The sequence below is a fragment of the Cololabis saira genome, chromosome 6 (genome assembly GCF_033807715.1).
Source record: "Cololabis saira isolate AMF1-May2022 chromosome 6, fColSai1.1, whole genome shotgun sequence".
NCBI lineage: Eukaryota > Metazoa > Chordata > Actinopteri > Beloniformes > Belonidae > Cololabis > Cololabis saira.
The window spans coordinates 41,938,294-42,010,382 of record NC_084592.1 but is presented as its reverse complement, the minus strand read 5'-3'; the positions used below and the strand labels follow the sequence as shown (position 1 = coordinate 42,010,382).

Here is a 72,089-nt window from a genome sequence, read left to right as displayed (position 1 = left end):
TAATAAAATAAATTAAAATAAAAAATAGCTTAAATTAAAATAAACTTAAAGTAAATTCAAGTACTTTAATAAATAATAAAATAAATAAAATAACAATACAAAAATAAATTAAGCACAAGTAGCACAAAATTTCAAGCCTTTGTACTTTTCTTTTTTAACCAGAACTAGAACAAGCCCATGAACTCATAGAAACTCTGTGTGTGTTTGAGTCTGTGTAAATGTGACAAAACATGCAAAAACAAACATTTTTCCCAAAGAATCACTCAGTGATGTCATGAGATTGACGCGTACGTGGATAAAAGGGATAAAAGAAAAGTAACAGCTCAACGTAGCCTAATGTAGCGGAGTAAGAGTAACAGTTTCTTCTTCACAAATCTACTCAAGTAAAAGTAAAAAGTACAGTGATTCAAAACTACTCCTAAAAGTACAAAATTTTACAAAACTTACTCAAGTAAATGTAACGGAGTAAATGTAACTCGTTGCCACCCACCTCTGTATATCGGAGGCTGAGGTCATGTGACCAGAGATTGCTGATGGTCCCTCGTACCGCTTTAAGACACAAGGACATCGCTCCTTCCAGGCCGTCGCACCGAGACTCTGGAACAATCTCCCGCCGTCTCTATTGATGCTTTTAAGAGCAAACTTAAAACCCACCTGTTTCTCCAATATTTTAAACATCAGTATTGAGACGGTTTTTTATGACCTTCATGTTGATTTTATGTACTTTTATTCAAGGAGCTTTTTATCTGTATCATCTTGTTTTAATTGCATTGTTAATTTTATTGTAGTGTTTTATTCATGTTATTATTGCTATTGTTTTATTTTTTGTGAAGCACCATTCACAGAGAACATAATGTCACGAGAAAAATCCTAAACTAATTTTATGATTGAAACTAGTATATTTATGCACAATAACGTCTGCAGCTTCACATGGCATGCTTATTTGATATATTTGAGTCATATTAGCAAGCTACAACGTCTGTAAACATGAAGTACTCGTTTGAGGACATCAGGTCTATCTTCACTGCAAACATGTAAATTCTTTCCAAGAACATTTGTCTTTATTTCTTGCCCAAATGTCCAGTTTCTAGTCAAAATAAGTCTCATTACACTTAAAATACTTGTTTTTAGATTTCCATTTGTTTAAAGCACATTTTCACTAGAAATAAGTAGAATAATCTGCCAGTGGAGCAAGTTTTTATTTCCTTGTAATAGGAAAGAAAACAATTGAAAATGATATATAAATATAAATGATATAGAGATATAACCTAATACCCATGTTTTTACTCTGTAGCACTTTATTTCATTCAAAATGCTGAGTATTTTGCAAATAAAATGTATCATATTTTTATTATTAGAACCTGACCAGGATTTGCACGGACGCGGGGCAGGAGCAAGAAAGGGAAATAGAGAGAAAATAAAGCCATTGTCCTCATGTGAGGCCATTGGATTTGACATAGTTCAACAGCACATAGAAAGCAAAAATTTAATTTCAACAAAAATTAGGTCCTACTGATCCCAAATAGTAAGGAGACATAAAAAATGCACATCAAACAAAAGCCCGGGTCTCAGGAGGTTATTGTGTTGTTACTATGTTTATAGTACATTTATAGTACCATACATAGTACATTTATTCAGTTTACAGTACGCTTGTTCAGTTTCAGTTTCTTTTTTACTGTATTTTTATTTTGTATTTTTCATACTTATGATGAAAGGTTGGTTTTATATAGCGCCCTTCAAGGCACCCAGAGCGCTTTACAGAGACCATTATTCATTCATACACCTTACTTATAATTTATCTTTATCGTTTATTTAGTCTGAATTCATGTTGTCCGACTTTGAGCTGCTGTAGCACCCGAATTTCCCCTCTGGGGATCAATAAAGGACTATCTTATCTTATTATGGGTCAAAGCCATCATGGATGCAAGGCTTATTCATGTGATATAAGAGTTTCACAAGATAATACTTTTTATTAATGTTGTAAAATGTTATTGAAATGCCTTCATGTGGACTGTAGCACATTTTCTTGTTTCATTTTCTGTTTAATTCAAACTGTTCAAAGTGCTAGACATGACCTTGTGCTTAAAAGGATATATGATTTATTTTGTAGTTTTCACGAGAGAAAGAAATAAAGCTTCAAAGACATCAGTACGATGATTGGCCATTATTTTGTTGGACATTTGCAGCTACAAACCCTTTTCCCAGGATAAAACAAGAAGCTATCTAATGATTAACGCTACATCAAATCTGCTGTGGCAGATGAGTGATATATGAAAAACCTTTGCTACGAACGTGATTGCCGTCATGCATATATGACCAAAATCACAGCTTTCTTTCATGAAGCTTTAAATCAAACCTTCATCTCTGATAACATAATTTACAAAAGGTGCGAAGACGAATAACAAAGTAGAGCCACAACGATGGCCACGGTTACATGATGTTTTTTAATTCTGAATTAATTATTCCGAATTAAATCATTCAGAATTAAACTATTTTCCTTCGAGTTTACATGGAAATAGTAATTCCGAATTGAGGTTTACATGGAAAACACGTTTGATCGGCTTTATCCAATTCCTCTTAAGGTCTGGGGGTTGGGAAGGTTCTGATTGGATAGGGGGGGCGGACCGGAAGTTACGTCTACCGGAAGAAAAACAAACTTAGACGCTACAACTTTGAAAAGCTCACAATTTTTGTGTTTCCTGCCATCTGTTCTTTTAATTATTTCCAGGTCCTCCGAGCTATTTATTAAATAAATGGTCTCTGCTCTTGACCAGCGTTTACTGCGTGCTGCCATCTTGAAACTTTGTTTCGAAAACAAGCCCAGTGCGGAATGAGTGTATACATGATCACTGAATTATTCTATTCGGATTTATAATCGGAATAAACCAGCCACTTACTTCGGAATTAAAGGGGACCTATTATGGCATCTAATACCTATTTTAAACAGGCCTTGAATGTCTTAAAAACAAGCTTTTGATTGTTTTTGCTAAATACATTAGAAATTCAGCCTCTGAGCCATGTCTTTATCTTCCCATTCTCTAACCTCATTATCTATGCAGGATTCTGAGTGGGCGGGGCTATGATAATGAGGCTCTGTGCTGATTGGCTGTCTGAATGACACGTAGCAGGGGAGGGAACAAAGCATCGCTCTGGGTAGAGGAGAAATGGCGACCACGTCCGAAGACCATGTCTAGCTCGAACAGACGCCATCACAATACTCCGCTTCGAAAAAATGGCGGAAGCTCTGGCCGGCGGAGTTAGTTGTGGGCGTGGTTTCACTCATCGGAGGCCAACCTATGTAAATCGCTCCCGTCGTTACGTAATGAAAGGGAGCAGAATCCAGAGGTGTCAAGTAACAAAGTACAAATACTTCGTTACCTTACTTAGGTACAAATTTTGGTTATCTATACTTCACTGGAGTAATTATTTTTCAGACGACTTTTTACTTTTACTCCTTACATTTTCACGCAATTATCTGTACTTTTTACTCCTTACATTTTAAAAACAGCCTCGTTATCTATTTCATTCGGCTTTTAAAAAAAAAACTATCCAGTTAAATTGCTCCATCCAGATAGAGTGAATTTGGTTGTGGTTGTTTCAGATGTTCTTGTCCAGTTTTGTTCTTACATCCGTTCCCTCAGATTCCTGCAACTAAACTTGGATGTTCATTCCAATAAAGGTTAGGATAAATGATAACATGCCTCTGAAGTTTGACTTTTTGCACCATTACAATACTTATAGGCAACTAGTCATCATATCTCCTGCTCTCTGAAACACATGTTAATGCTCAATAGTACACATATATGGTTCTTTAATATATTTGCATTATACTAAGATAGATTCATTTTCAATCAAAAAACTTGAGTTGATACTTCAACTTCTACAGGAGTATTTTTAAACTCTAGTATCTATACTTCTACCTGAGTAATGAATACTTTTGACAACTCTGGCAGAATCTGAGCGGCTCGTAGAAGTCACATAACACTGGATGGCTCATCCGGGCGGCTGTACAGACTGTGCAGAATTTGGTTGCTTTCCTCCTTCTCTGAGTTGGAAGGCTGAGGGGAGACCACTTTAAAGGAGCTTGAGGCTCCTTTTAAGAAATGAGACTCTCTAGCGCCACCCTTCACCACGACGGCCGTTGGGGGTACTGCAGCCAACAGTGAAGCCGGCACGGGAGAACGGGGAGAACACACATGCAGCGTCATGTGACGTCACATCCGCAGGACAGCGCGGGAAATTTGGCCCCGAATTGCAGCACATTTTGCAGCACACAGCCTGTTCAAGGCAACGGAGAGATACACTAGAGGGATCATTCTTTTTGGTTTGGAACGCTTCATCTGACATTATTACTAGAAAACTTAAAACGTATACGAATTTTTTTCATAAATTCTGCCTCAATCCGGCCTCAAGCAAGAAAAAACGATTTTTTCATAATAGGTCTCCTTTAAGTTTAATAAAGAATGGCCATTTTCATTCGGAATTAGGTGTTTACATGGTAATTTTTATTCAGTTTAAATCAGATTTAATTTTAATTCTGAATTAAAGAGGAATTAAACTTTCCATGTAAACGCACTGAATGAAGCAAGAACTCGTATCAAAGTCCAGAAGTTTAGAAGCAGAAAGCCCAGAAAAGAGGAACGACAAGAAAAGACATCTAGGTTTATGGAAATGTTGAGATGTGTAGTGCAGATGAGGTTTTAAAGGGAATCAAGGAAACCAGCGTCTCACTATGATAGCACCAAATCCTTCTGCTGGACTGGAACACATGGAGGAAATCTGCTTTTCCAGCCAGCAGTTCACATGGGTGCCGTGCGCCGTGATATATAGTCAAACAAGAACACATTATGTTTCCCGGCTCTGTGAGAGCACAGATCCTGCTGCTCCGCCGTCGTTCAAGGCCTCCCCCCGTCTGCTCCGGCTGAACCAAGGTCACAGACGCCGCTCCGGGCTCCCAGCAGCCTTGAGCGGCTAACTGACCGGGAAATGTGTGTTCTCCTGTTCCCGCCGCCACGAGGCCCGGTGTCAGTCACGGGAGCAAGCAGCAGGGATGCCGTTAAACGATCCGGCAGGCCGTCAGGGGGGAACATCGCTCCCCCCGGAGGGTTTCATCTCAAATAAACCACAGAGATGTATATGGAAGAGTATTAGGGCCAGGCAGGAGAAAAATAAAAATAATATTTTAGAGGAGGAAGATCTTTTTTTCATTATGCACTTCAAGAAAAAAGTCGAAATGTCGAAAAAAGGTTGAAATGTCGAGATTAATGTTGGACTACAATTTCGAGAAAAAAGTCGAAATGTTTAGAAAAGTCGAAATGTTGAGAAAAAAGTCTAAATTTTAAGAAAATAGTCTATATGTCGAGAAAAAAGTCGAAATGTCGAGAATATTATTGAAGTATAATTTCGAGAAAAAAGTCGAAATGTTGAGAAAAAAGACGAAATTTCGTGAATAAAGTCGAAATGTTGAGAAAAAAGTCAAAATGTCGGAAAAAAAGTCAAAATGTTGAGAAAAAAGGCGAAATTTCGACTTTATTCACGATATTTCGACTTTTTTCTCGACATTTCGTCTTTTTTCTCGAAGTGCACAATAAAAAAAATCTTCCACTCTCAAATTCGTTTTCTCTTGCCTGGCCCTAATACTCTTCCGTAGATGTAGAAAGAAAGAAAAGAAAAGAAAATGTTCCCTTAGTCAAAGGATAGAGTTTAAAATCTTAAACTGGTCTACAAAGCACTGAATGGTCTTGGACCAAAATACATGATTTGAAGCTCCCAGACCCCTGAGGTTCATCTGGATCTGGGGCCGGATTCACCAATATGTTCTTAAGAACGATCTTAAGAAATGTCTTAAGATCTAAAATTAAGAAGTTCATAAGAAAGTTATTAAGTGCAATTCCTCAATATTTTCTTAAGAACCGTCTTAAGAACTGTCATTTCTTAGGAATTTCTTATTTTTCCTACTTAAGAACTTCTTAAAATATGTCATTGCATTGCACGCGCCAACAAACAACATTTATACAGGTAGTTTGCGTCTTAACCGTCAGTCACTCACTAAACATGGAGAAGGAGAAAAAGAGATGCAGGAACTTTTCAAGGTTATGGTGGATGAGATTAATGTGTTGAAAAAAATACTATTGGGGAAAATTAATAATAATTAACTACCACGCTAACTAACATGCTAACAAACAGTTATCAGGCTCTTTGTGTAATTAATTACAAAGTATATCCTCAAACTATGACCTACTAGTCTAAACTACTAGTCTAAAATGTGTTGAAAAAGGTGATTTTAGAGTCTTTCCTTTTCACAGAGGAAATTTTCAGACAGGTCAAGGTTGTCTTAAAGTTAAGAAAAAAGTCAAGAACAAATTTGAGAACTTTTATTTCAAGAATACCATTTATTCTTAAGTTTTTCTCTTAAGAAGAAACTTAAGAAGAAAGTTGAGAAAATACTTAAGAACTTTTTTGGAGAATATGACTTCTTCTCTTTTTTCTTCTTAAGACTGAACTTAAGAAAAAAATGGCACGTAAGAAGATTTTTCTTCTTAAGAATGTTTTGTGAATCCGGCCCCCGGTGTGTTGTGGTTCCCAAGAACCAGAACCAAGCAAGGTGAGGCAGCGTTCAGTTATTCTGCTCCTCACCGGTGGAACAAACTTCCTGTAGACCTGAGGTCTGCTCACACTGTCAGCTCCTTTAAATCAGGATAAAAACATTACTGTTTAATTAAATACTTAAATACTAATTAAGGACTCTACTGACCTTACTACTACTACTAGACCTGAGGTCTGATCAAACTGGCTGTTTCAGCAAAGACAAAGTGTGTATGAACTGACAGGAAGCTGTATGTTCACAAAAACAAAGAACAGAACGGATGTCAAACATAGATGTGTTTCAGTTTATGGGGTTAATCTGTGGAATGTTTTGGAAATTAAAGAGTGCAGTACATACCAAATATTTAAAGATCATATTCTATGAGTGTTTATGTAAGTGTCAGAACTTAAATACCGGTAGATAATATGTCTATGCAGTATATTGAACGTTTTCAATCTACAAAAAGTATATGAAATGTTTTTCTTTTAATTGATTTACTGCTCTGTATCGGTATATGTTGGAGCTGAAAGAAATTGATTATAAAAGGTTAATAAGCTAAGCTTCAGCCTACACCTTTTCCGTCTTGTTTTGTTTATATATTTTGGTCTAATGCAATATTAGCATTAACTACATGTCTATTTGTTGTCTTCTTTTCTTTTGTGTTTGAATTCTTATTTTGGAAATGACCGAAACAAACTGCCAGCTCCTTTAAATCAGGGCTAAAAACATTACCGTTTACTGAAGCGTACTCTTAAATTAAACACTTACCTGCTGTACTCTACTGCCCTTACTTTGTAACAACTTGTGCTTTTTATTATTTTACCTCTTTTCTTATCATTTTATTTTATTTGTTATTCACGGTTTAATTGTGTCTTGCCGCTTTTAATGTTGATGTAAAGCACTTTGAATTACCTTGTGTTGAATTGTGCTATACAAATAAACTTGCCTTGCCTTGTAATCCCAGAATGGGGAAATGTATTCTCTGCATTTAACTCATCAAACTGGGAGCAGTGGGCTGCCATTTGCACGGCGCCCGGGGAGCAGTGAGGGTTAAGTGCCTTGCTCAGGGGCCAGGGGCGGAGCAGGGGTCCCAGCCTAGGGGGGGCGAAGCATTCTAGATGGGCCCTTGTGGCCTAAACATCCCCGTTAAAACATAATCGCTAAAAAAATGCCACAGATCAGCCCCTCTGATACACAACCACAGCACGCAGGCGACACGATCAGAACCTTCATGAGGTTTCAGCACCAGGGATTTTACCAGTCATTATGTCACCTAATTATAAGCCTAATGCAGACGTTAAGATATAAGTGTCAAACTGGAGATAAAAATCAAATGACATCTAGTGATGTCTATAGAAGCCCATTTCCGCAAGTAAAGGAAAAAAATAAGATGAAATCTTAGCCTTAAAAATAAAAATATCCCCACAGTAAGTCATAATTATAACATAAAAAGTCATAATTTCAATTTTTAATCTCATAATTATGACTTTCTATCTCATAATTTCAACTTTCTGAGCCGCACGGTGGTACAGTGGGTTAAGCAAGCAGCTCATATACTGAGGCTACAGTCCTCCTCCTGCAGCGGTCGCAGGTTCGAATCCTGGCCTGCGCACCTTTGCTGCATGTCATCCCCATTTTCTCTGTCTACCCCCTTCCTGTCTGCAACTTGAATAAAGGGCCACTAGAGCCACAAAAAAAATCTTAGAAATTTTTTTTTTTTCAACTTTCTATCTCATACTTTCGACTTTTTATCTCATAATTTCAACTTTTTATCTCATAATTATGACTTTCTATCTAATAATTTAGAAGCTAACTGCATGGCAGAAATCAGTAGAAGACTGTGCATGGCCCGGAGCACAGTGGAGAAGCTTACACCAATATGGAAGAGCCAAGAAGTCAGCAAAAGCCTAAAACTGCGCATAGTCAGGGCCACAGCTTTCGCAGTTGCCACTTATGGCAGTGAATCTTGGTCTTTCTCAAAGAAAGCAACACAGAAAATCGAAGCCTTTGAAATGTGGACATACGGACGCCTGCTGCGTGTGTCATGGAGGGAGCACAAGACCAACGACTGGGTTCTAGAACAACTAAGAACAAACCCAATGCTGATGAAGCAGATAAGGAGGAGAAAGATGAAGCACTTCGGCCACACCATCAGACATGACAGCCTGGAGAAAACCATCATGCACGGCAGGGAAGAGACCCAGAGGGAGACCGGCAAGAACCTGGGAAGTTGACCTTACCAAATGGACGGGAGAGAGCCTAGGGGCAGTTACAAGAATGGCCGAAAATCGGGATCTGTGGAATGCTACCGTCGATGTCACAGCAGCTCAACCAAGAGCCACCTGACCCAGAGGGAGATCTAATAATTTCGAATTTTATCTCATAATTATGACTTATCGTGGGGATAAAAATATCCCCACGATATCTTTATCCCCACGATAAGCCGTACTCTACGGCATAGGCTCTGCGTTGTTGTAACGCGGAACCATAAATCAGGCTTAGAAGTAAACACAACATGCGCGCACGTACCCGTGCATGACAAGCAGACACACAAGGGGAGAATTGTTATATAGTCCAACTTTCCTTATTTTATTCGGAACACTTTTTTTTTCCTCTTCGGCGTGGGCCCCCACGGAGCAGTGAGCCCGGGGCGGCCGCCCCCCCTGCCCCCCCGCCTGCTCCGCTAGTGTCAGGGGCCCAAAGTGGTTGACCACGGTTGCGATCCAGGGGCTGCAAAACTCTGCTAGCGACTAGGCTACCACCCCCCATAAATGTACCGTGTATACGTGCAGAAGTGACAACAAATGTCACTGTAACTGGATTAAAAGCCTTGATATACAAACCGTGCGCATTTAAATGAGTGAAATTTGCCTTTTTTGTCAAGTTTTTCTCATTAAAACAAATGGGAATAGCAGGAATATCTGTCTGGTTCTGTTAAAATAAAAAAAGAATCTGGATCTGTATCTGGAGCGTCTCATCCATCCATCCTCCTTCTTTCCTAACAGTCAGAGATGAGTAAACCCACAGGACTTCTGCAATTAACAAGGCGACGCGGTAAAAGCTTTGTAAATAACAGCGAGCCTGCGGTGCAAACAGGCGTTGGAGCTGCAGCGGCAGTGAGAGTGTGTCTGGGACCTTGGTTTTGATATGAAACCTTGTGACCTTGTTTCAACTGCCCTTTATGTTTAAAGCTCTTTGTGACGAGGAAATTACTTTATGAACCTCTGAAAAACATTCCAGGCATTTAACCTCCCTTTTTAGTTTCACTGCTACGCCACGAACAGGGTTTTTTTCTCCTTCTGAAATCCCTCTAGTACGCTCTTTGTGTCGCCCGCCTTTGTCCGTGCTCTCGTGTCACGGTCTCTGCCTTGACCTGATTTGGATTTTTTCCATAAGGCAAAAAGTTAGTAATCGGAAATCATTGCAATCACCTTTTGCAACTCTGTTCACGTTGTGTTTGCTCAAGTTCAGACATAATGAGATATTCAGTAAATCAGTTAAGAAGAGAAGGGAAATAGTCAAATTTGTCACATTTTGCACGGTTTAGACTGGGTGAATAAATCCTGTAAAAGAGACTGCTTTATGTAGCTTTACCTTCAGCCCTTTTAAACAATTCTGCTAAACAACCTTGGCTGGAACAACAGTTCTGCTTTTCATTTGCCCAAGGTCTGTGGAAATCAGTTTTATTTGAATGTACTCGCACCGCAGGGCTTGACATTGGGCTGAATCATATTTATATGAGCATTTCTTTTCAAGTCTGTAAGGACTTGGTTCTTTTAACGTCTACCTGGAATGTTCAATCCAGATAGAAGCAGAAATACCAAACATGTGTCTCTGCAGCCTTGAGACTTCATACGACTCCGACTATTGCAGCTCTCAGCTCGGTAAACACAGTTTCCTCCTGTGGCTCTGTGTTTGGACAGGAAACTAGGAAGCTGATCAAACACCAGCTCGGGAGGCCAGGGCCGAGCGGAGCTGCGGCGCTGCTGCCGGTCTTTCCAAGCACTTTGAATAGTGGGGAAATAAATGTCAAATCTGAGGTGCCAATGTGACGGCGGGCAGCCAATGATGATTTGATTTGAAGATTTTATTTCGAACATGCATGTAAAAAAAAGTAAAAAAAAAACAGAATACACACACATATATATATATATATATATATATATATATATATATATATATATATATATATATATATAAAACACACATACCTACTTTAATAACTGTTAGATACAGTGATATAATACTAAATTATATGTATATATAAATATAGATATATAAATATATCAAAAGAAATCAAAGCAAACCAAAGAAAACAAAACAAATGCCCATCTCTAAGTTGTGCTACTATGTATGTATGTAATAATAGAAGTAATTATAATGCATAGTATTACATTATCATTACTTTACTATAATATAATAGAGAATAATAGACAGCAATGGTATAACAATATACTTGAATAACTACATATGAGTATATATGCTATATATACACTGGTTCATATATTTACCTCCAATTATATACATAAAGATTACTATATATCGACATATCTACATATAACTATAAATCAATATATATTAATAGAGGTATAGATACTCAAATACTGTACGTATAATACAACTCAATATATCCATATACATACCTACATATAACATATCTATATCATGTGTCAAGTAACAAAGTACAAATACTTTGTTACCTTACTTAAGTAGAAATTTTGGTTATCTATACTTCACTGGAGTAATTATTTTTCAGACGACTTTTTACTTTTACTCCTTATATTTTCACGCAATTATCTGTACTTTTTACTTCTTACATTTTAAAAACATCCTTGTTACTCTATTTCATTTTGGCCTTTAAATAAAAACTATCCAGTTAAATTGCTCCATCCGGATAGAGTGAATTTGGTTGTGGTTGTTTCAGATGTTCTTGTCCAGTTTTGTTCTTACATCCGTTCCCTCAGATTCCTGCAACTAAACTTGGATGTACATTCCAATAAAGGTTAGGATAAATGATAACATGCCTCTGAAGTTTGACTTTTTGCACCATTACAATACTTTTAGGCAACTAGTCATCATATCTCCTGCTCTCTGAAACACATGTTAATGCTCAATAGTACACATATATGCTTCTTTAATATATTTGCATTATACTAAGATGCATTCATTTTCAATGGCTTTTGTCCTTAATGGCTTTTTCCCCCTTACATTACTTTTACTTTTATACTTTAAGTAGTTTTGAAACCAGTACTTTTATACTTTTACTTGAGTAAAAAACTTGAGTTGATACTTCAACTTCTACAGGAGTATTTTTAAACTTTAGTATCTATACTTCTACCTGAGTAATGAATGTGAATACTTTTGACACCTCTGTCTATATCCATAATATACGTCTATATATCTACATATATTAATAAATGTACATATCTACATGTTTATTCGCATCTGTATTGTGAATAGAATGTTTCTTTCTTTGTATGATATGTTTCTTTTGCACCGTTTCTTGTGCAGTGTTTCCACCAGATACGTCACACGGCTGACACGTCCTTATCACCAGCGTAGACCGCTATCACCAGCAACGGCGTAGATTCAGTGTTGCAGCCAGACGGCCTGCTTCCTGCAGATTTACAGCCCCGTCCCGGTGACATCATAGTCTCGCAGCAGAAGGGTGCAGATGATAAGAGCCATTAACCGGATGGATATATGGTGGAGTAAAGAGGCACAAGGGCAGCGGGCTGTGTGTCAGAGTCACCGCCACACGAGGGAGGAGGGGATGCTCCCACCTGGTGACTGTTTATTAAAACTGCACACTTGTTTGCCTTTAAAAAGAAATCCTTCAGTGAGGAAGTCACGGTCATAGACATCTTTATTTATTTATCTGTTTGTTTTATTCATTTTCTTGCATTTGAATGCAAGATGACAAATGATCCCGTTGGGTTTTGTGCTTTTCCAGACGCGTAGACAGTAACTTTAAAGTTCTTCAGTTGAATTTAAACTATAGCTGCTTCCATTGCAACACCTTAATTTCATGCCAGCTCACACTTTACCGTAACGCAGGAGAGAACGCTCTCTCCTTCTGCTCAAATGCATTTAACTTTTGTTATTTCATGAACATTAATATTTTAAATAAGGAAACAAGTTATTAAGATACACGGTGGTTAATTAGCAGTTTCCAAACATTTTACATGTTACATCTTTGAGCTGTTGATGGTCTGAACTTCTCACAAAGTTTAATTTAAAAGGTTTTACAAATGAATCAACATATCGAATCCAAACTCACAGACATGAGCTGCTTTTACCATTTATCAATGTTGTGTAATAAAAACATCCATATGTGTCTTTGATACTTGAACTAGATTCTGCTGCTATGATGATACTTTGACTTAACTGAGGATTTTGATGCAGGTCTAATAAAAGTGAGTAACTATTAGGCCTGTGTCTAAAAAATCGATATCCCAATTCTAAATCGATTCTAATATTAATTCCTAAAAATCGATTTGTATGTCTAAAGATCGATTTTTTTTTTTTTTTGTTTGTTTTTTTTTTATTTTTATTTTTTATTTATTTATGTATTTGTTTTTTTCATCATTACATTACAACTTTTGGTTATTTTTTTGTTTATCCCCAAAAAAGGAATGTTTTGTTGGACACGAGAATAACTGGTGCCATGTTTTTGCCTTTAAATATGTTTAAAGGTATGAAAACATTAAAGTGTTAGGTTATAATTGCATAAATTGTCTATATTCATTACTTTATATACTGTCTTGGGGTTACATTTGCAAAAAATGCTAAAAACCAAATGCTCAAAAATTAAAAACCAAAATAGACCGAAAATGGAACAAATAAAAACGGAATGTGGGAAAAAACCGATTTCATCCGTCTCTGTTTCCTCCCTGGATCTGTTTGGTAATTCTGCCCCACATGATGTTTCTAAAAGCAGTTCTATCAGCATTCTGGGAGCTGATTGGTCCTTACAGCATCATTAGCTGCAATACTTGCTGTTGAATCTCAATATAATACTAGTAGTAATATGTTGCATAACTACAGTCATATAATTCATGCAACAGCTGAAAAAACAGTTTTAATAACACTAACCCAAATCAATATCGGAATCGAATCAAATCTTGATAATCGATTCTGAATCTTAAGAATCGGAATCGAATCGATTCTTGACATTTGAATCGATCCCCAGCCCTAGTAACTACTTTCTATGGTGCTTTTACTCTGATGGATGATGCCAACAGACAAGCTGAACATGAAAACATCTGTTTAAAAGATAAATGCGTCATCTAAAACACTCTGCTTTAGGAAGTGTGTCACGGCAGGTTTGTTTGCTCCCAAATGTCTTTCCTTTCGCAAAGAATCCAAATATATTGCCAATTTTTCTGTGGTCATTTTCAGACATTTGGATGTTTACACTCCTGCCTTCCGCTGAACACGGGTCGTCCCCAACGTGCAGCCTGATAAGAAACACGAACACGAGCCAGATTTCATCGCTGACAAACTCAGAACAAGCAGTTCTGCAGTGAATGATAAAATCCCAACAAAACGTTCCTCCTAACGTCAACAAGTTAGTCGTTGGCAGGTTCTCCCAGAGGCTTGAGGGGTGCCACGCATGGACCGCTGATGGCGTGTCCTGTCTTTAAAAAAAGCTCCTTTTAAAGAGGGAAGTGATAGTTTCAGGTTTCAGTTCCTGTTTATTCTCTTTCACAAGGGGAAGACCTCACAACAACAACACTCACAGTATACAGATATAAGTACAGGACTGTCTCAGAAAATTAGAATATTGTTCTTTTTTTTTCTGTAATGCAATTAAAAAAACAAAAATGTCATACATTCTGGATTCATTACAAATCAACTGAAATATTGCAAGCCTTTTATTATTTTAATATTAAGATTAAGATTCCCAGAATATTCTAATTTTTTGAGATAGGATATTTGAGTTTTCTTAAGCTGTAAGCCATGATTAGCAATATTGAAAAAATAAAAATGAATCCATAATGTATGAAATTTTTGTTTTTGTAGTTACAGAAAATCACAATATTCTAATTTTCTGAGACAGTCCTGTACATACAAAACTCTCATGGTGATTAATGATCACGTGCGTTTAACATCCTCTTCAGAGAAAAATAATATATGTAAGTGAATAAAATATAAGTGAGAGGGAGGACTGTTTGAGAGTTCCTTGCTACTAGGCCTGTGTTGAAAAAATCGATTTTCTGATTCTAAATCGATTCTTATATTAATTCCTAAAAATCGATTCGTAAGTCTAAAGATCGATTTTTTTATTTTTTTTTCTTCAATAGATTTTTGCCCTGGTGAACTTTAATCCCAGTAGTCATTTAATTCACACATGGGTGTAGTGTGAAACTATCAAACAATGAACCTGGCGTCGAAGAGCAGCTGCAGCGACTGCAGCGACAAGCGTCCTAGTGTTCATATGTTGCATAACTACAGTCATATAATTCAGGCAACAGCTCAAAAAACATTTTTAATAACACTAACCCAAATCTACGAGTATTAGGGCCAAACTAAGACAAAAAAAATGGAAATTACGAGAATAAAGTCATAATAATATGAGAATAAAGTCGTAAAATAACGAGAATAAAGTCATAATGTTGCGAGAATAAAGTTGAATTATTATCAGTATAAGGACTTTAAAACGATTGTGTAAACGCCTGCGTCTATTTCGAAGAAGGAACCACACAGACTTGGAAGAAATTGTGTCTTTTGTGGAAGAGGAAAATCTTTATGATCATCCTCATTGTTTCCTGAGAAACAACAAAACCTCTTTGAATGGAAGCAGATGGAACCACCGATACTTGCAGTCACCACTACTATACTATAGTATACTATACTATAATATACTATACTATAGTAGTATACTATACTATACCAGACAGCTCCTCTTCCACAAAAGACGGATGTGCTCTTCCTGGTAGAGTTCTCATGAATTACGAATTTATTCTCGTAATATTACGACTTTATTCTCAAAATATTACGACTTTATTCTCGCAATATTACGACTTTATTCTCGCAATATTACGACTTTATTCTCAAAATATTACGACTTTATTCTCGCAATATTACGACTTTATTCTCGCAATATTACGACTTTATTCTCATAATATTATGACTTTATTCTCATAATATTACAAATTTATTCTCATAATATTACGACTTTATTCTCATAATTTTACGACTTAATTCTCGCAACATTATGACTTTATTCTCGTAATTTCCAATTTTTTTGTCTTAGTTAGGCCCTAATACTCCATCATACAAATCAATATCGGATTGAATCCAATCCTGATAATCGATTCTGAATCCTAAGAATCGGTATCGAAACGATTCTTGACATTTGAATCAAATATTTATTCAAAATGGTTATTGGTGCAAACTATGATAACTATACATTGTTTGAATTTGTTGATGTTATAAAATGTATGAATATGTATTGTTTTTATTTATATCTTAATGTTAAATGGAATTTATTTAGATTTTTTACTTTATTTCTGTCTTTCCTTTCTTTTTTATATGCTACCTCCTTAAGTTTGCTTTTAATTGCTTGCTTTGTAGTTTTTGGGGTTAGTTAGCGGTAGCTTAGCTCAGACTGTGATCAGATCTCGAGATTTGGGTCGATTGCTGCTCGTGTTTTGGTCGGCTCCGTGTCGGTTTTGTGTTTCGTTTGTGGTTTTTGTTGCAGGTTTCCAGTGCTTGACGTGAGGCCTCCGTGTGTTCTTGCTTCCTGGTTTAGCAGTGGATGTTCGACAAGGACTCAAAACTAAGTCCGATGACACCACCCATGACGCTTTATGCCAAACCATTCAAAAGTTATGGCAGAAAATAGGAACTATCAAATATCGACCAATCAGAAGAGGGGGCGGGGCTAATTCATGCCAATGAAGGTCAAGTATTCAAAACCGAGTCCGATGACACCACCGACATGTCTTTATGTCAAACCATTCAAAAGTTATGGCAGAAAGTAGGAACTATCAAATATGGACCAATCAGATGAAGGGGGGCGCGCTTTTTGGCGTCTATCGTCGCCGCGGTAACGCTTTTAACTGAGAAAAGTAATGCCCATCGTCGCAGGATCGAGACGCATATTTTGATGTACAAAAAGTGTCAGAAGAAATGCAAACCATTAAATATCACATTTTTCGCCAGGCCTGGCTTGTGTGCAAAATTTGGTGACTTTTGGGGCACGTTTAGGGGGGCAAAAAGGCCCTCATTTCGTCGGAAGAAAAACGAGAAAAAAATTTAAATAAAAATTCCTTCAGATACAATAAGGCCTTCGCACTGTCAGTTTATTTATTTATCTGTTTGTTTATTCATTTGTTGCATTTGAATGAAGGATTACAAATGATCCCGTTGGGTTTTGTGCTTTTCCAGACGCGTAGACAGTAACTTTAAAGTTCTTCAGTTGAATTTAAACTATAGCTGCTTCCATTGCAACACCTTCATTTCATGCCAGCTCACACTTTACCGTAACGCAGGAGAGAAAGCTCTCTCCTTCTGCTCAAATGCATTTAACTTTTGTTATTTCATGAACATTAATATTTTAAATAAGGAAACAAGCTATTAAGATACACAGAGGTTAATTAGCAGTTTCCAAACATTTTACATGTTACATCTTTGAGCTGTTGATGGTCAGAACTTCTCACAAAGTTTGATTTAAAAGGTTTTACAAATGAATCAACATATCGAATCCAAACTCACAGACATTGGTCCTTGACTGTCAGTGCTCGGGCCTTAACTATAAACTATAAACTATAAACCCAGCCCTACTTGCTACTCCTCTTCACTCGCTGTGAGCTGCTCTGTCGATGCTTCATTAGAAATCTGCAGAACCGGAGTGCTGATCTCACTGGAGTGCATGTCTCCGGCGACCCGCAGCAGGCAGCTCAGCACCATGTCCTTGGCCAGACCGGCCTCCAGGTTTCCCTCTCGGCTGAGCTGCAGGGTGATCTGGTCCAGGCTGGTCAGAACCAGCTCCGACCCCAGCAGGGGGCAGATGTTTCCGGACTCCGAGCCGGCGGCCCCTTCCCTCCCCATGTTCTCCATCATGTACTGCTGGTACAGGTCCAGCAGCTTCTGCTCCAGGTAGTGGTTGAGGAGGGAGTTGGAGAACGGGCCTTCGCGTCCCTGCAGCAGGAAGCTGCGGTCGCGGCCGCTGGCCTGCCTCCAGTGGGCCGAGGCCCCGCCCAGGGGGCCCCCCAGGGGGCCCGGCCCGCCCTGGAAGGCCCGTCCCGGCAGAGATTCCCCCACGTCTGCCGGGACGTCGCAGGACTGGAGGAAGGGGCCGCCGGCCGGCGCCTCGGCACCGACCCGGAGCTCCCCGTCGTTGGCAGAGAGGGGCAGCACCTGTTAAAGTTTAGAGTTTAGAGTTTATTTTACAAATCATTAAAAAACACAAATACAGATAATAATAAATCGAAGTTTGTAAAATGGGACTCCCCAGATAGTGCTTTAGCTTATGAATAGGGGCCCAGTAACACAGCAGAACAAGTATAAATTAAAGCTGCAAGCAGCGATGAATGGGCCCTCGCACTCATGGCCACTGTCCCCCATAAGCATATCAGAAATGACACCAGCCGACTTCCTATGTCAAATCAGTCAAAAGTTATAGCAGAAAAAAGGGCCAACCAATCAGAAAAAGGGGCGGGGCTAATTCCGGCCAACGAAAATCAAGGAGTCAATACAGAGTCTGATGATACCACCCACAAATCTCTATGTCAAACCATTCAAAAGTGATAGCAGAAAATAGGGACAACCAATCAGAAGAAGGGGCGGGGCTAATTTTCACCAATTTTGGTCAAGGACTCAATACCGAATCCCATGACACCACCCACGACTCTTTATGTCAAACCATTCAAAAGTTATGGCAGAGAAAAGTTTTCTAGGGGGCGCTGTTGAGCCGTTAGGCCACGCCCATTAATGCAAACCATGAAATATCAAATTTATCGCCAGGCCTGGCTTGCATGCAAAATTTGGTGACTTTTGGGGAACTATCAAATATGGACCAATCAGATGAAGCGCGTTTTGGCGTCTAGCGTCGCCACGGTAACGCTTTTGACTGAGAAAAGTAATATGCGTAGTCACAGGATGGAGACGCATATTTTGATGTATAACACATCTGGGTGCACGTTACGGTTCGGGCCGTATTAACTGTCGAAGGAATGGCATAAATTGCCCCAAAATTACGCGATTAATTCAGAATGTTCAAAATGGCTGACTTCCTCTTCGGTTTCGGCCATGGCGCCAAGAGACTTTTCTTTAAGTTGGGCCATGATACAGGTGTGTACCGATTTTCGTTCATGTATGTCAAACCGTATTGTGGGGCTTGAGGCATGAAGTTTTCTAGGGGGCGCTGTTGAGCCATTAGGCCACGTCCATTAATGTAAACCCTTAAATATAAAATTTTTCGCCAGGCCTGGCTTGCGTGCAAAATGTGGTGACTTTTTGGGCACGTTTAGGGGGAAAAAAGGCCCTCCTTTCGTCAGAAGAAAGAAAAAAAAAAATTCCTACAGATACAATAGGGCCTTCGCACTGTAAGTGCTCGGGCCCTAATTACACATATAATACATATACATACAGTATAATAACCTTATAACCTAAATAAGAAAAAACACACAAAAAAAAAAAAAAAACCCTGAGACCTCCTCAGATTTCCTAGATACAAATATGTTCTTATAAAAATAATACATCAGGTATTGGTACATAAAAAATTTAATAAGAGACATAATTTAATAACAATTTTTGTTTTAGTCTTTTTTTTTTAAATTGAGGGAGATGCAGACTCTTTTATAGCACTATCAAGCTCATTCCAAATTTTTGGACCTTTACAGGTTACACTGAAACTTGTACATTTCAGTTTCCTTTTCTTTCTCTTTAAAAGATGTTTTCCACTTGTGGCGTGTTCATGAGTGGGAGCATAAATGGGGATGAGATGACAGAGTCTATCATTGAGTCTAAAAACTACATTATACATTACACAGGCATTGTGGAAAATGTTACACTCAGTAAGTTTCAGAAGCTTTTATCCATAAAAAAGAGGATCAGAGGGAGCATTACATTTGCTCCATGATAAAAACTCGAATCACTTTCTTTTGTAAAATCTGTAGTTTGTCAACATAACTTGGATATGTATTACACCATAAAACATTACAATAATTTAAATGAGGCTCAAATAGAGACCGGTACAGAGTCAGGAGAGCTTAAAGAGGAAGAAAATGTCTCAGTCTAGACCAGGGGTCGGCAACCCAAAATGTTTTAGAGCCATATTGGACCAAAAACACAAAAAACAAATATGTCTGGAGCCGCAAAAAATGAAAAGTCTTGTATCAGCCTTAGAATGAAGACAATACATACTGTATGTATCTATATTAGTTATAACTGGGGGAAGATTTTTTTTCATTATGCACTTCATTATGCAAAAAGTCGAAATGTTGAGAAAAAAGTCGAAATGTCGAGAAAAAAGTCGAAATGCAGAGACAAAAGTCGAAATGCAGAGACAAAAGTCGAAATGTCGAGATAAAGGTCGAAATGTCGAGATTAATGTTGAAGTACAATCTCGAGAAAGAAGTCGAAATGTTGAGAAAAAAGTCAAAATTTCGAGAAAAAAGTTGAAATGTCAAAATTAAAAAGGAAAGGAAAAAGGAAGGAAAAAAAGAAGAAAAAAAAAGAAAAAAAAGAAGAGAAAAAAGGAAAGAAAAGAGAAAAAAAGACAGAAAAAAGGAAAAAAAAGAAGAAAAAAAGGCAAACATTTTTGAAAAAGTTCCAGGAGCCACTAGGGCGGCGCTAAAGAGCCGCATGCGGCTCCAGAGCCGCGGGTTGCCGACCCCTGGTCTATAAAATAAGCCGACATATTTAGATAATTTCTTTGATAATTCATCAATATGTTTCCTAAAGTTTAAAAATTAATTCATGCATTCACCTGCTCGCCTCCGATGTGAAGGTCGCTGTAGTTTTTGCAGATGCTCTCGCAGAAGGAGGGGACCAGGAACGGGGAGTCGCCCCCGCCCGAGCCGGCCTGGGCCGGGATCTGGATCTTAGGGGAGGTCAGTCTGGCGGTCTGGAGACTGGAGGACTGTAACGGAGGAATGTACGACGACTCTGAAGAGCTGGAGCTGCCTGTGCTGCCGGCCTGCTCCAGGAAACTGTGGTGGACGAGTGGAGCTGGTCTGGTGGGGCCCAGTCTGAGGGGTTTGGGGGGGTGAGGACCAGCATGGAAGGTGTTTTGGTCAGGGAGGGGGTTGGAGTCCTCCACGGCACCATAGGTCATGCTCAGCAATATGCCTTCACAAAGCATCGCTGCAACAATGAACACAGGGTCAGGAACTTTTCAGGCCCCAGATTATCATTTTTACATTTACTGCATGAAAACAAATATAGATGTTTACAAAAAAAAAGACAAGACAATCTCATCAATAGGCCACTTTGCCTATAATCCCAGTCCCCAAGAAAGCCCATCCCCTAGAGCAGGGGTCGGCAACCCACGGCTCTAGAGCCGCATGCGGCTCTTTAGCGCTGACCTAGTGGCTCCTGGAGCTTTTTCAAAAATGTTTAACCTTTTTTTTACATTTTTTACATTTTTTTTTCTTTTTCTTTTCCTTTTTTTCTCTTCTTTTTTCTTTGTTTATTCTTTTTTTATTCTTTTTTCCCTTTTTTCTTCTTTTTTCTTTTCCTTTTTGATCTCGACATTTCAACTTTTTTCTCGACGTTTCAACATTTATCTCGAAATTTGGACTTTTTTCTTGACATTTCGACTTTTTTCTCGAAATTTGGACTTTTTTCTCGAAATTTTGACTTTTTCCTCAACATTTGGAATTTTTTCTCGACATTTCAACTTTTTTCTCGAAATTTTGACTTTTTTCTTGAAATTTCGATTTTTTTCTCAACTTTTTTCTCGAGATTGTACTTCAACATTCATCTCGACATTTTGACTTTTTTCTCGAATTTTTGACTTTTTCCTCGACATTTTGACTTTTTTCTCAAAAAAGTCTGCAGGTTTTAGAGCCCCAGGTTCCTGTTTTATGTTTGTACGTTAAGACACTGGAAAATAAATGTATATGGTCAAACTTTAGCAAAACAGCAAATCTAGACTTTTGTAGAGTTCTGTCGCTCTACATCCCTCAAACGTGCCTCAGCAGAACAACAAATCACGCTTTTCAAGCAGACTTCTTCCTACCTTGCAGCAGAGTTGACTTGTGTGTCTGGATGGCAGATATCTGAACAGTCTTTGTCTAATAGTCTTCCAGGAATGGGCTTAACCATAACACTTTGCAGGCTGTCTGAATAGGAATGAACAATTGTGTTTTTATAGCCTACCACCTCTAGAGGAACTGGGACTTTTATTTTTTTACCAGGTTCTTCCCATTTTTGCAGATGTGCTCTTACCGCTGTGATCAGGACCTTAACCAAACTTATCCCCTTTTTATACTACAGTATTTGCTATATTGATGAATTGCGCTCTTGATTGCATCCTGTATTAGAATCTGTGCATGATGCCCTTAGATCTGATTTTACTCTTGTAAAATAAAAAAAAATGCTGCCACTGAATGACGTGAATAAATGCTGGGTGAAAATTTAAACCCGCAGATGTTTTCGTTTTCTATGTAAATGTGGCAGGTGTTAAAGCAGAAGAAGGTCATGATATAATTAAACAGAGGAAAGGTAACGGACTTTATTTCCTCTTTTCGTTTTCTCTTAATAAAGATCAAGTGATGACAGATGAAGCTGCAGCTTTGAAGCCCGTTGAGGTTAAGAGCTTTACTTCATCTGTTATGTGTTGGCGCTAAAGCGGAAGCGTGGTTTCACACCCAGCTCTGGGACTACGACTCATTTCCTCCTTGAAACTGTCTGCAGGCGAGATGGGCATGAGAGCTTGAGATATGGTCATTTTATCCACTTTAAAGTGTGTTTATGCTTGATTTTGATCTCCTTTCTGGGTCAAACATCGGTTTTCTTTTCTTTCAGAGGTCTTTTTATTAATGAAAAGTCATGAATAAAACAATAACTTTAGAAGAGGAAGATTATTTTTTTTCCCTTATCAGGCCCCACCCAGACCACAACACACCTCGTTGCCCGGATAGTATATCTAATCTTCTCCAGATTCATGCATAACATTATTTCTCTAAGCCAGGGGTCGGCAACCCGCGGCTCTAGAGCCGCATGCAGCTCTTTAGCGCCGCCCTAGTGGCTCCTGGAGCTTTTTCAAAAATGTTTAACCTTTTTTTTCTTTGTTTATCTTTTTTTTATTCTTTTTTCCTTTTTTTATTCCTTTTTCTTTTCCTTTTTAATCTCGACATTTCAACTTTTTTCTCGACATTTCAACATTTATCTCGAAATTTTGACTTTTTCCTCGACATTTCAACTTTTTTCTCGAAATTTTGACTTTTTTCTCGAAATTTTGATTTTTTTTCTCGACTTTTTTCTCGAGATTGCACTTCAACATTCATCTCGACATTTTGACTTTTTCTTCGACATTTTGACTTTTTTCTCGACATTTCAACTTTTTTCTCGAAATTTTGACTTTTTTCTCGACATTTCGACTTTTTTCTCGAGATTGCACTTCAACATTCATCTAAATATTTTTTCTTTTTCCTCGTCATTTCGACTTTTTCCTCGACATTTCGACTTTTTTCTCGACATTTTGCCTTTCGCCATTTGCCTGCATTATAAGACTTATACGAGACTTTTCATTTTTTTCAGCTCCAGACATATTTGTTTTTTGTGTTTTTGGTCCAATATGGCTCTTTCAACATTTTGGGTTGCCGACCCCTGCTCTAAGCCAATGTGAGACAGGAGGAGGTGCAGACTCCTTCCATTTAAGTGCGACACCTCGTCGAGCCAATAAGGAAGCAAAAGCCAGAACCCTGAGTTCAGCTTTGGGCAAATCCAAGTCTGGAGCAATTCCAAAAATTGCAGTCAGAGGATTTGGCTCAATTTGGTGACAAATGGTCTCTGACATTATTTGGAAAACTGATGTCCAAAAGTTACCTAAAGAGAGACACGACCAATACATGTGATAGAGTGAAGCAGGTGCATTTTTACATCAGAATATATTCGAGCCAGTTTAGTTTTGGATATATGGGTGCGATGCACTACTTTAAATTGCAAAAGTGCGTGTCGGGAACACAAAGACGAAGAGTGAATCCGATCAAGTAAAACATCAGTTTTAAGTCTGTTATTTGCAAGTAAACAAAAACTAAATCAGCTATGCAGTGAATGTGACAGAATCTTCCAGGCTGTATCAGCCGGGATTTAATTTCCGACATGAAACCCCCCATGTTTGCGTTTATAACTCCCTTAAGTTTCAGGATTGATTTTGAGGTTCTTTTACTGGTTTTTAAGTGTCTTAACGGTCTTGGGCCATCTTATTTATCTGATCTGCTTTTACCGTATCAACCCTCACGGACCCTGAGGTCCTCTGGCACCGGCCTTTTAACCATTCCCCGAACCGCGACCAAAACCCACGGTGAGGCTGCATTCAGCCATTATGGCCCTTATTTATGGAACAGCCTGCCAGAGAACCTCAGGGCCGCAGAGAACGTTGATATTTTTAAAAGGAGGCTCAAGACACACCTTTTTAGTTTGGCTTTTATCTGATCTCATTTACCTAGTCTTTTTAGCTATGTATTGTGTCTACTTCTTTAGCCCTTTTATTATCTTTAAAACTTTAATCCATTTTAGTGACTTTTTACTTTATGTTATTTACTATTCATCTTAAGTTTTATATAGATTTCTCTAAAATGTTACACTTTTAGGCATTTCTTACTTTCTTTTAATCTTTTAGTTTTTAGCTCCAGTGTTTCCTCAGGGGGGTTGTCCACACTGGGAGGTGTGCCTGCTCCGCCCATGGGGGTGTCGTCATGGGGATCCCTCAGGCCTGGGTAGCTGGGGGTGGGACTCCACCTTCTGTGTGGGGTCTGCCCCGGTCTGTCCGGGTTGGGGGGGTCTCTGTGGCGATGCTCCCTGTGGTCGTGGTCGGTGGAGCCTCTCGGTGTGGACGGCCACCCATAGGTAGTGTTTTCCTCACCTGGATCGTTAGTGCTAAGCCATGTCACCAGTCCACTTACTGTGTGTGTGTGTGTGTGTGTGTGTGTGTGTGTGTGTGTGTGTGTGTGTGTGTGTGTGTGTGCACATGTATACGAGTGTGAGTGAGTGTGTGTGTACGCGTGGGGGGTGGGGGGCGGGGTCGTATGGAATGTTTTAAATTGTGGTTTTTTTTATTGTTATTTTATTCTGCATGTAAAGCACCATGTGTTGCATTTTATATTGTATGATTTGGTGCTATACAAATAAATAAAGTTTAAAATTTAAAGTTTAAGTTGAGACTTTTATTTAAGCTCCCACTGCTTCCGACAGAGGACACTGACAATAGCATGAAACCAGAGAGAGAGTGTTTTTATTATTAATTAGGAGTTGAAACCTTAGACACAAATCAACATCTTTAATTTCAGAGTTTGTGGCACCAACCGGGACATTTACAAACCCAATTAAACCTTTCGCAGTTACCTCCAAAAGATGATTACGAAGTGGCATTCTCCGTACATTTAAAGATAACAAGTATCCTAATACATGTCATACAGGTTAAAGAGTAGAAGAAAAGTTAATAACAAAGTTAATGAGACATACATATAACAACAATAGGGTAAAAAACACTCCAAGAATATAACTCTATAAAGAAAATAATGAATGGACCCAGGTTCATTTAGCAGACCATATGGAAAATATTTAGTGTCCAAGAGAAGTGATTTCAGAGCCTTCTTATTTCTAATTTATGAGGAGACAAGTCACCTAGGTATAATGACAGAATTGTAAATCTTTGACCCTCTGAAGCCTGTATTAATTTGAGTTTGGACTGTGAGTTGGATAATTATGGACCTGAGAATTATGCATAAATAGGTTTTGGACTGAATACAGAGAGTAAGATCCTGTATTGTAGACAATATTGAATTCAACTTAATTAATATGTTTACTGATGCATATAAGGCTAAAGACAGTAAACATCTAATATAGCCTGGAGATATCTGAGGATGACTAGAGAGATATTTGGGAAAGTCAGACTAGGACCACCAATTCCAGGGCCTGGCGGGAATTCTGCTGGAAGAACATAATAAGATTCTTTATCACTCCAAAACTGAAGTTTAAACGGCAGGGTTTGCAGGGTCAGGATATATGCTGGAGGCAGTGTGGACAGGCAATGCCAGACCACTTGCATGTATCCTGGGCCTGCCCCCCTATTCAACCATATTGGAAAGAATTTACTGAAGAATTAGGGACAATTTTCAGACTATAACTTGAGATTTCCTTTATTGCATTGTACCTGGGTAAAATCCTAGATGGTCTTATGGCCCAGGACAACTACGTCTATAAAGTTCTCTTGGCTAGAAGGCCGTTACACAGAAATGCTGCAGACAAATCTGCCATCAAAGGACCACTGGACCACAGAAAAACTGACCTTCTCCTTAAGATTACAGGCTGAGCAGCATATAAAATACTGGGAAAGGTGGACTTTATATTCTGTGGAACGTAACTCATTGACTGTGTGAATGTAAAATCCTGTTTTTTGTGGGGGTTTTCTTTATTTTTATTAATGTATGCCATAAGTCAACCTGTTTGTGCTCTTATTTTATTTTTATTTATTTATTTTTTTACTTCCTTTATTGTTGGAAAAAACTTGAAATAACCAATAAAGAGAAAGTTGCAAAAAGAGTCTAAACTTAACTTTAGGTGCTCCGACTGGGAGTTAATGGTTTCCATGGTGATGAGTCTAAACTTAACAGACAAATCCGCCATCAAAGGACGACTGGACCACAATAGTTGAGGATATAGGTCGCATGGAAAAACTGACCTTCTCCTTAAGATTACAGGCTGAGCAGCATATAAAATACTGGGAAAGGTGGACTTTATATTCTGTGGAATGTAACTCATTGACTGTGTGAATGTAAAATCCAAGTTTTTTGGGGGGATTTTCTTTATTTTTATTAATGTATGCCCTAAGTCAACCTGTTTGTTCTCTTATTTTATTTTTATTTTCATTGTTTTATTTTTATGTTTTTATTTCATTTGTATTTTTATTATTTTAATTTTATGTATTTATTTATTATTATTATTATTATTATTATTATTATTATTATTATTATTATTATTATTATTATTATTATTATTATTATGGGAAAGGTGGACTTTATATTCTGTGGAATGTAACTCATTGACTGTGAATGTAAAATCCTGCTTTTTGGGGAGTTTCTTTATTTTTATTAATGTATGCCCTAAGTCAACCTGTTTGTTCTCTTATTTTATTTTTATTTTTATTATTTTATTTTTTTATTTATTTTTATTTATTATTTTATTTGTATTTATTATTATTTTGATTTCATTTTTTACTTCCGTTATTGTTGGAAAAAAGTTGAAATAACCAATAAAGAGAAAGTGGCAAAAAAAAAAAAAAGAGAGAGAGTAAGATCCTGGATGGCATTTGTCCTTCTTCTTCATTTCCTCACTCACCTGTGTGAGATATCTCCAGTTCTGCTGCTGCTGCTGCTGCTGCTGGTGTATTGATTCCAAAAGTGTTGAGTTACCACCTCGTTGCCGCAGCAACGTTGCCATAGCAACATGCAGTAACAGTAAAGGTGTATTTGGAGCAGGTTCGGCACCTGTTCCAGCCGTCGGGCGGTTTCAGCACCCTGGACAGCGCCTGGCCCCGCCTGCAGCCCACCTGGCAGGTGTGTTTGTTTTTAAGTGAAAAGTGAGGATGTACTGACCCGCGGATGGATGTTTCTCGTGTTATTGAGGAACCTGCGTGATCATTTGAGACCGAGGGACCCAGTTTAATGTTCAGGAGGATCAACAAGGCGTTCCGGCCCAACCAGCCCGGGCGGAGAGGCCGGGATGGCGGTGGGGGGACCCGGGCCGAGGCCGACTACCACAGCGCCTGCACGGTGCGGCTGGTCCGCAGCACGTCGGTGCTGGTGGTGGGGGAGAGGCCGCCGGAGGCCTGCACCCTGAAGCGCAGCCAGAGCACCGTGAGCGTGGAGACCCTGTACCTGTACCGCCGGCAGGAGGACCGGGTCTGGCTGCAGGCGCACAGCCAGCACTGCCTGGAGTACCTGGAGGCCCTGGTGGCCCTCAGGAGGCAGTACACGCAGTACACGCAGCAGTACACGCAGTACACAAGGAGCGGGGGGGACCTGAAGGCCCCCGAGGCCAAGAAGGCCCCCATCTCTACCAAGAAGAAACCAGCCCCCCCACCGCCCAGGAGGGAGGAACAGGTGAGATACATATCCATACATACATACATACATATGTATATGTATGTATATATGTATGTGAATATATATGTACTGTATGTGTGTATATATATGTATGTACAGGGGTGCACACAAGCCGGGACTCGAGGGCTAGTCTACTGCACGTTTTAGATCTTTCCCTGCCTCAACACAACCCTCATAGACGAGGCTGTGTCACCAACAGAGTTGTGTAAACCTTGATGACATGTTGATGACAACCACTGATTAGAATCAGGTGTGTTGAGGCAGGGAAACATCTAAAACATGCAGTAGACTTACCCTCGAGTCCCGGCTTGTGTGCACCCCTGTGTATGTGTATGTATGCACACACATACAGTGTTGTGCAAGTTCATACAGCATAATTGACATCACTAAGACTAAATTATATAATACAGTAGGTTCATGGCTGTGCATTTAAAAACCCTGAACTTACACTTCACTCAAAAAACTAAGGATCTTACAAGGAAATGTTCTTATTTCTAACCTAAAAATGCCACTTAAAAGGTTAGGTGTTTTTCCCACGTGTTTCAATTGAACTTTCATTTGTGCCAAGCCATGGGCGTCAGTTTGATTTCAGAAGTGCTGGGGACATTTACCATAAACCTGAGTAAGGTTTGAAAAGTGCTGGGTACGAGCTAGGCCCATAACTTCCGAATTGAGGTTTCATGATAAATAATAGGCATTGCATTAGATGATGCGTATTGACGCGATATTGTCCCCATATTAAAAGCCATCTGCGCGGTCTTATTTAGGTCGTCGGAAACATCATGGGTTGGGACAATTCGTCATGGGTAGGCCCTATTCGTATTTCAAAATCCGCATTTCAGTACAAGACACGATTTGGGTAATTGCACAGCCCTTGACACACCAACAAATCTCAGACAAACCTCGACCAAGCAAGAGCGCATCAGGAGACGTAGCCTGGCAAACAGCCCTTGCCCTTACAAAGTTTTCAAACATTGCCAGGCTATGAAACGGTGTGTCCATACTCTCACTGCGTGTGTCGTGTTTTCCAAACTCGGTGTGGAGGGGGGAGGGGTAGCCTGATTATCATCCACTTCCAAATCACTTCTGTTCGAGACTTGCTGAAGGTGTTGCGTCACTAGGAGGGCGAGGTAGGGTTGCCACCTTTCAGAAAAAGAAATAAGGGACGCCCTGATTTCAGCAGCGCAGGAGCCAAAAAAAAGCCCCAAAACTTCTAAACTGCATAAAAATGTGTTTATTTTATATATATATATATATATATATATATATATATATATATATATATATATATATATATATATATATATATATATATATATGTATATATATATATATATATATATATATATATATATATATATATATATATATATATATATGTATATATATGTATATGTATACATACACACACACAGGACTGTCTCAGAAAATTAGAATATTGTGATCAAGTCCTTTATTTTCTGTAATGCGAAAATGTCACACATTCTGGATTCATTAAAAATCAACTGAAATTTTGCAAGCGTTTTATTATTTTAATATTGCTGATCATGGCTTACAGTAATATCCTATCTCAAAAAAATTGAATATTCTGGGAATCTTAATCTTAAACTGTAAGCCATAATCAGCTATATTAAAATAATAAAAGGCTTGCAATATTTCAGTTGATTTGTAATGAATCCAGAATGTATGACATTTTTAGACTCCAGAAAAATAAAGGACTTTATCACAATATTCAAATTTTCTGAGACAGTCCTGTAAACTTGTTTGTGTCGTTGAACCACTTGCGAATATCCACGGTTACTTTGTGTTAACGGAGCAGCAGAGAGCAGCGTCTTGCTGGTGCAGGAAACTGCTGGACGCAGATCAGTGACGGACACTGGCCGATTTATGGTTCCGCGTTGCACCAACGCAAAGCGTACGGCGTAGGATACGCAGGGATTCGAACGTACGGTGCGCGACGCTGCGTAACCTACGCCGTAGGCTACGCCATGAAGACACATAAAATGAGGGTGCAATGCATGCTTATCCACCCTCGTAGAACCGGGCCTGCGGAACGCAACTTTTAATTCCCAATTCCCAAGCCTTACCTGGAGGTGAAGCCCGAGTCCTCCCCGCTGTCTGGCACACACATATACAGATTGGGCACAGATGCAGCAGGTCCTGTTGTCCCGCCACTAAGATTTTGCTGGCCTTAATGTTTCCTGTGTTTTATTTTGTTCATTATTGATAAATTTAGTGTTGATGTGTGTGTGACAGACGTGTGTATGGGGCGTTAATGAAAATACGGGACAAATCGCGTCTTACTTAATTTTTTAAGTGGTGGGGACAAATCTGCTTGTCAGACAAAGTGGTAGGGCCTGTGCCAAGCAAATTTTAAGTTCTAGTTAAGTTTTAAGTTAAAGTCTTGATAAGATTTTGAGTTTTGGAGGTGTTCAAAATAAAATTATGAGTCCTACTGTATTGGAGAACATTAGGCACCAGCGCTACTTGAGGTTTTATCCATCAATGACTACAGAGCTAAAATTGACAACTACCGAGTTAGCTTTATTCCTTTTTTATTTTTCACCCTCATCTCTCTACAGCTCTGTGTTTTTACTGATTAAATGCGTTAGCCGCATCGACAGTCGTCATAATTAATAGAAACCTAGCCCTCCACAGGGCTAACGTTATGTTACCAAGGTACCGTAACGGTAATCTCATTAATTAGCGCTACGTTAACTTTATTTTAGCTTATCTCGGGTGACGGTTCCTCCGCTCTCGGAGTAAACAGGGTGTTGGTGGAGAAGCTGCAACATTGAGGACGTACTGTTGTGGTATCAGCTCTGTCTTACAGTGAAGATGCAACAGTGTTGCCTTGGTGTCCAGCTGGAAATTCTCCCACACTTTTGACATTTTCTGCCTTTTTTTTTAGTTAAAACCAAACATATCTTTCTTCTTCCTTTACGTCTGTGACGTCAGCGCGTTGTGCCGCATTAAACGTAGCCCGGGCAAAATACCTGCTTTGAGCTGCAAAATTAAAGATTCCTCGAGGCAGAGAAAATTCCTCGATAATTTTTTGTAATCGAATTACTCGAATTATTGGAGGAATCGTTTCAGCCCTAGCGCAGGTGGACATAATTTGCACAGAAAGGTTAGATTTTTACCGTCGGACTCTTTGGGAGACGATGTGTAAAATTCCTGCAGATAATCATAAGAGGAGGCATCATCAAGTTCGTTATCTGCAGATCTGCACAAGTTCATGTTCTTTATTTGCAAATATGTTGCGTTCAGTTCAGTGTTCTCACAGAAATGAACGCGTTCATTTGAACTCGTTCATGCACAACACTGGTGAGATGAACTCATCTACCTCCAGAACATGAGACGGGAATGAATGACATGTAAAAGCGACACCTGTTTTCACTTTTACCCACAGATACCAGGAGTCAAACCCTCGACGCCCCCCGTCCTCAGCGAGGAGGACACCCTGCAGTTCCTGGACGCTGTAATCGCCACCTGCGCCGCTGAACCTCCGCACAAACCTTACAGGGATGACGGGCACGCCGACGTGGATTTCATTGGTTAGTCTGGAAACCCTCCCCTAATCTTCGACGGAGTATTAGGGCTAAACTAAGACAAGAAAAAAAAGGGAAACTACGAGAATAAAGTCATAATATTATGGGAATAAAGTCGTAAAATTACGAGAATAAAGTCGTAAAATTACGAGAATAAAGTCATAATGTTGCGGGAAAAGTCGCAATATTACGAGAATAAAGTCATAATGTTGCGAGAATAAAGTCGTTATATTACGAGAATAAAGTCTTAATATTACAAGAATAAAGTCGTAATATTACAAGAATAAAGTCGTAATATTACGAGAATAAAGTCGTAATATTATGAGAATAAAGTGGTAATTTATGAGAACTCTAAAAGGAAGAGCTTCTTCTCCCTGTGTTAAAATGAGGAATATTGAGCATCTTGTGAAGTTATATTTTAGTATCAGTTTCACAAATAAGGAAATACTTCATCTTTTGGAACATCAGCATCGAATTATTATCAGTCTAAGGACTTTAAAACGATTGTGCAAACGTGTCTATTTCGAAGAAGGAACCACAGACTTTGAAGAAACTGCGTCTTTTGTGGAAGAGGAACATCTTTATGATCATCCTCATTGTTTCCTGAGAAACAACAAAACCTCTTTGAATGGCAGCAGATGGAACCACTGATACTTGCAGTCGACCACTACTATACTATACTATAGTATACTATACTATACTATACTATACTATACTATACTATACTATACTATACCAGACAGCTCCTCTTCCACAAAAGATATGTGCTCTTCCTGTTAGAGTTCTCATAAATTAGGACTTTATTCTCGTAATATTACGACTTTATTTTCGTAATATTACGATTTTATTCTCGTTATATTACCACTTTATTCTCTTAATATTACGACTTTATTCTCGCAACATTATGACTTTATTCTCGTAATTGTACGACTTTATTCTCATATTATTATGACTTTATTCTGGTATTTTGCAATTTTTTTTGTCTTAGTTTGGCCCTAATACTCTGTCGTACTAATCTGTGATGATTCTGGCCTTTAATTCAGCATCTCAGGAGAAGAATTAGAAATTAAATCAGGTTATTTTCTGGATCAGTTGTGTTCAAGTTTGCAGCCTAAAAAAAGAAAAAACGGCTATAACGATGAAAGTGGGCAGTAAAAGTCTCTTGTCACATATAAAACATAGAACTATAAATGTAAAACTGTAATGCCAAACTGCTTTTTATGTTCAATCTTTGAGAAGATGCAAAAATGACAGGATTATACACCAGAAATGTCACACCTCATGTCAACAAAAGCTTTGCAGATTCTAAATATACAAACAAATAAAATACAGTGTATTAATATACAGTAGATGTTTAGAGAAATGGTCAAGTTTGCATCAACCAAACAAAATATAATTCCTCTGATTGCAGGAAAAGATGTTATTTTTCCAAAGACAGAGTTTATATCATCCCACGTTTATCTACCTGAAAGGTACTGGCTAACTAACTTGAATGACCTCCAATCAGCTTTGCAGCCGTCAGTCAGAACAAACCGATTTATCTGAGGTAGATTTGTAGTTCTGGAGACCGTTTTTTTGTGGTCTTGGTCTTGTCTCGGGTCTCTGGGTCTCTCCAGGTCTCTCCAGGTCTCAGATTCGGATAATTGAGTTGCCGTTGCACCAAGGTGATAGAATCTGGTGATCAGCAGTTCTTCCTCTTGTTAATGTACAGTTTTGTAAACTATTTGTATTTTACATCTGATTTAATGTTTTGGTGCATCTGCATGTGTGTCTGTATTTAATTACAGTTTTGTGTTTATAACAGCCTTGTTTGAATAAATATATGAATAATATTTGCATATCGTTGTGATTGATTAAGCATCAGGGCCATTTCAGTGATGCTGATATACGGTGTAATCTGATTACTTTAATGGTAAATAATGTCATTTCAATCTTTAATATTTAAAATTCAGGTTTCATCTCCAAATTCAGTCCAATTTAAATCAGCAACATTTCCTATTCATTACTTTTCTGAGGTGGAGGGGGATGTTGGAGCTGGTTATTCTGCTAGAGGACTTTGGGACTAGTTAGTAGTCGTGTCAATCCTTAAAAGCACTGGAGTCAATCCTCCAATAGTGTAGAAATAGCGGTAGTGCAGTCGCCACACATATCTGATCTCAGCTGATGGATGAAAACATTTATAGTGAGTTCAACATCATCATCCACTTCTCTGTGTTATTGAGCTGCAGTTGAAAACAAGCTCATATGGAAACTAGCTGAACCAGGATGATGGAATACAATCACGCAGGATCAGGACATTACTAGGATTGTTTTTGGTCTCGGTCTTGAGCTGAACTAGTCCAGGGGCCTGTACTACGAAGCGGGATTTGGGTTTAGCGAGGTAACTTCAGGTTTAACCCTGGGTTTTCAGGACTACGACGGTGGTTCACTTCTTACCGGGATACATCGCCATGGTAACTTATGCTGAACAGCTAACCTGCTCCGGAGCAGGTTATGTTCGAGATACAGATCGCCGGGTATAAAAGCACCGCCCACTGACCAATCAGCTCTCTTGGAAAATGGCATGCCCTTTCGAAGAGAATCCAGTGGAACTTGGTGCGCGGATCGTGAGAGGATCCCTCCGAAGAGAACGCGTATTCAGGGACCACCAAAACCCCTTTGCTTTCCCTGATGAGTACCTGTATGAACGATCCAAAAAAAAAGGAAAAAAAGAAAAAGAGGTGGAGGAGAAAATAAAAAATAAATCAATCAATGAATAAATAAAACAAATCATCACCCAAAATCCGATGTACAGTCAATCCAAAACTAATACCAATTAAATAAATAAATCAAGAAGAAATCAAAAAGAAGATGCATTTGTAAGGGGATAGGAAAAAAGGGATTTTCAATTTCGTCCCTCGAACATTCTGAGAAGTCACTTTAAAATACTAAATACCCCCCTCCTGAAAAAATAAAAAATTAAATAAAATAAATAAATAAACCCAATTCTTTGGTACAGCATCAGCACAAGTTATCGGCCAACAACAATAGTTATAGAACCAATATATACAGACTGTCTCAGAAAATTAGAATATTGTGATTTTCTGTAATGCAAACACAAAAACAAAAAATGTCATACATTCTGGATTCATTACAAATCAACTAAAATATTGCAAGCCTTTTATTATTTTAATATTGCTGATCATGGTTTACAGTTTAAGATTAAGATTCCCAGAATATTCAAATATATGTTTATATCCCTATGAATTTACGCATTTATACAGTCAGCGATCTTTCACCAGCTGTCTTTCCTGCATTTTGCAGCTGCAACTGTGTTGCTTTTTGCCTGTATTCTATGCCTATACTCATCGTATTTCTGTAGAATTATAGTTTGCTCTTCACTGCTGAAGTAAGCGGCTCTGACAGCGGACTTCTCCATGCTTGCGATTGGTCATGCGCTGAAAACACTGCCCCTTTTATGTGCACGCGCTCATATCCAGATTGGAAAAACCTGGGTTGATATACCGAGTTGATAACCGCCGTCGTGTGACCGCTTAGCGTGATTGCAATTGTCCCGCTTAGTGAATCTGGATAAGGAAAAGATATCCTGGATATGTTGAACTTGCTTCGTAGTACAGGCCCCTGGTCTTAGTAGTGTCTTGGTCTCCGTTTAGGCGGTCTTGACTACAAGTCTAATCTGAGGTGACTAGTTATTATCTATGTGATGGTTAGATATCTGCACATGGGGGACTTTATTGTATTTTCTTGAGGACCTTACACCTGTGACTTAAATCACAGCCATAGAAACTTCCACCATGTCATTTTGTGGGTGCTAGTCTCAAATCTGCCTGTTCCTGATCAAAGCAAAAGGTTTATTGTGGAAAGGCGCTAAACATATTTAACTTGAGAAAAAGGTTTCTTTCACAGTTAAGTGAAACGTAGTTGTCCTCATCAAATGTCTCCAGGTGCCAGTGTTAGGTGTGTTTGGACTTTTTAAATGCTCCTAATACTTTACTGCCCTTATTTTTTAACAACTTGTGCTTTTTATTATTTTACCTCTTTTCTTATCATTTTATTTCATTTTATTTGTTATCTTCTGTTTAATTGTGTCTTGACACTTTTAATGTTGATGTAAAGCACTTTGAATTACCTTGTGTGTAATTGTGTCGGGTCGGCAACCCAAAATGTTGAAAGAGCCATATTGGACCAAAAACACAAAAAACAAATATGTCTGGAGCCGCAAAAAATGAAAAGTCTTGTATCAGCCTTAGAATGAAGGCAACACATGCTGCATGTATCTATATTAGTTATAACTGGGGGAAGATTTTTTTTCATTATGCACTTCGAGAAAAAAGTCGAAATGTCAAGAAAAAAGGCAAAATTTCGAGAAAAAAGGCAAAATTTCGAGAAAAAAGTTGAAATGTCAAGATTAATGTTGAAGTACAGTCTTGAGGAAAAAAGTCGAAATGTCGAGAAAAAAGTCGAAATGTCGAGAAAAAAGTCAAAATTTTGAGGAAAAAATGAAGAAAAAAAGAAGAAAAATAGAAGAAAAAAAAGGAAAAAAAAAGTCAAACATTTTTGAAAAAGTTCCAGGAGCCACTAGGGCAGCCCTAAAGAGCTGCGGGTTGCCGACCCCTGTGCTATAAAAATAAACTTGCCTTGCCTAATATTTGGTTTAAACGGCCGACGTGCAGAAAGATCAAATCCCTCCATGCACATTGGCCGTTTAGACCACTATGGCGCCACCAATGATAAAATAATCTAAGTTTTGATGTGAACAGAACTTGGGATCCGTTTGTTCTGCGTTGGCCAGGACATCCTCCCTGATAAAGACGGCAGTCCGCCTCGTTCCAGTGACTGCGTTTCCATGCATCAATAACCCTTTTAAAACCCGAATATTGGCAATAATCCGAATTTGCACGTCCATGTAAACACCAATAACCCCTTTGAATAACCCGAATTTGCTCATATTCCGGTTTTTAATAACCCAAATATGAGCCCTGGGTTACTACATTTAAAACCTGAATATTTGGTCATATAAACGCCAAACGGAATATCCCCATCAAACGGAACATGAATTTGTTTTCTGCGCATGTTCTGTTCACAAGGAATCCTGGTCTTTTGAGTCCAGGAAGTTCTTATAAACACGGAGAAACACAAGACCAGGAGGAGACTAATCACTTCATAAATGTAATGAAGGATATGAACATTTCTGCATTTGTAGACGGTAGAAAGTACGGGGATAGCCAGATTTACAAGAAGGTGAGCGAAAAGTTGTGCGAAGCAGGATTTGTTTTGAATTTGGATACAGGAAGAAGAAGCGGAAATGACGGGAATTGCGTCATCACGTTTTCCGTGCGTCGTTGGTTTGATCCAGATATCCCAAGTGACTAATTACCATGTATACAGGGATAACCCTGTTTGCTCACGCATGGAAACAGAATATTCTGAATGTTTCAGTAACCGGAATATTAGCAATAACCCAAATTTTGACTGCATGTAAACGTAGTCAGTGTTTCCGTGCAGGAACCATTAACCACCTCCGGTCTCGTCCACAGTGGCGTCCAGCTCGGCGGAGCACGACCTCCACTCCAACTGGGTCCTGAAGGTCCCGCGGGTCGCCGCCGGCGACGCCGACCACCGAGCAGCTCGTGACTGTGCCAAGCAGAGCGTCCCGAAGCAGACGGGCCGGACCGGGTCCACCAGCAGCCGGCTGCGGCTGCAGAGGAACCCCATCCACCTGCCCAAAGTGGTGGCCAGCGCCCTCCAGACGCTGCGCTTCAAGCCCAAGTTAAAAAAGCAGTGAAGCTGACGGACACTTGAAGCCAGCAGCGCTGCCGGTGATGACGTTTAAGGTTTAAATTAAGGTTTTAGTTAGGGATGGGAATCGAGAACCGGTTCTTGTTCAGAACCGGTCCCCAGTGTTTCAATTCCTTGGAATAGTTTGTAAATTTTGCAAACGATTACCTTTTCGATTCCAGTGGGCATGAATGACGTCGGCACACGTTGCTAAGCAACGTGCGCAAGCCAGCCCAAGCAATAGAGGGTCTGCATCGACGTCACTTCCCCACTCGCCCCCTTAAGGATGGATTATGGTTCTGCGTTAAACCAGAGACGTTCAATAAACTCTACAGCCCACTACGGTTGGGTTTCCTGTATCTGTGTCACGTGACTGCCACGCCCCTTTAGGAGACAGGAAGTAGGTCCTGAGTCTATTGAGTCCTATGGGAAAAGTGAACGTGAGCACAGATTATTACCAATTCCTTCGCCCCATAGTAACCTAAGTAAATATGGGACCCATTTTTTAAAAGCCACAAACCTTCTGAACATTCTGACACCAAAATGGCAATTTTCAGACCGACAAATTAGGAGAAAATTAACTTTGTTTGAGACCTGTCTCTGTCTGAGCAACACACTCTCGCGAGATTTGGCTCTCATAGTTTTACCATCGGATAAAATGAAGTTTAAAACTAAAATAAAACTTGCTTCTTTGCTTAATAATACTGTTATTTTTATTATTTAAGTCTTTTTGGAAGAAAGTTGTACTTTATCTAGTGTTGTATGTTCCAAAACGATGTGGGGAGAGGGGCGACCACGCCCACTTAGGAGACAGGAAGTGTATACCATTTCATACCATTGGCAGAAACGGTAATGCGTTATCTTCTGTATAGAGGATCTTTGGTTAAACCAACGCAGAGCACACGCCGCTGCCGTGACGCCGTTGTGAACCCGTCACTCCATTTCGCCGCGGTGCAATACCCCCCTGCGACCGCTAGGGGGGTGCGATCTTTTCCTGAATGGTTTATCCGACTTTTCCGGTCACAGTGAATCAAAGAGATAAGGACAACTATTGTGCAAAAAAACAAAACAAAAAACAAAAAAATAAATCACACACACGAAGAAAAGAGAAACTGCTTCACGAACCGGAACCCGAAATGTGTTGCTACCAAGCGAACCAATCACAGCCCTCTCGATCTGCGTTGGTCTGCGACCTCTTGACGCGTAGTTACAATTTGTGGGAGGTGCGCGTCAGGCACGGTGTGGCGTGCGCGACACAACCTGCAGCGTAGGCTCGGCGTCGATTTGTTGCAGAACCATAATCCAGCCTTTACTCGCACTGAGTGGCAAAAACGGCTGCAACTAGTGGAAAAGACGGGATAACAGCCGATTATGGGTTTAAATTAAAGGCAGTTGGACTTGACAGTGACCCGTACAGTTACCAAGAACCAGTGGTCCATGGACATTAATATTTGGCCACGAATCCAGTTTCCTGATATTTATATGTACTTAATTTCTACGCCGGGGAAATACACGAAGCAAAGCTTGAAGGAATACAAAAGTCTTGACGCTTGGTCCAACTTCAAAGCAAGGTTTGTTGTAGAAATTAAAGTGATGAGGACACTGAACTTTATGATTTGACCGTTTAACGTTAGCTACCCAAAAATAAAACATTACCTGATACAAAATGGGAACCACAAATCCACGTTTCGGTGCCTGGAATCCAGTTGTTTCTGTGAATTGCAGCGATCCATTTGTCTCTCTTAAGCTTATTTTTAGGCAGTCTGTAAAACGATAACTCAGATTTCTTGCTAAATCTATGAGTACAGTCGATCACACAACAGCTCTTTCCCATTTTAGATGTTTTCCAGTTGCTCAAACTGAACGTTTATTCTGCCACTCAGTGGGCTTAACCCGCTGTGAAGTCGCATCTGTGACGTCATGCGCATTCCCTCTACACAAACGCTCAAAAGTCTGGTTACATTTCAGTAAAAGAAGTGACAACAGGGAAACTTGCAATACCTGCCAAGTGGTTATATCGTCGAAGGGAAAAAAATACTATCATCATGCTAAAACATTTGTGCAAACAGCAACCAATAACAATCAATAAATGTCACGTTTTCAATCCGCTCCGGACCAACGCCAGTAATTCTCAACCCAGCAGCAATGTTAGCATGTCCGTGGCTAATAATACTGCAGGTAACTAGTTAACAAACGAACACGGCCTATCATATTAGCGCCATTTGCCTCATTGTTGTCCTTTTTTCCCCAAATGAAAAATCGATAAGGGAATCGATAAAGAACTGAATCATGAAGCAGAACCGAAAATGGAATTGGAATCCTAAAAATCTTATCAATTCCCATCCCTAGTTTTAGTCCAACTCAGTCATCATTGTGTAAAACAAGCCCAGGTATGTTGACTAATAAACACATTATTACTAAAAGCAGAATTATTCGTTTTTTGGAGCTAAACTAATAGTCTAGGAACAATGGCCCTCAGATTTCGAGATACTCCTACCTGAGGTAGAATCAACCATAACAATGATTTTTATTATCTTTAGGGTCTCCTATTAGTGAAATTGGATGTTGTGGTTTTTGATTTTGGGGAAAAATTCAAAATGTCAAAATGTGTTGCAAAATGTGCCCGAGGAACCAGACACTTGACACTGCAGGGGTAGGCAACCTATGGCACGTGTGTTTGTAAAAATGCGTGGGAACTCACAATTTTTCTCAAAAACTGTATGACTTTTTTGGCAAAATTTTATGATTTTTTTCCACAAGGGTTTACAATTTTTCCCATGAAATTCTATGACTTTTTCCTGGTTCCAGAAATGTTATGACTTTTTTTTCCCAATATATTGTATGACTTGTCATTGGGTATTCTGTTTGTATGTTTGAAGTACTACTATATATGTAGATTGGATTGATGCTCCTGTTTCGGTAAATTTATTGTGACACGTATCTCTGTTTTAGAGGCTTGTAATATAGGTAAATTAATTTTATTGGGTTAGTCACATTCTGACTGATGTACTGAAATGATGTAGTTCAGCCACCTGACATTCCCCTCTCCAAATATGATCATACCATCAGAGTGAGCAAACTTAACTTATAGGCTATTATGCCACTAATCCTCCATTCGCAATGACTTAATTTGACTGTTTCAGAGAGGAGCTGTGTCTAAAGAAATCTAATTTTCAAGAGAACTGTACTATATAGATATCTCCATAAAACCACTGGTTAGCATTCAATAGCATTCAAGACAACTAAGTAATAGTATATTTTATAGGGATTTATGTTTTTCTGATAAAAGAGAGAAAAGTGAAGCAGTCCTATATGTTCATATTACCGTATTTTCGCGACCATTCGGCGCGCCATGTGGAAAGGCACACCCTCAGTTGTGTGTGTCATTTCTGTATTTAAAACACAGATACGGCGCACCGACCGAAAAGGCGCGTCTACACACACGGAGCGCCGCCAAGACACACACGCGCGCGCGCCCACAACACACACAAATAGAGCGAAAAAAATAAATTAATTAAAAATAAAGTGGGTGCAAAACTTTGATTTTGCACCCACTTTGTGGGTGCAAAAGTTTGATTGTACTTTATTTAAGTACGAAATCTTCATCCTCTGTTTCTGCATTCATCCGAGCCTGATCAGCTGCGACGGGCAGAGCCCGCAGCTCTCTGGCCGCGCTGATAGCCGAGTCATTTTCCTGCCGTGCGACCCCTCGGAAATGATGCCGGCTTTTGAAAAAGCCCGAACAACAGTCCAACCCAGCAGACACTTCAGCCCACGCATCTACAATCCTTCAACAGTAAACGACGGAGCCCGCCGACCGAGCGAGCGGCAGCCGACACGTCGGCTGCCGCTCGGGCGGTTGTTCCACCGGCCTTCTGACCCGCCTCTGCGGCGCAGCTCCCCCCGGGAGCAGCATCTCCTTCTCGGTAGTAAGGCCGAGTCGCCCCAGGAGCCCCAGGAGCCCCGCTACGGAGCCGCCGCTGGGCAATTCACGCGCCCCCCTTCCCCCTTTAACGCTGTCATGGTGGTCACTACTACATCCGCAAATCACGCCCCCCCTCCCCTTCCCCCTTAACTTCTCATGGTGGCCTCAATTACGTCCGCCTTATGGATCCGCGTTAAGTCGACGCAGCCCTACGCCGTAGGCTCTGCGTTGGTGTAACGCGGAACCATAAATCAGCCTTTACCATAATACAATGGGCGCATTGCGTCATTGGCCGCGCGGCACATTTAATTAAAAAAAAAAAGACATTTATATGCGCCTAATGGTCGCAAAAAATATGGTACCAATAAAAGTACAATTTCCGCCTAAACTAAAGGTATGATCACAGTGCTAGATTTCACTATTTTCTCAGGTAAATCATTTTCTGACTGTTTGATGATGGTTGTAGCAAGGCTAGTGCTACGGGGGTGGACCGACAGGACAGAGGACACAGGGTTTCGTGCAGGAACTCTTTATTCTCTTCTTTCACCCAAGACACACGTGCCGTCACCTCCAGCAGCACTCTTGCTGGTGTGCAGCTGCTCTTTATGAAGGCAGGCAGGGTGGAGAGACTGATTGGGCACAGGTGTGCCCAATCAACTGAGTGGCTACTCCTCCACCCTGCCACAATGGTGCACAGCCACCTGGTTCAAACCTCAGCAGGTGTGATGCAGAAAAGAGTGAGCATTCTCAAGTTATGGGCTTTTTTTCCTCACTTTTCCCCTATTAGAACTGGACCAATTTGGCCCCTTTTCAGGGTTTGGAGTAGTTCTAAAGAAGAGCCAAAAAAAAACAAATTTCCCCCCAAAATCAAAAACCACAACATCCAATTTCACTAATAGGAGACCCTAAAGATAATAAAAATCATTGTTGTGGTTGGTTCTACCTCAGGTAGGAGTATCTGGAAAACTAAAGCCTTTTTTGAGGACTTGTTCCTAGACTACAAAGCCACTAAAATGATTCAACCTTTCCTTTTTTACACTTTTTCTTTTCCTGAAAAACAAAACACCCTCAGGACCAAAAGGTCCCCGAGAGTCATTTACTGTAGCTCTCCGAGCAGATTCACATTTCTGACATCAGATGAACTATACAGCGCCTCAGGAGGATGTTTATCGGGTCGTGGTGGTTCGGATATTTCTGAGAAAAATCAAACTTTCAGTTCCTCCTGACATTTTAAGGTTACCTTATCCGACCTGTTGATGGAATTCCTTTCAGATGCCTTGGGAGCGGAATAATGGGGGCGTTGAATACGGCGACAGATATGGAGATTTGGTTGATTACAGTTTAAAAGTTCAGGCCCGAGCGTCTGCAGTCGCTCAAGGACAGCTGCGAACGCAACAAAGGCGTCTTTCAACATCTGAGTCAAAGATTCCTGATGAAAGTGTGCTTTGTTCGAGATGCGGCTTTCAGCCCGGAGGAGTCCAAGGCTCCGGCTGTCTGAATGGCTCCACACGAGCTCAACTTTACCGCCGTACGGCATTGTTGGAGTAGAGATGGCCTCAAACTTGAAGGGTCAATACGCTAAGTTACACAGAGCTTTGTGGAGCCCGGCAGCGCCGGTCCAGCTGATATACCGATCCCGATATTGCCGATCACCGATTACAGCTTGAAATCCATAAATTCGCCAATATTGTTGTCTCATGTACATGAAACTGACATTGTATTATTAGGAATCAAAATTAGGAGATGAGAAAGTATCATGAATTGTCTGTTTTATTGCAGGCTGAGGCAATATGCAATATTTCCCTCTAGAGCAGGGGTGTCAAACTCATTTTGCTTGGCGTGCCGGATTTGACCAATTTTTTTCTCGCGGGCCGCACGCTCAAAATAACAAAAACGGTACAAAAGATTTTTTTTCTAATTCTTTTTTTGTTACTATTGTTATCTAATCCAAAATCAGTTTAGTTAATTTTAAAGGAAATATGCACTTTGTTTACACTCTAATTATGTAAAATATATTTCTTCAGGATCTTTTCTTGAAATTTCTCTTTTTTTTTTTCAAATTATATAAGATACTTTTAATATAATTTTACAAAGATAAACAGAAACAAGTATGTTTTTTTTATATTTTGCTTTTTCATAGGAAATTTAATTAAAAGCAAAATCTTTCTTATTACATCCGAGAGTGTTTCTTTGTGATTAAGAGATTTTTCCAGTACAATTAAGAAAAATTTATTTTTTATATATTTACGCCAGTGTGCCGAAAAAGTCAGTCTTCTTTTTTAACTGTTTTACTTTGTCACTATCCTCGTATTCAAAACTGAAATTCTCAGAATAAATATCTTTTATCATCTCTTTTAGCAGTGATATTTTTCCTGCGAAAATATATAATAGTAGTCAGTTAATAAAAATAAACGACCGTCTACAAAGAAATAAAATCGGCAAATGCATTCTAGAAAACTAAAAAAATTTCGAAAACTTCTCTCTTTGTGGAATAACGATGGATTTGTAGAAGAAATATATTATCGCATATGCTGCGATTCATGGCAATTATTTATGCCTTCCTTTTTAGTAAATTAACATTTCGGTTTTTTGCGTTGGAAACTTCTCGTGGGCCGCATGAAAATATCTCTCGGGCCGCATGTGGCCCGCGGGACGCACATTTGACACCCCTGCTATAGAGACTCTTATGGCGCTTTTCCACTAGCACCTACTCAGCGCGACTCGACTCACCACGCCCCTGTTTTGCGCTTTTACTCTACGGGTGGAGGCGTGCCGAGTACTTTTTCTGTATCTATTCTGCCGAGGTTCTAAGCGGCTGAGTCGGCCCTGTATCTGATGTCATCACACTACAGGACACCGATTGGTTGGGGGGCCGGAGTCAGACGTCTGAGTCAGGAAGCGGGAATCAGTGAAAGAGCGACCTGCGGCGATTTTATTCAACAGGCAATGGAAACGCAAACGTCTGTTTCTGATCCAACTCTGAGGTGAAGATGTTCATAAACCTGGTGCTGAGGAGAGAATTAAAAAGGGATCTAGACGGACGATAAGGAACGACCAGATCTACCAGGAGCTCTGTCACTTCATAGTTGCTCAGATACCAACGGACTTTTCAGCAGCGCCGAGACAAACTTCGTCGCCGCTTGAAGCTTCTTTCACTCTCATTTTTTAACTTGATATGGAACACGAGCCACAGACCCAGCAGCACATTTATCATCTCCTCCAGGTTCTACATCTTTAGTGTTGTTGTCTTCTCTGTTTAGATCACACAATCAAATACGTCACAGCAGCTTCGCTCTAATCCCTCCTACTTCTCATCTGGGTGTCTAAAAACAAACGAGGACAAGGCGAGTGGAGGTGAGTCGAGGCGCGCTGAGTAGGTACTAGTGTAAAAGCGCCATTAGAGACGACTTAGACTCGGCTTACAAAGAGTGAGGCTGTGTCCGAGACAGATTTTTTAGTGCGTCCAACATTAGTACGTACTCAATAGTATGCTCTATCCATACTCATTCTGGAGAAATTTATTAGTGTGGATTGATGGACACTAGCCGAGCAGAAACTTCCCACAATGCAATGCAGCAGCGTTTGGTTGCTAAGCGATACGTATATGTCATAAGTATAATATTTGTTTCGGCCAGAATAAACGGGAAATAGCGAAGGTGCTGCTACTGCTGCTGTGACACGTCACTTCGTCACGTCTTATCAGCTTCGTTTTGTTGAAATTATTTTATAACATTCCTCCTCGCGGTATCTCCTTTGCACGCACTTTGCAAACTGCAAATTTGTTGTCCTTTTCCATTGTAAAACTCCCATAACAGCAACGCCATTTTCAGTGTTGATGTTTTGTAGGAGACCTCGGTCTGAGATGTGGGAACGCAGCGCGGGCGGCGTTTGTTGTTGTAAACGTCATCAGATCGGCTGCTTTGAACTATTTTTTCAAAACCGATAGGGCCATTATCGGGCCGATACCGATCGGTTGCCGATCAAATCGGTGCATCTCCAATAGTTATTGGAGGTCCAGCCCTTTCTTAAGAAATGGTGTAAATATTTGTTAAAATCTTTTCTTTTCTTGTAAGTATCACAGTGTTTTCAATTATTTACAACCTAATAAAAAGAAGTGCTTCTCTTCATCCTTTTCCCTTCGAGCTATTCAAAATGGAAATTAGACCTCACGTATTTCTTTTCACATTTTATTTGCAAAAAATGTTTGTGTACAAATGAAAAAAAAAACGATGCAGTATTCATTTCTTTTCTGCTTTGACCTTAGGGCTGAAGAACGACGACATTGGCTTCATGCCAGACTTGTCCACCTTCGCCAGGGTTTTCTGCGCCGCCGTCATCTTCTTCGGTGGCTGAAGTAGCAGAGAAAAGACAAAAACACACACACACACACACACACACACACACAGAGATCAATAAGACTGGACAACCTTGCCCAGAAAAATCAGGGAATTCATTACTTATGACTTTCAATTCAATATAAGAAAAACTTTCCACAAGGTAAGCCGCGATGTTCGGCGTCGACGCACACCAAGCTTAAAGAAAGCAGTCAGACAAACGCTCAAACACACCGAAGGTCTTTAAAAAGCTGCATTTGAAAAAGAAAATAAACAAACAAAGGACAACTAACTATTCTCAGTAAAACAATGGATGCTCAAGGCCCCTGCAACGCCGACTCCTCCGGTAACAGACATGTGGATCTGGACTCACTTTGCGCTCAAAGTCGGCGCTGTTGAAGCGGGTGTAGTCTTCTCCGGCCTCCACCGGCTGCTCCGACAGCTTCCGTTTCTGCCCAGGGAGGAAGTGAGAGAAGCGTTTCAGGAAAAGCACCACCACCACCAGGTGTAGGGCTGGGGATCGATTCAAATTTCAAGAATCGATTCGATTCAGATTCTTAAGATTCAGAATCGATTATCAAGATTTGATTCGATTCCAATATTCATTTGGGTTAGTGTTATTAAAACTGTTTTTTGAGCTGTTGCATGAATTATATGACTGTAGTTATGCAACATATTGATACTAGTATTATATTGAGATTCAACAGCAAGTATTGCAGCTAATGATGCTGTAAGGACCAATCAGCTCCCAGAATGCTGATAGAACTGCTTTCAGAAACATCGTGGGGCAGAATTATCAAACAGATCCAGGGAGGAAACAGAGACGGATGAAATCGGGTTCATTTTTTCCCATTTGAAAATTTGGTTTTTAGCATTTTATGCAAATATAACCCCAAGACATAAAGTAATGAAATATAGACCATTTATGCAATTATAACTGAAAACTTGAATGTTTTCATACCTTTAAACATATTTAAAGGCAAAAACATGGCACTAGTTATTCTCGTGTCCAACAAAACATTCCTTTTTTGGGCATAAACAAAAAAATACCAAAAGTTGTAATGTAATGATGAAGAAAAATCGATCTTTAGACATATTAATCAATAGAGGGAATGCGCATGACGTCACAGATGCGACTTCACAGCGGGTTTCGACCACTGAGTGTCAGAAAGACTGAGTGGCAGTGTAAACTTTCAGTTTGAGAAAATGGAAAACATCTAAAATGGGAAAGAGCTGTTGTGCGATCGACTGTACTCATAGATTTAGCAAGAAATCGGAGTTATCGTTTTACAGACTGACGAAAAATAAGCTTAAGAGAGACAAATGGATCGCTGCAATTCACAGAAACAACTGGATTCCAGACACCGAAACGTGGATTTGTGGTTCCCATTTTGTATCAGGTAATGTTGGATTTTTGGGTAGCTAACGTTAAACGGTCAAATCATAAAGTTCGGTGTCCTCATCACTTTAATTTCGCCAACAAATCCTGCCTTGAAGTCGGACCAAGCATCAAGACTTTTGTACGCCTTCAAGTTTTGCTTTGTGTATTTCCCCGCCGTAGAAATTAAGTACATATAAATATCAGGAAACTGGATTCGTGGCCAAATATTAATGTCCATGAACCACTGGTTCTTGGGGTAACTGTACGGGTCACTGTCAAGTCCAACTGACGCTAATTTAAGCCAATAATCAGCTGTTATCCCGTCTTCTCCACTAGTTGCAGCCATTTTTGCTGATGTTTCGCCACTCAGTGCGAGTAAGGGGGCTGGTCCAGTCCAGTGACGTCAATGCAGACCCTCTCCTTTTAGGAATTAATATGAGAATCGATTTAGAATCGGAAAATTGATCTTTTCTTGAACACAGGCCTAAGTGCCGGCCCTGCGGACCTCGGACCAGGACCGTTCAGACCAACAACCACACAAGCAGCGCGGGGAGAATCCCTGCAGGGCAGCAGCAGTGAGGTTGCGTAGCGGCTATGGCGGCGTGCAGCAGTGAGAGGAAGGAGCATGGACTCGGACCCCGGCCTACCTTGGACGGAGGCTCCGTGTCCTTGGGGCTGGTGAGCTCCGGTAATCTGTGCAGAGAAAGTAACAGACATGTGGATCCAGACTCTGCAGAAGCCGTGGGTGACGTTGGTGAGCGCTGACTCACCCCAGGTGCTCGAGGAGGGCCTTGCTCAGCTCCTCGCTGACGTACTCCGATACCAGGCCGTGGGCGTAGCGCAGATAGTCGTCTGTGCAGCGAAAGCAAAGGGAAGTGAACAATTGTGCTTAATTATTTACAAACTTTGTGGTTGAGTCAAAGTGAGATGTGATCCAGCCCCACAGAGCCGGAGCCGTACTGCCCCCTGCAGGTCAATATCCAGACCTGCCGCTGGAAACTAATGAAGAAATCAGGTTTCAAAAGCTACGGGGGAATCAAATATACCCGTCCAGGTGGATTTAAATGAGCAAATGTGTAAAAGACTCTGATTGGATCATCACTGATGCTTCAGCTGAAGTTATTTAACTAAATGGCTCAAGGAGGAGCTTCTCACTTCCTAAACAACCCTGTCGCCCTGGAGTCGTGGAAAAGATGTTCATCTGTTTCAGAAGGATTAGATTATTGGCATCAAGTAGGTATGGGCGGTATTGGACTATTTATAATAATATATATATTATAATTTCTGGCACTTATCCCGATAACGATAAAAATGACAATAGAAAAAATACCAATTGAACTCCACCTTTTTAACTTTGGAGCCCCCAAAACACTGCTCTAAAAGAATACTAAATACTACTAAACTACACCAATTAAATTGAATTAATAAAAACCAATTAAATTAGTACACCTGTACTGCAAAAGTGTAATGACTCAAATGAATAAGTTTGAAATGTAAGAACAGATTCAAGATTTATTCAAACTGTATGGCTTAAACAGTGGGATAACAGTGAAACAGCAAAAGTACCATTGTCCTTCAAGTTTTCTTAGCTTATAAAATCACAAAGTAGAAAAAAGATACAACCTGATAAATAAAGAAACAGGACAAATAAATATAAGCCATCCTTTGCACTCACTGTTTTTTTGCTATAATAGATGATGTTTGCTCCTCGTCTCTCTTTTTAAATCCAAAACAGTTCCAGATAACGGAGCTGGAGCCTCGTTTAACAACGAGCTCCTCGCTCTCAGAGCCGTCTTCCACCATGTTTGTTAAGGCTGATTTATACGTCACAGCAGCTTCACTCCCACCTCCTACTTCTGATCTGGGTATTGAAAATAAACGAGGGCAAGGCGAGTTGAGTCTGGCTGAGTAGGTACTAGTGTAAAAGCGCCATAAGAGAGGGTTCAGGGAACATGACGCATCATTTCCCAGACCTGAATCCCTCAGAGACTCTGGGATGTGCTGGAGAAGAGCGAGTCCGACTCTCCATCACCAACACTAGATCTCAGAGAGAAATGAAGCAACTCTGGATGTTGTGACACGGCAGCGGCTCATGGGACGGCGGTGTGAGGGTTTTAGGACAGACGGTGTCGTGTATTTACCCTCGTGGGCTTCAGACTCTGCCTTGACCCGGACGTATGTGCTGGACTTCACTCCCGCTCCCACGGAGATGCCTCTCTTCTTCAGGGCGACGACCGTCCTCTCCACCTACGACACAAACACAGGGACCAGTTTCACACAGACTGCGTTTCCATGCATCAATAACCCTTTTAAAACCCGAATATTAGCAATAACCCGAATTTGCACGGCCATGTAAACACCAATAACCCCTTTGAATAACCGGAATTTGCTTATATTCGGGTTTTTTAAAACCTGAATATGACCCCTGGGTTACTCCTTTTAAAACCTGAATATTCAGTCATGTAAACGCCAAACAGAATATCCCCATCAAACGGAACATGAATTTGTTTTCTGCGCATGCTCTGTTCACAAGGAATCCTGGTCTTTTGAGTCCAGGAAGTTCTTATAAACACGGAGAAACCAAGACCAGGAGGAGACTAATCACTTCATAAATGTAATGAAGGATATGAACATTTCTGCATTTGTAGACGGTAGAAAGTACCGGGATAGAAGATTTACAAGAAGGTGAGCGAAAAGTTGCGTGAAGCAGCATTTGTTTTGAATTTGGATACAGGAAGAAGAAGCGGAAATGACGGGAATTGCGTCATCACGTTCTCCGTGCGTCGCTGGTTTGATCCAGATTTCCCGAAAGATTAATTACCATGTATACAGGGATAACCCTGTTTGCTCACGCATGTAAACGGAATATTCCGAACGTTTCAGTAACCGGAATATTAGCAATAACCCGAATTTTGACTGCATGTAAACGTAGTCACTGACATCGACGTCTTGGACCTGGAGGTTTGAACGTGTTTGCTCGGCGTTTACCTTCTTCTTCAGCCAGCTCAGCGTTCGCTCCTCACTGTACCGGTGAAACTTCAGGCCTCCCACCTCTGAACACAGGAAACTCAGCTTAAATAGGGCCAGCAGCGTTACGGTTCAGGCGGGTCACACGGGTTGATACTCCACCTTTTTCCTCGGCGACGTGGTGCAGCGACGCCAGGGAGTGCGTGCAGCTCAGCAGCCTGGAGCATGCTGGGAAATCCTCGTCCATGACGACCTGGTTCACCGGCTGGAACTTCCCCTGAGCAGTTAATAAAGAGCAGTAACGTCACTCTGGATCCACGTGCAGCGTGAAGACACGTCTACTCGTTACCTTCCGAGAGACCAGGTTCGCTGCCTTTCCTACGGAAGAGTATTAGGGCCAAGCAGGAGAACAAATATTTGAGAGGGGAGGATTTTTTTTTATTGTGCACTTCGAGAAAAAAAAGTCAAAATGTCGAGATTAATGTTGAAATACAATTTCAAGAATAAAGTCGAAATTTCGTGAATAAAGTCGAAATTTCGAAGATAAAGTTGAAATACAATTTCGAGAATAAAGTCGAAATGTCTCCTCTCGCCCATCAAATCCAGTTAGCAGAGCGACTGATAGCTACATGCAGCAGCCATAACTAACTAACTAACTTACATCCTTGGAGTGTAACGTTATGCAACTGCATATGTGTGATATGTAATTTTGACTTTTTTCTCGAAATTGCGACTTTTTTCTTGACATTTCGACTTTTTTCTCAACATTTTCACTTGTTTCTCGACATTTTGACTTTTTTCTCGAAATTGTACTTCAACGTTAATCTCGACATTTCGACTTTTTTCTCGACATTTTGACTTTTTTCTCGAAATTGTACTTCAACATTAATCTCGACATTTCGACTTTTCTCACGACATTTTGACATTTTTCTCGAAGTGCATAATGAAAAAAATTGTAATATTATTTTTATTTTTCCCCTGCCCGGCCCTAATACTCTTCCGTACTTTCCTGAGGAGGCGACGCCTAAAGCCGCCTTCACAAAGCTTCCAACCGCTTTCAAGAAAACTAAAATCTAAAGCTTTTACCTCATAACATCCGGTAATGACTGGATGCGAAGGAGCATCCAGCATCTCCGCGTGGAAGCTCAAAGCTACTTCCATTAATAAATACGGCCCCTACGATCAACTCTTCTGTCTCGGTTTCAAACTTTTTCAGAATCTGCACCTGAGTGAACAACTTCAGTACTTCCCGTACTGTTTTTCTCTGCATGTCAGCTGCTATGAGGCCTAGTAATAGCCCGACCCGGCGTACCGCAGGGCGTGTGCCGAGGGTTGCCGTTATAGTCGGTACCAGATTCAACATCCCCTCTGATGCACGTCACCTTCTGCAGTTTGATCCAACCAGAGGTGGGTAGTAACGAGTTAGTTACTCTGTTACATTTACTTGAGTAAATTTGGGGAAATTTTGCACTTTTAGGAACAGTTTTGAATCACTATACTTTTACTTGAGTAGATTTGTGAAGGAGAAACTGTTCCTCTTACTCCGCTACATTAGGCCACGTTGAGCTGTTACTTTTCTTTTATCCCTTTTATCCGCGTACGCGTCAATCTCATGACATCACTGGGTGATTCTTTGGGAAAAATGTTTGTTTTCACATTTACACAGACTCAAACACACACAGAGTTTCTATGAGTTCATGGGCTTGTTCTAGTTCTGCCTGGTTAAAAAAGAAAAGTACAAAGGCTGTGCCACTTGTGCTTAATTAATTTTTTTATTCTGTTATTTTATTATTTATTAAAGTACTTGAATTTACTTTAAGCTTATTTTAATTTAAGCTATTTTTTATTCATTTTAATTTATTTTATTGATTTAATTTGCCTGAAGATGATTATTTTATACTTTTGTCTGTTTGAATGGTTGTGTTAAAAAAATAAATCAGACGTTACTCAACAGTTACTCAGTACTTGAGTAGTTTTTTCACCAAGTACTTTTTTACTTTTACTCAAGTAATTATTTGGATGACTACTTTTTACTTCTACTTGAGTCATATTATTCTGAAGTAGCAGTACTTTTACTTGAGTACAATTTTTGGCTACTCTACCAGCTCTGGATCCAAGTAGCTGCTCAATATTTGGAAAACGCTTCATCGTACGGCGTCAACGTCTTTCAACTCTGCAGGTTTAGACGTTGAGGACATTTATTATTTCTATTCCAGCAACACGGCTTAATTAAAAGTAATAAGTAAAAAAAGATTAGAACACCAGTCTTCAACATCTTGGGCTGTGAATGCATAGAGCTGTGTATCATTTATGTTTTTTAAATATTAATATTTTGAATGTCGATGCTGCGATCGTGATAAATAAGAGATAATCTGCAGGCTGAAGATCAAAGTTTTTCCAACTTTCTGTAAAAGAAAAAGAGGCAAAGACGTGATTGGCCTCTTTGCTCCGACTCGTCTCCCGTCCTTGGACGGATGGTTTCTGTTGAAGCGCTGATTTGATTCAAATCAATGTGGAGCAACAGGAAACACGAGAAAAAAGCAGCTCCTGCTCCCGTTCATAGGTAAATTATTTACACCTTTTCCAGCAAACCGGTTCCAGGGCGGGTTCTGGTTCACAACTCGTTCAACTTGGGAACCAGCTGAGAACCGGTTTGTTTTTCCACAGCTCGGGTGCTAAGGGGAGCCACGTCATTATGTCGCTGCAAACGTCAGTTATTTGTCAGTGGAAACAGAAAGCCCAGTTCCAAACTCAGCACTGGCCCAGAACCAGAACCAGCCCTGGAACCAGTTTGGTGGAAAAGGAGTTGTAGCACCCTATAATGTAATAATTTCACCCTATAATGTAATAATTTCACCCTATAATGTAATAATTTCACCCTATAATGTAATAATTTCACCCTATAATGTAATAATTTCCTGAAAATGTAATAACGCCTGAAAATGAAATAACATTTGCACTTAACTCAATCGAAAATGTAATAAAATCCAATAATGTAATAACTTCACCAATAATGTAATAAAATATCCTGACTGATATTGTAATAACATTTTTACCCAGGAATTTATTACATTTTCAGGTGGGTCTTTTTTTTCTTTTCCAAAACTGATAATGTAATACTTGACAAATAATGTAATATATATATGTTCATTTTCAGTCCAGAGTTCTACATTTTTTGTTTTAAGTATCTAGGAATGTTATATACACTGGATTTGAAACTCCAGAATGACTATTGGGTTAAATTGCAGACTTTGAGTAGCATGTAATAAATTCCCAATAACGTAATAAGGTATTACATTATTGGTAAAAAATGTTATTACAATATCCATCAGGATATTTTATTACATTATTGGTGAAGTTGTTACATTATTGGGTTTTATTACATTTTTGATTGAGTTAAGTGTAAATTTTATTACATTTTCAGGCGTTATTACATTTTCAGGAAATGATTACATTATAGGGTGCTACAGGGGTTGGTGTGAGCGACACCTCGGTCCTCACACCTGACCTGAGGACTCGGGTACTCGGGTGTTTTACACCCGTTTGTGTGTTTTGTTCAGTTTGAGCTTTTCTGGTTGATAAAACCCCTAAAGTGCTTCCACACCCACTCAAAACCCTCCCTGTCTGCTTTTTGTTTCTTTTCTGGAGCTCTGCGGTCCTCCGCCTCTCCACTCATCACTGACGACGGCAGCATGTTGGAGCTGTTAATATAAGTATTATTGTTTAATTACGGCATCAAGGACACCGCTGAATGACTGATTCCCACCTGAAAGCACCTTCACGCACACTTTCATCAGAAATAACAACGTCAATATACTTAATACTAACTCCTGACCTCCCGGCAACTGATTTAATTTAATCAGTCATAATAGCTGAGTTACAAAATGTTCTTAACTGTGTTTTTACAAATGACATTATTGAGTATTAGTTACAGATCTGGCCGGATTCACAAAACATTCTTAAGAAAAAAAAATCTTCTTAAAAGGAGCATGAGGCAGGATTGAGGCAGGATTTATGAAAAAAATGTGTATACGTTTTAAGTTTTCTAGTAATAATGTCAGATGAAGCGTTCCAAACCAAAAAGAATGAGCCCTCTAGTGTATCTCTCCGTTGCCTTGAACAGGCTGTGTGCTGCAAAATGTGCTGCAATTGTGACCAGAATTTCCCGCGCTGTCCAGCGGATGTGACGTCACATGACGCTGCATGCACGTTCTCCCCGTTCTCCCGTGCCGGCTTCACTGTTGGCTGCAGTACCCCCAACGGCCGTCGTGGTGAAGGGTGGCGCTAGAGAGTCTCATTTCTTAAAAGGAGCCTCATGCTCCTTTAAGTGTAATTTTTTTCTTAAGTTCAGTCTTAAGAAGAAAAAAGAAAATAAGTCACATTCTCCAAAAAAAGTTCTGAGTATTTTCTCAACTTTCTTAAGTTTCTTCTTAAGAAAAAACTTAAGAATAAATGGTATTCTTGAAATAAAAGTTCTCAAATTTGTTCTTGACTTTTTTCTTAACTTTAAGACAACCTTGACCTGTCTTAAAATTTCTTCTGTGAAAAGGTAAGACTCTAATATCACCTTTTTCAACACATTTTAGACAAGTTTAGACTAGTAGGTCATAGTTTGAGGATATACTTTGTAATTAATTACACAAAGAGCCTGTTAACTGTTAGTTAGCATGTTAGTTAGTGTGGTAGTTAATTATTATTAATTTTCCCCAATAGTATTTTTTTTCACACATTAATCTCATCCACCATAACCTTGAAAAGTTCCTGCATCTCTTTTTCTCCTCCATGTTTAGTGAGTGAGTGACGGTTAAGACCAAACTACCTGTAGGTTATATATAATATATAAATGTTGTTTGTTGGCGCGTGCAATGCAATGACATATTTTAAGAAGTTCTTAAGTAGGAAAAATAAGAAATTCATAAGAAATGACAGTTCTTAAGAAAATATTGAGGAATTGCACTTAAGAACTTTCTTATGAACTTCTTAATTTTAGATCTTAAGACATTTCTTAAGAACATATTGGTGAATCTGGCCACAGGTTGGTATGAAAACCTGGTTCTTACCTCTTTACCAGATTTAATCAAATATGGTAAAATCAGATACAGAGGATCCATTGGTGTTACAAAGAGAAGTCTCCCATCTGTTAAAAAGAAAAGAAAAGAAAAGAATAATCAGTCACATGACGGTTCAAAACAGACGACTGTAACTGCTCCTGTTACTTGAGGGGTCAAAGGTCACATCTTTGAGCGTTTAACGAGACGCTCTGGCGAGCGCCGGGACCCACCGCTCTGCACGGCCTGACCCACGAACCAGGAGTGGAAATCTTCCTCAAACGCTTTGACCTCGTACAGCCGCCGGTCGCCGCCGCCGAGCAAATACAGCGACGCTGCGTCTGCAGGAGGAACAGCAGAGACGCCGTTAGTGCTGCTTCTGCTGCTGCTGCTACAAACATGGAAGCAGAGCTCAGAGAAAACACTAAAGAAACAGGCAGGAACCTCAAATCTTACAGTTTAAGATTAAGATTCCCAGAATATTCAAATTTTTTGAGATAGGATATTTGAGTTTTCTTAAGCTGTAAGCCATGATCAGCAATATTAAAATAATAAAAGGCTTGCAATATTTCAGTTGATTTTTAATGAATCCAGAATGTATGACATTTTTGTTTTTGTAATTGCATTACAGAAAATCACAATATTCTAATTTTCTGAGACAGTCCTGTATACGTTCAAAAAAGAGATCAAAGTGTTAAAGCCTGTTTCCTCTTCTGTTTTATTATAATTCAACTGAAGGTTTATTGATCAGGATCAAGTAACTTATCAATAACAGAACTGTGACTGTAACAGTAATAAAGTTGTACTTGTTAAGGGATTCCTCAGTCTCACAAAAGCGGGGTCACTGTCGTTCTTGTGTGTGTCTGTCACGGAGTCTGGGGAGAGGAGAGAAAGATGGTCAGCACACCTGAAGCAGTAACACGATCAGTCGATCGATCAATCCATCGATCAATCCATCGATCTTCTATGAGAATTAAGACTGCGTCACTACATCTGTCCAACTAACAGTGACATAAGAGGCGCTAAACTTCTCCATTGTTTGTTTTTTTATTTCGGTCATTTCCAAAATAAGAATTCAAATAAAAAAGAAATGAAAGAAAAGAAAACAACGAATAAATATGTAGTTAATGCTAATATTGCATCAGACCAAAATATATAAACAAAACAAGTCTGAAAAGGTGTAGGCTGAAGCTTAGCTTATTACGCTTTTATAATCAATATCTGTCAGCTCCTACATAAACCGATACAGAGCAGTAAATCAATTAAAAGACAAACATTTTATATACTTTTTGTATATTGAAAACATTCAATAAACTGCATAGACCGATTACCTATTTAAGTTCTGACTTACATAAACACTCATCCAATATGATCAGACTTAATGAGCATCTTGTTCTTCAATATTTTTTTTAAATATTTGGTATGTACTGCACTCTTTAATTTCCATTTAAAAAACAACAGATAATCAACAGATTATTATGTTCATTGTGCCAAATGGAGAAATTGTAAACCCTCCTTCCGGGGTTTCATTAACGATGTTAAGATTTTTTTCACATGTCTCAAAAGAGTAGGAAACAAAAATGCAAGTAAAATAGGTCTAGACCAGGGCTGCACATAATTATTTTGGTCTGGTGCTCAGAGGAGCCCCTGGATATGTGACTTGGGGCTCCAAAAACGCGGTGACCCGTCTCGCCGGATCGATAAAAGAGGGATGCAGGAATAAGTTATAGGCAAAACGATATTTATTCACTTATAAAGATGAATTAACAAATTATGGTGCGTGTTAGTCTGTCGAGTCAGTATAAAAGTTACAGTTTTTATCGGCCAGATTGGGATGCTCACGGCATATTTTGCACCTAGGGTTGCCAACTTTCAGAAATAGAAATAAAGGACGCCCCGATTTCAGCAGCGCAGGAGCCAAAAAAAAAAACCCAAAACTTCTAAACTGCATAAAAATGTGTTTATTTTATATGAAAAAACGTGTTCTTTAATCGCATTGAACTTGCATGACTGTACAGACAGCCAACCATATAGCAGCTGAAATAGCCTCCTATGCTACGTATGTCCACATCAGCCAAGGTGTAGAATATTGCTTCAGGTGAAGAATATGGTGTAAAAGTTAACTTATTTCAATAATTCAACTAGAATATGGTGTAAAAGTTAACTTATTTCAATAATTCAACTAGAATATGGTGTAAAAGTTAATTATTTCAATAATTCAACTAGAATATGGTGTAAAAGTTAACTTATTTCAATAATTCAACTAGAATATGGTGTAAAAGTTAATTTATTTCAATAATTCAACTAGAATATGGTGTAAAAGTAGGGTTGCAAAATTCCGGGAATTTTCAAAGTTGGAAACTTTCCATGGGAATTAACAGGAATATATGGGAATTAACGGGAATATATGGGAATTAACGGGAATAAATAAGAAATTTACAGAATTGAAGGCTGGCCCTTAACAGGGAACTTAAATATAGTTGGGGGAAATATATTGTAGCATAGTCTTGGCTAAAACAACCAGATTTAATGCAAGTACACTCCTCAATCACATGCACACAGCACATTGCTTACTGCTGGGCTATTGAGGCCACGCCCCCTACAGGCACTGTGCATTCCTCCATCACATGCACACAGCTTACTTTTTGATTGGGTGGGGGAGTGGGGTGAGTTAGTATTTACTCAACATTCATGTTTTTGTTGTTCATTAAAATAATTGTTCATACAAGAATAAAAACTAAAGTTCTACTCAAATAAATCTGTTGAAATGTCATGTTTTTGTATTATCTTGCATGGATATCTGCTTATGACAAAATAAGTATTTACATTTATGTTTGGATATGATACAGTTTGTTTAAATTACCCCCAATTTCCAGTTAATTCCCATAAATTCCCAATAATTCCCATAAATTCCCATAATTCCCATGGAAAGTTTCCAATTTGGAATATTTCCAAAATTCCCCAGCTTAACTTCCCATGGAAAGTTTCCGGAAAGTTTCCGGAAATTTACCGGAAATTTTCCACCCCTTTGCAACCCTATGTAAAAGTTAACTTATTTCAATAATTCAAATAGAATATGGTGTAAAAGTTAACTTATTTCAATAATTCAACTAGAATATGGTGTAAAAGTTAATTTATTTCAATAATTCAACTAGAATATGGTGTAAAAGTTAATTTATTTCAATAATTCAACTAGAATATGGTGTAAAAGTTAATTTATTTCAATAATTCAACTAGAATATGGTGTAAAAGTTAATCTATTTCAATAAGACATTGCTCGTTATTTGTTATTTAATAATCCCTCTCCTTTTCTATGCTCCATTATGTGATTTTAAATGCTTAATTTATTTTGTTATTACAAAGTTGTTGTTACAAGAATCCCCTTTTTTTTCCCTTTCTTTTCATATAGCATTTAAATTGATATTTAAATCATTTATCCTCTTTGAGAGTTTGTATATTTTCAATAAAGTTTTGTTTAAATTTTTTTTTTTTTTAATAAAAAAAATAACAGATTATTACAAACCTTGTACATCAACATTGATATTCTGAAATGCACAAATTCATTCAATTTGAGCATTTGACAATTAATACATAATTTATTTGTTGGTTGAGGATAATCAGCTCTGTTGATAACTCTAAAACTCTTTATTAAATAAAGTGAATAAAGTCTGCAGGTCTGCAGACTAAACTTACCTGCAGCAACAACAACCCAGCTGTCACTTTCTGTATTACTCGCTCGCTTCTTCTTAGTCGCCATGTTTCATACGTGAATCTTCCAGGATACGTTTCTGCTACTGGATGTTGCTTTTAAACCAGTATTTTGACCTTTTTTGATGTTGTTTTGCTGCAACAACGTGACAACATGAAGTCAGAAAAGGCGCCTGAGTGTTTCCACTTCCTGTTTCCGTCCCACACAAAACAACAATATTAACCCTTCACCGCTGCTTGGTTAAGTTTTTCCCCACTAAATTTTATTTGTTATCAATGTGTCTAAAAATAATAATAATTCTGCGGGAGTAAAAGCGAAAATAAGGGTGTTTTTTTAGACTATTAACTAATATCCTCACCCCTTCTTTCAGGGTGATGGTAAGTTCCGCGGTGACGTCACCAGCATGTGAATTCCCCAAGTGGCCGCTAGATGTCGCTCGAGATCCGTTCAGAATCAGAATCAGGTTTATTGGTCAGGTCAAACCATGGATCTATAATAATAACTGGATCGGACGTCAAAAATGGCCGCCCATTCATTTCAATGCATTCTGCTCAGCCAGCGCATCCGCCGAAAAAATCTCTGACTTCCGGGTTTACTTCCGCATACAGCGGCCCATAGAGCATGCGCAGTTGAGTCACCTCCCATGATGCTCTGGGGCCTCCCATCATGCCCCGGGGCAATGCCGCGAATATTAATATAATATGTATTAATATAATATATTAATTAATGTATATTATTACATGTATAGCATTACATATATTATTAATGTATTAATATAATATAATTATATAATATATATTAATATAAAACATCCGTGGAATGCACGGACACGGCTGTGACGTCAGCCGTGACGTCACGCCCAGAAAGAGACTTTTCTTTTACTTTTCTGGCCGTTATAAAACATTTTTGACGGATATAAAGTCCATGACTTAAAAATATAGAATACAAAGATTAGTAATTGCCGGGGATTACAGCTGGAGGTGTCCTGTGAACAGTTTTAGAGGCTTCTCTTTTACTATTGCGGTCTATGGGAAAAAAGCTTTCTGGGCCGCATGGGATTTTTGGTTGCAGTACCGCGGTTGGCCACTGGAAAAAATCGGCGCGCCTTCTGACTGCCAGACCCGCGGGCTGGGTCAAACAAGAGGGAATTTGACTCCGGTTGTTTCGCTCACTGTACAGTAAATAGACAAATGACAGCTCTTATTAATATATACATATATATATATATATATATATATATATATATATATATATATATATATATATATATATATATATATATATATATATATATATATATATATATATATATACGTATATATATATATACGTATGGGTCAATGACGAATAAGGATTTTCAACAGGTCAATTTTTTGAGTTTTTTGTCAAGATAAATTGGCACTAGCCTTAAAAAAGGTCATGTGGTGCAACCTTGATTCATATTAAAATAAATTAATTTCCTCAACATCTTGACATCTTTTTTTTTTTAACAAGTTTTCAGTGTTATACAAAAATTGTTGTTTTTTTAATGGTTGCGCCACATGATATTTCATAAAATAGACATAATCAGTCAAACTTTGTTTGTATATTATGATGGAAATATAAATACAAATGTGTTTCAACCTTACACACTACAAGATACTTCGGAGATCATGCCAGATAGGGCAAAAGATTGATTTAAAAACATTTAGAATGATTTCAAAAACAGTTTTCAATGGTCGGACCGTTGCACCACATGACATTTTGATGCTTAAAACAACAACAAAATCCCAAATAACTAGTATTTTTTTGTAAAATTCAAGTGAGTCCATATGTGGGACAGGTAGTTCATAGATATGGTATTTTCTTATCCATTTAAACTTATCCATTTAAACCTATCATTTATTTATAAAGCTCAGGTATAATATTTATAATGCTCAAGTATATTTACATTTATAATGCTGAGGTATAATATTGTAATGAAGTGCTGTACTATTTTCATAAGGTAATAACAGGTATAATTTTTTGGGATAAAGTAGTAAAGCTTGCTGTTATATTTTTTTCTTATTTTTATTTTCAAGCAAAATGGAAATAGAAACAAGGTGTAGGACCTCATAAGTTTTTTACTTCCTACTCCTCCTTTTCGGGCATGAAGGTTTATTGTCCCTTTGATTTTGTTTAATGACTGTTTATTTATATTCTTTTTTTTGTTGTTTTGTGTAATTGTTTTTTTTTATGTATGCTCGAAATAAAGATTTCAATCAATTTCAATCAAACATATATATCCTTTAAAGGTTCAAGTTCAAGTTCAAGTTAACTTTATTAATACCCGTATGGTAGATTTGTTTTGCAGATGGAAGGCATCTCACACACAATCTTTACCGTCATTAATTTGACACAGGACATAAACAATGAAAACAATGAACAGGTTTGCAACAGCACCAGACAGAAATGGCAGGTTCTCAATGCTCACTGAACAGGATAAAAGTAGATGTTGCCCACAGGGCAAAGAACAATGAATGAATAAAGAAAGTAAAAACCAAGGTCAGGGTTTCTAATAAATATAAATAAATAAGTTAAAAGCAGGATAGACCTCAGTAATAAATAAAAATCGTTAAGATTTGTTTAAAAGAGAGACAGCAGAAGGGACGAAGCTGTTCCTGTAGCGTGTGGTCCTAAGAAGTGAAAGGTGCAGCAGTATGAGGTAGACATGGATATCGAAACGTGCGTTGTTACAGCAATGGAGAGTGTGGAAAAGAGGTGAAAAAACATGAAGAAACGCAGGCAGGATGGAACAGGTGGAGAAAAGTGTCAGGTGTGATGTGTGATAAAAGAGTTTCAGCTAAAATGAAAGGAAAGGTGCAGGAACAGGTGGAGGAGAAGCTAGAGCGGTGGAGGTTTGCCCTGAAAAAGGAGAGGAATGAAGTTTAGCCGCAGCAAGACGGAGTACATGTGTGTGAATGAGAAGAACCCAAGTGGAAGAGTGAGGTTACAGGGAGAAGAGATAGAGAAGGTGGAGGATTTTAAGTACTTGAGGGTCAACAGTTCAGAGCAATGGAGAGTGTGGAAAAGAGGTGAAGAAACGTGTGCAGGCGGGATGGAGCGGGTGGAGAAAAGTGTCAGGTGTGATGTGTGATAAAAGAGTTTCAGCTAAAATGAAAGGAAAGGTGTACAAAACTGTGGTGAGACCAGCAATGGTGTTTGGTCTATTCAATTCAATTCAATTTTATTTGTATAGCGTCTAATACAACAGATGTTTTCTCTAGACGCTTTCCAGAGACCCAAAACATGACCCCTGAGCACTTATTACATAAACAATGGCAGGTAAAAACTCCCCTAGTGGGAGAAAAGCCTTAAGTCAAACAGTGGCAAGGAAAAACTCCCCTTTAGGAGGGAAGAAACCTGGACCAGGACCGGGACCGCAGGCCAGCATGCAGCTCCTGAAGCTCCGGCCTGCAAACATGCACAAAAGAGAAAAAGGGGGCCTAGAGGGTCTAGAGACAGTGGCACTGAGGAAAAGACAGGAGGCAGAGCTGGAGGTAGCAGAGATGAAGATGCTGAGGTTCTTTAAGGGAGTGATCAGACTGGATATGATCAGGAATGAGCACATCAGAGGGACAGCACATGTTAGAGGCTTCGGAGATAAAGTCAGGGAGGCCAGACTGAGACGGTTCGGACATGTCCAGAGGAGAGAGAGTGGATATATTGGTAGAAGGATGCTGAGTTTTGAACTGCCAGGCAGGAAGCCCAGAGGAACCAAAGAGGATGTTTATGGATGTAGTGAAAGAGGACATGAAGGTAGTTGGGGTGAGAGTAGAGGATGCAGAAGACAGGCTTAGGTGGAGGCAACTGATTCGCTGTGGCGACCGCTGACGGGAAAAGCTGAAAGGAGAAGAAGAGATTGCTACAGCATATGATTGTGGTTATTATTATTATTGCACAGTGGTTGATTACTCTGAGACTATGAGTGATGCGAGTTCATCAGAGCAACAGCTTGGGGGAAGAAACTGTCTCTGAGTCTGGAGGTTTTAGCGTACAGAGCTCTGTAGCGCCGTCCAGAGTGGAGGAGTTCAAACAGACTGTGTCCTGGGTGTGAAGAGTCTGCAGATATGCTAGCTGCTCGTTTCCTGGTCCTGGACCGGTACAGGTCCTGGATAGATGGGAGGTTAGTCCCAGTTATCCTCTCTGCAGACCTGATTGTCCGTTGCAGTCTGTGCCTGTCTAGTTTGGTGGACGATCCGAACCAGACAGTGATGGAAGTGCAGAGAACAGACTGGATGATGGCAGTGTAAAAGGTGATCAGCAGCTGCTGTGGCAGGTTAAACTTCCTGAGCTGACGCAGGAAGTACAACCTCTGCTGAGCTTTTTCTTCCGGACATAGTTAATGTGGGTGGTCCAATTCAGGTCCCGGGAGATTGTGGATCCCAGGAACCTGAAGGAGTCTGTGGTGGAGACAGTGCTGTTGAGGATGGTGAGGGTTTTTCCTAAAGTCCACTGTCATCTCCACAGTCTTGAGCGAGTTCAGCTCCAGGTGGTTCCGACCGCACCAGTGGACCAGCTGTTCCATCTCCTGTCTGAACACGGACTCGTCACCCTCCCGGATCAGGCCAATGACGGTGGTGTCGTCCGTGTACTTCAGGAGCTTCACAGACGAGTCCCCTGAGGTGCAGTCGTTGGTGTAGAGGGAGAAGAGCAGTGGCGAGAGGACGCACCCCTGGGGGACGTCAGTGCTGACGGTCCCCAGCCTCACCTGCTGATACGAGATCATGGGCAGAAACGATAGTAGTTTGAGTTAAACACTGATTTAATTGTGATGGCTAATATTTACAACACGGTTTCTTTCTCTCTTCATTTAGTTTATTGAGCTCTTTTACCTTAAAGGTCACCATGGAAACTTCAAAAGTCGTTCATACAATAAAGATTCTGGGGAAGAAAATACGAAATTCTGCCCTTTAATGACCCTCCAAGGTCGAAATACGTAAATGAACGCCCAGCACAAGAATATTGCACATTTATAAAAGGTTCTTCTTCTTCCGGTTTGTTATGGCTGATAGTTACAACACGGTTTCTTTCTCTCTTAATTTAGTTCAGTGAGATCTTTTACCTTTAACCTTTCAGCAGGCAGGTCACCGTAGAAACGTTCGTACAATAGAGTTTCTGGGAAAAAAAATACGACATTCGGCTCTTTAATGATCCTCCAGGGTTGAAATTTGTAAATGAACGTCAGCACAAGAATGTTGCACATTTATAAAAGGTTTTGAAGCAAAGTTATCGCGTGTAAAGCGCCAAGTCTCACACTTGATTCTTGTTTTCTTCAGGTTTTATGCACTTTTTCATGTGAAACGTGTTAAAAAGGTTTATAAACAAGCATGACACACTGGAGAGAGAGGATAAGACATGTGTATGTGATGGAGAAAATTACAGCAAGATTGAGGCTAAAAACTAACCGGTTCAGTGACCGCTGGACACTAATAACAGAAGCATTGACAAAGCTATGAACACTTCCTGTTAGCCTTTTGTTTTTATTTTTCTCTCTCGACTTTTATTTAATTTTTTGGTTTATTCATTTTTATTTCCTTTCAGGTCTTTTATTTCATTGTAAACGATTGCATCTGTTCTGTTAATATCTGTTAATATTGATAAAGAGTGTAAATGTGTATTAATCTGTTTGTGTTCAATAAAAAATAAGTAAAAAAAATAAATAAAAATAGACATTTATCTGACAGGTGGACTTCTAAATAGAAAGGTTGATTTATTTATTTTTTGCATTTATTAATTCGATTTTTTTTATGTTATTATTATTATTGTGTATTAATATTGTGATAACAGATAAAAGAAAGACGTATACTGAGAAGAAGAATAAATCCTGTAAATACCGTTTTAAAATTTAAAAAAAAAAAAAAAAAAGGTTTATAAAACCCTCGTCTGACTATAAAAAAACAAGAATATAAAAACTGAAGACAGGGTGAACTTGACTGAACCATAAATCTCCCATCGTAACCAGGAGTGGCGGTGGATAATAGACTTCCAGTCTGACACTTCCCACCGGTCCCTAAACTCGTGCGTGTTTAGCGAAGGGGGGGGGGGGGTTGTCGTGTCCGCGCTCAGGTGTACGATGTTCGGGGGCCAGTTGTCACTTTGGCACGCCGGAGCTTGGCAGCTTGAGCGATCCATCTGGGCCCCGACGAGAGGAGGACATCTCTCACGCTCTCCCAGGATGTGACATCCAGTCCCAGTTGGGTTCTTTCTTTTTTTTCCAGTGACTCACTTGTTTTGTTTGGTTTGTTCCTAGTGCACTGTTTATGGGCATGCTGGAGCGTGGGATGCACGAGCACGCATGTGTGTTTGTTTTCACCCCCTTTTATTTGACTACAGTCGTGTTATCGGTTGTTGACCTTTCAGGGGATCCTCTGATGTGTTCTAGCTTCGTGAACAACACACACCATTAACAGATTTTCAGTGATCTCATGTTGGTGGGGAAGGACTTGGCACCGCTGCACATCCCTGCAGCATCACGCCGAGGCCAACTTCCCGTAGTGATTTATATTTTTACGATGCTCTGAATTACTCATTTGCATGTTTTTTTTGTGTTTCTTTGCTTGGATATTTTTTCCGAGCCCATCTCCACCCCCCCCCCCCGATTTGAGCAGCACATGTTTCAAACCCTGCGAACGCCGCCGGAGCTCCTCCTCGAAACCAGTTAGATTTATGTCGCTGTAGTCTGTGGCAGGGAGAGCGTGGGTGAGATATTGTCTGTGAATTGCTTGTTTTATGTTTCCCAGGAGTATCATACACAACAGTACGCACAGTTACGCAGAATATTCCATGAAAGCCTTCCTTTCATTTTGGGCCTTTGCTTGAGGGGAACGTCTGTGCTTCTGACTGCCGGGCAGAACAACAGCCGCCTTTCTGATGCGCCGGACCGCAGACGACCCCGCAGAGCCGGCCGCTCTGTCACCGGCCTGCAGACGAGGACAAGCCTAAATTTAGGCTTAGATACGGATGTGGACCCCTCAGACCCCTTTCCTTTTCCACCAAACCGGTTCCAGAGCTGGTTCTGGTTCACAACTCCTTCAACTTGCCAACCAGCTGAGAAACGATTTGCTTTTCCCCAGCTCGGGTGCTAAGAGGAGCCACGTCATTATCTCGCTTGTTACATTGCTGCGTTTGCGTGAAAGTTGAAGCAACAACAAGGTATCTGCTCTAATAGGACTTGGTCCATGTAGCTCCTCCGTAGACACATCTCTAAAAGACAGGTTGTCTCCTCCTCAGACCCATGATGCTTTGCTGCATCCAGATTCATTCTGATTTGAAAATGTCTCCGTCTCCCAGTCTTGCTATTGCCGTTGGTCTTAATAACTCCGTCCACTCCGCTTACGTAAGCGGTTCTTTCCTCCAGACCAGGGGTCGGCAACCCAAAATGTTGAAAGAACCATATTGGACCAAAAACACAAAAAACAAATATGTCTGGAGCGCAAAAAAAATAGTCTTGTACAAGCCTTAGAATGAAGGCAAATGGCGAAAGGCGAAATGTCGAGAAAAAAGTCGAAATGTTGAGAAAAAAGTCGAAATGTCGAGAAAAAAGTCGAAATGTCGAGAAAAAAGTCAAAATGTTGAGAACAAAGTCGAAATTTTTGGAAGAAAAAAAGAAGAAAAAAGAAAAAATAAGGTCAAACATTTTTTAAAAAGCTCCAGGAGCCATGGGTTGCCGACCCCCGCTCTAGACCATCAAAGAGTTGGTGCTACCTTGGAACCAGTTCTTCTGGCCCAGAGCCAGTTCTTTGTCAGTGGAAACAGAAAGCCCGGTTCCAAACTCAGCACTGGCCCAGAACCAGAACCAGAACCAGAACCAGAACCAGAACCAGAACCAGAACCAGAACAAGAACCTGCCCTGGAACCAGTTTGGTGGAAAAGTGGTGGAAGAGTGAGACCCTTTCCCAGACCTGATTCCATCATCTCCATCCCTCGAGCTCCCATCCCTCCCTTTTTATGCAATCAGCTTTCGCTTTTTTGTATTTCCTAACACGAGTTGGTTCCAGTAAACCTCTCCTGGGTCTGGTGTGGGTACCGAGCTGCAGATGGGGGGGTCACACGCTGCTGAACACGTCCGTGGCCTCGTTCGTGGCGGTCAGGGTGACGGTCCCCACACGGGTGCATCCCGGGGGGTGTGTTGTTGCTCTCACTGTCTGACTTGAGGGTTTACGGCAGTGATCATCAACTGGCGGCCAGAGGTGTCAAGTAACGAAGTACAAATACTTGGTTACCTTACTTAAGTAGAAATTTTGGTTATCTATACTTCACTGGAGTAATTATTTTTCAGACGACTTTTTACTTTTACTCCTTACATTTTCACGCAATTATCTGTACTTTTTACTCCTTACATTTTAAAAACAGCCTCGTTATTCTATTTCATTTCGGCCTTTAAAAAAAAACTATCCAGTTAAATTCCTGATAGAGTGAATTTGGTTGTGGTTGTTTCAGATGTTCTTGTCCAGTTTTGTTCTTACATCCGTTCCCTCAGATTCCTGCAACTAAACTTGGATGTACATTCCAATAAAGGTTAGGATAAATGATAACATGCCTCTGAAGTTTGACTTTTTGCACCATTACAATACTTATAGGACACTAGTCATCATATCTGCTGCTCTCTGAAACACATGTTAATGCTCAATAGTACACATATATGGTTCTTTAATATATTTGCATTATACTAAGATGCATTCATTTTCAATGGCTTTTGTCCTTAATGGCTTTTTTCCCCCTTACATTACTTTTACTTTTATACTTTAAGTAGTTTTGAACCCAGTACTTGTATACTTTTACTTGAGTAAAAAACTTGAGTTGATACTTCAACTTCTACAGGAGTATTTTTAAACTCTAGTATCTATACTTCTACCTGAGTAATGAATGTGAATACTGAAGACACCTCTGCTGGCGGCCCGCGGGCCGAATTCACCTGTATTCCTCCCTGACGGGCCACTGACAGCTCAGGATATGAATCCTTGAAATTTGTATGTTTAGTGTTGTGATGACGGCACAGATTATATTCTTTTGCAACAGCAACAGTTTCGTTGCAAATGAGGCAAACAGGCGACGCATTTCGGAAGGTTGGCGTGATAAACGCGTACTTTTCAGTCCAGTCAGCGTTAAAGGATCTGTTTTCCACATCAACTTTTCGTTTCATGGCCTTTGAGAGCCATTTTACCTGAGCTAAGAGGCCTTTTCCTATCACCTCCGTGGTGTTTGTTTTTCAAGTGCTCTATAAATAAAGTTGACTTAATTGAGTTGAGGCAAAATATCTGTATCACCCCTGGTGGATGACTGTGGTATAGGTTTGATTTGATTTGAAGATTTTATTTCGAACATGCATGATAAAAAAAGAGTACAAAAAAGTTAAAAAAACAGAATACAAATATATATATATATATATATATATATATATATATATATATATATATATATATATATATATATATATATATATATATATATATATATATATACATTCTTACATATAATAAGACAGGTTTCAATAAGCTTACTTATAAAACAACCATACCTACTTTAATAACTGTTCAATACAGTGATATAATACTCAATTATATGTATGTATAAATATAGTCAAAATCAAACAAATCAAGGCAAACGAAAAAGAACAAAACAAACCCAGCATTTAGTTGTGCTACTATGTATGTATGTAATAATAGAAGTAATTATAATGCATAGTATTACATGATCATTACTTTACTATAATACTACAATATAATAGAGAACAATAGACAGCAATGGTATAACAATATACTTGAATAACTATATAAGAGTAGATATACTATATATACACTGGTTCATATATTTACCTCCAATTATATACTCAAAAATTACTATAAATCTATATATCGACATATCTACATATAACTATAAATCAATATATATTAATAGATATAGATACACAAATACTGTACGTATAATACAACACAATATATCCATATACATACCTACATCTAGCATATCTATATCCATAATATACATCTATATATCTACATATATTAATAAATGTACATATCTACATGTTTATTCTCATCTGTATTTTGAATAGAATGTTTCTTTGTATCTTTTTTTTTAGGTGATAGGAGACTGACTCATGAAGGCTAAAAATGCCTTCAGTTTAGTAATGAAATGGGAAAAAAATATATAAACAACATCAAATAATAATGTCGTGTCAAAAATATGATTTTTATTTAACTTTTATTTGAGGGTTCGGCCACCAAGGTGACTGTCTGGTAAAATTCTGACCCTCTGACAAATATAGTCGGTGACCCCTGGTTTACGGAGAGAAAAGGGCATTTTTTTATTTGTGGTGTCTGCCAAGAGAAGCGGGTTATAAATAGAAACCCAACGTCATCCAGGGTGCCACTCTTCCTCTGTAGATACCGGCTCGGGCTGTTATTTCACGCTGCTGTTAAAGCCACATTACCAGTTTTTGAATTCATCAGAGAGGAAAAAACTGAATTTCCAGCTCGTGGGATGATGCTCTCACACACACACACACACACACACACACACACACACACACACACACACACACACACACACACACACACACACAGAAGAAAACAGATGCGGCGGGAGAGAGAGTTTCCCTCTGCAGCAGAAACCTTTGAGTCATCATCTGGGATTCCCTTCCTCTCACTTCCAAATATGGCTGGGATGGCGAGGCTGCGAGAGCAGGAATGTGGAAGGCAGTGGAACCCCCTCGTGATGTCAGAGCGGGGGGGCAGCGAGCCTCACGCTGCCTGGAAACTCACCGGGAGGAATGTCGGGAATGTGGGAATCAGTGAGAAGCTATTCGCTGTGTAATGCATGCATGAGACACTCGTTACGCGTTCCCCCGGCGGGAGCAGGAAGGGGGGGATAACTCCTTCCCGTAAGAGCCTGAGTCCTCGGCCCCCGGCCTACTTCTCAGGCCGGTGACTCCTCGTTGCCGGGGCCCCCGGGGGCCTCGGCGTGGGGCCTCTGCGTGGAGGCGGTGGTTTCCCTCCCCGGCGTGTGAACGCCGTCACGTTTCCACCAAACTAATGAGAAACAAACCTCTCACCTCCTCACGCAGACAGACATTTAATCCTCTCTGGAACGGTAACAAGAAAAAATTTAATAAAATGACATGTGGCTTCGACGTGGACAGTTTCAGGCAAACATATATAAAATATTTGATTTAAAACAGGGCAGTATAATGATGAACTAACACAAAAGCAGGAATGTAGGAATAAAGACATTATTGCCCAGAAACGATGCTTAAAAACAATATTTTTAAAGAATGATTGGAGGCATTTGCATATTTTCTCTCTTGAATGTTTAATAGTGAAAGCGCCTCGCTCTCTGCTGCTCTGCTAGCACTAGTGTTGAGTGGATGCATGCCGCATTGTCCTGGATTAAAGTTGACCAAAGGCTGGCGTGTAGCCTGGTAACATTTTGTTTCAACATCTGTGTAGCAAGCTCGTGCTACCCGGGGTCAACCGACAGGAGAGAGGACACGGGGTTTCGTGGAGAAATTCCGTGTACCAGCACACTCGGCAGCTCTGCGTCAACCCTCTGAGCCCTTTGCCAGTCTGCAGCCGCTCTTTAAATACCCAGGCAGGGTGGAGAGATTGATTGGGCCCAATCAGCTGGACCAGGCCCGCGCCACCTGTGTGCTGCTCCCCCACAGACCACGCCCAATCCTCCACCCTGCCACACACCCACATCGCCCGACTCAGGCCGGGGACCATCCGGCCTAGCCAACTCCCCCCCCAGAGGAGCGGGAGAGGAGGCCAGGGACTGTAATCTGAGCCCCTCTGGCCTGAGGCCATCGCGTCTTTCCAGGTTCCTGGTCCCCGGGTCTTCCAGGTTGGGCCGACCGGCGAGACTGTTCGGGAGGTCGCGCTCTGGGCCGGGCCGACCGGCAAGACGTTTTTTGAGGTTTGCAGTCGCACCTCAAAAATTGAAGACAAGCAATTTTTCTAATCACCATGGTATTAAGAAGAAAATTAGGACCGGCGCGTCCAGGACCGCCTCAGGAACCGGCATGTCCAGGACTACCTCCGCACCAGGAACAGGCACGTCCGAGACCACCTCCGCGACAGGAACAGGCGCTTGGCGGCCTCCAGTCTCCGCTCCACGGCCTGCCGGCCATCCTCGACCTCCCTGAGGTGGCCAACCAGCTCCTCCAGCTGGGAGGTCCGGCTGAGCAGCGTCTCGCTCAGCCTATCCACCTGCCAATTCAGCTGCACCTTCTCGTCCAGGACCTCCTGCTCCCCGACGCAGCACCGCTCCAGCAGCTGGTCCGCCAGCACCTCCCGCGCTGCGGACTGCCGCTCCCACCTCAGGAATAGGCGCGACAGGGAGGGCCGCTCCAGACGGTCCCGCACCGCTCGCCTCATGTACGGGCATGTGAAGGAGAAGGGCCTGTCCTGCGCGAACGGAGTAGGCGGGTGACCCCATCCTTCCTGCTGCTGCACTGTCAGCGTCTCCAGCACTGTGGTCCGTCGCTCCGCCTGGCTCTGAATCAGGGCTGCCAGGTCCTCCAGCCCCTGCGCCAGCGATGCCACCGACTCGAGGGTCTGATCCCCGCGTTCCTCCGACATCCTGTCATCAGCCCCACGTTGGACACCACTGTAGCCAACTCATGCTACCCGGGGTCAACCGACAGGAACGAGGACACAGGGTTTCGTGGAGGAATTCTTGGGTTTTTATTTTGCCCCAGACACAGACGTGTACCAGCACACTCGGCAGCTCTGTGTCAACCCTCTGAGCCCTTTGCCGGTGTGCAGCCGCTCTTTAAATACCCAGGCCCAGTCCCAGACCGGAGGATTTGGCCAGATACAGCCAGCGCATCATCACCGAAGCTGCTCCGTTACATTTAAAGGAGTTCTTTGTATCTGCACTCGATTGCTCTTCCCAGACCTGTGCCAGACCTGGATGTCTGGCACAGTAAAATTGAAATTGGATTTGCAAGAACTGAATTTGAATTGTGAGAACTGAATGTAGATTCAGTTTTTCAATGCAATGATTCAAATTAAACAATACAAATTCAAATATAAATTATTCAAATTCAGTTTCTAGTGGCACATATTTCTGCCCATAGGAAGTATGGAATTTCGGACGCAGCTCATGTTTAATGTCACTCGTCCAGAACAACCTTGTGACCTTTGTCATCCTGGACGCCGAAAAAATGAAATGAAGTGTGTTTTCTCATCTGGAAAAGTACGGGCAGATTAATCGGCCATGAGAATCAGACTGATGTATGAGGTTTAATAGTAATTTTAACTTTCATCCATCCGTGTTCGCTGCCCGTCTCCTGGCTCTCGCCTCCCCACCTCTCAGCTCCGTCCCGCCCAGCAGATGTCCCACAATACTCCATCCCCAACCGTAATTATTGTTTACCAGGATCAATCTCCCTCTCGCCGTCCTCCCCCGTCTCCCCCTCGGTGCGTCTCCTTCTCTCCCAGAGCACCAGGGAGCAGAGATGATGTGGTAATTACATCTGCCGACTGCTGGTCTGCCACAGACGG

The 72,089-nt window shown here is 40.1% G+C and overlaps 3 protein-coding genes across 4 annotated transcripts; 1 reads left to right on the top strand and 2 right to left on the bottom strand.

Moving 5' to 3' along the window:
- Nucleotides 1-16,711: 16,711 nt before the first annotated feature.
- On the bottom strand, nucleotides 16,712-21,869 carry LOC133446562 (TLR adapter interacting with SLC15A4 on the lysosome). Its single transcript, XM_061724614.1, has 3 exons — nucleotides 21,780-21,869; nucleotides 20,526-20,902; nucleotides 16,712-17,953 (listed from the first exon to the last, which is right to left on the bottom strand). Exons 2-3 carry the CDS (start codon nucleotides 20,898-20,900, stop codon nucleotides 17,381-17,383), a joined length of 948 nt encoding a protein of 315 aa, XP_061580598.1. The 5' UTR covers nucleotides 20,901-20,902; nucleotides 21,780-21,869; the 3' UTR covers nucleotides 16,712-17,380.
- A 5,560-nt stretch (nucleotides 21,870-27,429) lies between these two features.
- LOC133446561 (uncharacterized protein C13orf42) lies at nucleotides 27,430-37,206 on the top strand. The gene is made up of 4 exons (XM_061724613.1): nucleotides 27,430-27,743; nucleotides 27,774-27,867; nucleotides 31,283-31,427; nucleotides 36,959-37,206. Exons 1-4 carry the CDS (start codon nucleotides 27,430-27,432, stop codon nucleotides 37,204-37,206), a joined length of 801 nt encoding a protein of 266 aa, XP_061580597.1.
- An 8,101-nt stretch (nucleotides 37,207-45,307) lies between these two features.
- Nucleotides 45,308-58,757, bottom strand: rnaseh2b (ribonuclease H2, subunit B). Of its 2 annotated transcripts, XM_061724611.1 has the most exons (11): nucleotides 58,548-58,754; nucleotides 55,661-55,729; nucleotides 55,088-55,195; nucleotides 54,867-54,943; nucleotides 49,969-50,083; nucleotides 49,828-49,892; nucleotides 48,981-49,086; nucleotides 47,610-47,691; nucleotides 47,487-47,532; nucleotides 45,832-45,909; nucleotides 45,309-45,473 (listed from the first exon to the last, which is right to left on the bottom strand). In XM_061724611.1, the coding sequence occupies exons 1-11, from the start codon at nucleotides 58,609-58,611 to the stop codon at nucleotides 45,363-45,365; spliced, it is 921 nt and encodes a 306-aa protein (XP_061580595.1). In that variant the 5' UTR covers nucleotides 58,612-58,754; the 3' UTR covers nucleotides 45,309-45,362. The 2 variants fall into 2 exon arrangements, with proteins under 2 accessions (XP_061580596.1, XP_061580595.1); XM_061724612.1 differs by lacking the exon at nucleotides 45,832-45,909 and having other exon boundaries at nucleotides 45,308-45,473; nucleotides 58,548-58,757.
- Nucleotides 58,758-72,089: the final 13,332 nt, after the last annotated feature.

Excerpts from the sequence above, each read along its gene's own strand:
- rnaseh2b (XM_061724611.1), bottom strand. The coding sequence starts at position 58,611 with ATGGCGACTAAGAAGAAGCGAGCGAGTAATACAGAAAGTGACAGCTGG. Across the intron at positions 47,533-47,609 it reads GCCCTCCTCGAGCACCTGGG|ATTACCGGAGCTCACCAGCC; the intron begins GTGAGTCAGCGC and ends TTCTCTGCACAG. Across the intron at positions 45,474-45,831 it reads GCGCCGACTTTGAGCGCAAA|CCACCGAAGAAGATGACGGC; the intron begins GTGAGTCCAGAT and ends CTGCTACTTCAG.
- LOC133446561 (XM_061724613.1), top strand. The coding sequence starts at position 27,430 with ATGTTCAGGAGGATCAACAAGGCGTTCCGGCCCAACCAGCCCGGGCGG. Across the intron at positions 27,868-31,282 it reads CGCCCAGGAGGGAGGAACAG|ATACCAGGAGTCAAACCCTC; the intron begins GTGAGATACATA and ends TTTTACCCACAG. Across the intron at positions 31,428-36,958 it reads CGCCGACGTGGATTTCATTG|TGGCGTCCAGCTCGGCGGAG; the intron begins GTTAGTCTGGAA and ends TCTCGTCCACAG.
- LOC133446562 (XM_061724614.1), bottom strand. The coding sequence starts at position 20,900 with ATGCTTTGTGAAGGCATATTGCTGAGCATGACCTATGGTGCCGTGGAG. Across the intron at positions 17,954-20,525 it reads TTCACATCGGAGGCGAGCAG|GTGCTGCCCCTCTCTGCCAA; the intron begins GTGAATGCATGA and ends AAACTTTAACAG.